General features: G+C 44.1%; 1 long non-coding RNA gene across 1 annotated transcript; it reads left to right on the forward strand.

The window, feature by feature from the left end:
• The first annotated feature begins 5,357 nt into the window (after positions 1-5,357).
• Positions 5,358-33,244, forward strand: LOC139042389 (uncharacterized). The gene is made up of 3 exons (XR_011499086.1): positions 5,358-5,736; positions 13,223-13,388; positions 31,511-33,244. It is a non-coding gene; the product is annotated as an uncharacterized lncRNA (long non-coding RNA).
• The last annotated feature ends 38,845 nt before the right edge of the window (positions 33,245-72,089 follow it).

Raw genomic sequence — 72,089 nt, forward strand, 5'->3', positions numbered from 1 at the left:
CAAACATGCATGTCTTTATATTCTGCATTGACTCTTAAAGTTTGATAAGACACAGTCCCTGCCCTAGAGGAGGTCACTGTCTAGTAGGAAAGACTGACTTATAAACAAGTGGGCACAGTGTGGTGTGACAATAGTTATAAGGTTACTGTTTATTGAGTACCTTTGCGCCAAGCAACGCACATACATTAGTTCACGTATTTTTAAAAGCAACCCAGCAAGAAAGGATTTTTATTTTTTTTTAAAGATGAAGAAACTGAGACTAAGACAAATTTAAGAACTTTCTAGATACATGGTTAAGAAAGGACAGAACTGAGGGGCCAGACTGGTGGTCAAATGGTTAAAGTTCTGTGCACTCCACTTCACTTTGGTGGCCTGGGTTTGTAGGTACAGATCCCAGCATGGACCTACTCCACTCATCAGCCGTGCTGTGGAGGCATCCCATATACAAAGTAGAGGAAGACTGGCACACATGTTAGCTCAGGACTAATCTTCCTCACCAAAAAAAGGAAAAAAAAAAACTCACCCCAGAATGACAGAACTGAGATTTGAATCCAGAACAGTCTCACTCCATTAAGCCATGTTGCCTCAGAGCCTCAGGTCAGTGTGCAATGAATGAGGCAAATTGGTGGAACACAGGGATGAGTGGAGAATGCTTTGGAAAAGAGTGAGCAAAGTTTGGGGGGGCCCTGGAAAGATGAATAAGCACCCACAAATGAGGCAAGGAAAGTGTCTGTTACCTTGCCGGGAAACCCTGCAACATTGTAACTAATATTTTCTCGTCATTGTTACTTACAAAGAAACCTTAGTTTGAGATAAAGAATTATACTGTATATAATTAAAGATACTGTGACCCTAAAAGTCCTTTGGCTTGATCAAGTTTTGGAGTCGTCTGTTTTATTCCAAATTTGCACATTTGGAGATTCCAGGCATCAGCCCCGGCCCTACCTAAATCGCTGGCTGAATTTGCGAACCACTTAGTGTCCGTGAGCAGAGAAAGCACATAACCTGGGAAACTGAACTCCAGCGGCAGGAAATCAGCGGGTCAAGTGGAAGGAGGGACTGGCACAAAGGATGCCGTGAGCGGCGGCTGCAGGTCTTCAGATGAAATGCACATGCTGGTTGTGTTTTGGATGTTCAGAGAGTTGGGGAAGGGGCACTTTGAGTCTTGTAAGATTGTCACGTCTTTGTGAGACCAGTCGCCATCTTGGTGGAAAACTCACTATTTGGAGGAGAGAAGGAGAAGAACAGACTACAACCTCGTTTACTCAAATTTCACTCTTCTAAATTTCCTGGAAATGTGTAAAATTAGATTTATTCTTTAAACTCTCCGTGCCTCATTCTGATCTCAGTCCGTCACGTAAATTCAGCCACGTGGGACAAGGCTTCGTAAAGTAGATTGGTCAAAAGCAAAGCAAGTCTCACCCTGTGGCCCTAACAGTCAAGATTAGTGTCCTCAATTCAGCTGCTCAGACATGAAATTTCAAGCAGTGACTTCACCATAAAGAGAAACTAGAACTTCTCAAAAGGGAATTTTCATCAACCAAGACAAAACGATCCATTGGCCTCTGTCGTCAGTGCCCATCTCTGGCGGACATCCGATTTCGGTGCTTGTCAAACTCTCCCCTTTCGTTGGGTGATCCCATCCCCCACCCCATTCTGGAAGTCTCTGTGGGGCTGATCCCCTAGGGTCCTGGCTCCCGAGGTGACCGTCCCAACCAAAGACATATTCCACAAAGCTGGATTCTGGGATAAGCAGTACACTACCAGTCCAAGCCAATGGCCTCAAATCTAGGACTTTGGAGAACTTTTTGAAAAGAGAAGCTTACTCTACAGGGAATGTCGTGAAATCCAAAAGGTGGTAACAGGCAGAGCAACAGATTAAAATCAGGAATCATTCACTTTGTGGTGACCCATTCACGGTCCGCTAGAGCTCAGATGTCCAGTAGAGGAGCCACGAGCCACACATGGCGATGGAGCAGGTGATACCCGGCTGGTCCGAGGGAAATGGGTGCATGCTTTAAGTGTAAGGCAGACCCTAGATTTAGAACACTTAGTACAACCAGGAAAATGTAAGCTCTCATTAATAATTTTTATATTGGTTACATGTCAAAGTACAAATATTTTGGAAATACTAGGGTAAACAAAAAGCATTATTAAAATTAATTCCACCTGCTTCATTTTTACTTTTTACATTATGGCTGCTAGACAATTTTAAATTACATATATGGTTCACATTCTGTTTCTACTGGACAAGGCTACACTAGGGCTGTCATGCTTGCAAGATTCCACTTTTTGTTGAACCGAAACCTCTGTCCCTGAGCCTCCCACCCTGGCTTTCTTTATCTTGAACTAATGTGGTTGACCTCTGGGAATAAAAGTGAATCAAATCCGTTTTCACAGTACAGCCCCTCAGCTATTTGAAGCAGCTCCCAGATTCTTCCCATAACTTCTCTTTTCTTCAACCACTTTTCACATAATCTAGTTTCTTCATTTTTCATTGGGCACCTTCCAGTTTCCCAAGGATCCCCTTAAAACATGGTGCTCGGCATTCTTCCTGGCACACCAGCTGCAGTCTGAGCACTGAGGTTACCTCACCTCCTCGTACCAGACTCCATGTTTCTATTAATTTGACCCCATTGCTATTAACACCTTTGGAAACTGAGGCTTCCGCCTGCACTGGTTCTACCAGTGGTTCTCAAAGGTTAATCCCCAAACCACTTGAGAACTAGTTTGACATATGAATTCTCTGGCTCTACCCAAGATCTCCTGAATCATGAACTCTGGGGGTGGGACCCAGCGACCTGCTTTGACAAGCCTCCCAGTGGATTCTCCAGCACAAACAAATGCGAGCCTTATACCTAAAGCCTTCTAAAATCTTCTGCCTTTCAGCCAGGTTTTCCCCATTTTGGTGGTTGGGTTTTTTGAACCACAACGCCGGAGTCTGCATTTGTTAGTGCATCATAATTTTGGCCCATGGTTCTAGCTTGTCTAAACCTTCTGGAATAGATTCCGCTGTTTCTTGCTGCATTATGTCAACTGCACATTCAATAATGCTGCCTTTGTCTTTATCCAGAGCTCTGATATGAAGGCTGAACAGCACAGACCTCAAATGGGTTCCCACTTCCCTCCATGCCCTTGGGGCATGCTGTTCCCTCTGCCTCGGAGGAAATGTTTCCAAAGCCCGTTGCCCTCGTCCTCCAACTGGCTGGTCCTGGCTAGTTCCAGGGGCCTGCATGTCCACTTAGACATCACCTCTACCTAGGAAACTGGGCTCGGGGCTCGTCCTTGGAGCCCAGTGTGCTGACAACTATCCGTGTTTGATTAATGACTCTCTCCTCCTCTGGAACACTGGTTCTTGATCATGGTGGATTTTACCCCCAGGGGACATTTGGCAATGTCTAGACACGTTTTTACTTCCTACAACTGGGGACTGCTACTGGCATTCAGTGGGTGGAGGCCGGGGATGCTGCTAAATATCCTTCAAATGCACAGGGCAGGCTCCCCCAACAAAGAGAGATCTCCCTCCAATGTCAACAGTGTTGAAGTCGACAAACCTGCTCCAGATTGTAAGTTCCATGTCCCTTTCCGACACTAATTTTATTTCCAGCCACAACAGAATGCAGGGCCCAAAGGAGGTGCCAAGTAAATATTTGTTGAATGAATAAGTGACATCTTATTCATGAGAAACATGAGAAAAACCAATCAAGACAACCTATTGGTTTATAGCTTGCTGTTTTAGGAAATAATTTGCCTGGGGACTAATATGGTTGAGGACGTATAGAAACTGTTTTTAATGAATAAACTGGCTTCATAATGAGCATACCCATTGTTAATTATGGGTATAAACATTTTTGGGTCTCAAAGTTGGCTGAGCCACTCTCCTTTTGTTCTCTTATTTGCCCTACTAATTTGTTGAGCAATATGATATCTGTTAGCTGTGAGAACTTACTCTACTTAATTTCTCCAGGCCTCAGTTTCCTCAAAATGGGTACAAAGATGCTGGCATTTCCTGGAGCTCTGTGTTGGAGATTATGAGGATGAAGGCAGATGACATTTGTAAGGCACTAAGCACATTGTTGGCTGGAGCAATCATCCTGTCGTGATAGTTACTATCTCCTCATTTAATCCTCACAAAGATCGTGTGGGGCCAGTAGCAAGTATTTTATTTTTTTTAAGATTGGCACCTGAGCTAACAACATTGCCAATTTTTTTTTCTTTCTGCTTTTTCTCCCCAAATCCCCCCAGTATATAGGTATATATTTTATTTAGTTGTGAGTCCTTCCAGTTGTGGCATGTGAGATGCCGCCTCAACATGACCTGATGAGCAGTGCCATGTCCGTGCCCAGGATCCGAACCGCCGAAACCCTGGGCTGCCAAAGCGGAGCGTGCAAACTTAACCACTAGGCCACCGGGCTGGCCCCAGCAAGTATTGTTTTTAACGTAATGGACGATGACTCTGAAGCTCCATCAGGCCAACTGGTTGAATTTTTATCCAGTTTTTTTAATCAATGAAGATATCTTGCTGGTGTCTATGAGTGATCTTGACTGAGCTGAAGAAAGAACTTTCTCTCATCGACAAAGCTTTTTTGGAAGCTTCTAAAGTATTAAAAAGAATATTTTTCAAACCATCCAGCATGAGGATCCACACTTTGACATTCCAGGTTAGCCATTACTTCGGAGATTTCCAGCGGAGTGGGCTCCCGGAGGGAGATGTGACTTGTGTTTCGAGGGATGCTGTTTGGACTCTTGAAGGCAGCCAGCAAACATGGACAGGGGAATCCCGCACTCGGGTTGAGGCCTGAAGGCTCATACGTGGAACCTTCCTTGTGTTGCATTTCCATCCAAGCTCACCCTGCAGAGCCCACAGGGACCGGGAGCCAGGCAGCTGCTCCCTGGCAGAGCGTCTCCTGGAGCGAGGCGAGGCTGGGAGCCAGTGAGTCATTCTGTCTTGGCAGGGAGTCTCCAGCGCTCTTTGGGGAAAACAAACAGACTTTGTTGAAAGGAAACCCTCCTGTGGATGGATGGCCCCTAGTCAGCTCTTCGGAGGCCTGTAACCTGCTCCTGCCCCTTCTTCCCCCTCTTGACCTGGAAAAACCACCATGACCTGGGGGTGGAGGTGGGTGTTTGGAGCTCAGGCCTTGGTTAGAACAAAGATCCCGACCCCGGCTGCAGAGAAATTTCCTGGGGCCCCATCAGGGGCTCCGACTCTGACTTCAGTTTTAGCTGTCTCACCGTTCCTTGGGTAATCAAGAGTCAGACTGGACACCCAAGTCCTGTTATCGCTCTTCAATTAGTGGGGTGGCAGTCAAACTTTTCCCCAATATTGAAAGTATTCTTACCTCGGAAGCTCCCTTTTGTGATGTTTATTCACCCTTGTCGGAGGGATTTCTCTGCCAAACACACAGCTCTATAACGCAATCTTATGCGGTATATTTTCTTTTCTTGGCCGCTGTCCTGAGAATTTCTTACAGACAGATACCCACTCTTAGGAGAGAAGAATATTCAAAAAGGTCTCTTCCAGGATAAGTGATGGGAACGGATTTTCCTGGGCCTGAATCTGAGCAGGACAATGGAGACAGGGATGGACTTCTGTGTTACTCCAGAGACGGCAGGAAGAGGAAGATGGAGAAGTGAGTATGGGACAAGAGCTGGTCAGCCACACGCCCCTGGGATGAACCCCTTCCAGTGACCATTAACCTTTTGGTAAAGCCACTACACTCAAACTGTTTCAGCCAAGTGAGTTTATTTTGGAAATTCCTTTTAAACATGGGCTTCTAATTCAGCTTGATGATGAGAGGGTGGAATTGGAAGCCACACGCAGGTGCTTGTGAGCTCAGAAGCCGGGAGAAATATAAGGAAATCACTGTTGGGGGAATTCACAGCAACTGTGGGGACAACTCTGAATTCCTTTTTGTTTTTAGAGAAAGAGGTTTTTTTGTTTTGTTTTGTTTCATTTTTTGCAGGGGAAGGTTTGCCCTATGCTGACGTCTGTGCCAAACTTCCTCCTTTTTTCTCCCCCACCCCAAATCCCAGTACGCAGTTGTATATTCCACTTGTGAGTCCTTCTAGTTCTTCTACGTGAGGCAGGGCCACAGCATGGCAATTGACAGATGACTGGTGTGGTTCTGCACCTGGGAACTGAACCCTGGCTGCCGAAGCAGAGTGTGCCGAACTTAACCACTAGGCCATCAGGACTGGCTTGTCTGGATTCTTGGAAATCTGTGGAATTAGGATTAGGACTAATTTTAACTAACTCTCCCAGGAGTGGAGGCCGTGGAAAACATCTGAGTTACTTTATTAACATCCCTCAGCTCGCCTGCCCTGATATTGCCATTTCTCCCCTTCTGAACAGAGGAGGGACGTTAGCTACCTCTGTTGAGGCTCAGCCTGGTTGAGGGCATGCATTGGTCCCTGAGGAGGAGGCCACAGACCCATTGTGAGGCGTGACCTTGTTTATTAGCTCCTTGGAGCCGGGCAAGTGAACCGGGTGGTAGGCGCATGGTAAGTCTTCTACTCATTAACCCAGATGGAGGTCATAGCTCCATCTTGGCTGCTGTCAGGAATCAGCAACTTGTCAAAACTTCAGGCGAAAGCACGAGGTTCCAGCTCATTGGAAACTGACTCGGAGATGAGTGCAGGCAGAAGAGGGAGCCTTGCTTGACTGGCCCCAGATAGGCCAAGCAGATGTTGCGCGGGACTCCTCTCTGTGGAGCTCAAGTGCTCGCCGGCCTCATCACCCAAACAGGGCCCCAGGGAGAGCAGTTGATGTGGGCCCCACAGTGCTGGGAGCCGCGGATCGGTTGGCTCTGCCCCCCCACCCCGGGTGGTCTGGCCCCCTGCCAGCGCCATTTGGAACGGAGGGCTAGGCAGTGAGTTGCACATGCACATGGGGAACTCTTGCAAAAGACCCGGCAATGCTTTTGGATGACAGCCCGTTGTCGCAGGCTGCAGAGACGTCAGTGGGGTTGGGTTGGTAGAGAGGTGCAAGCTGGGAATGCTAAAGTGCTCACTTTCTGCCCCGCCCTTACTCCTGGGGAGAGAGGCAGGTGTAAACTGGGTGATCCCAGACAGGTCTGCGAGCTGCTCTGCCTGCTGTGGCTGGGAGAGTAATCATAGTCTCCCTCAGGCCAAACGATTGCCTGCCTTCCAACCCAGACACATTCCAGAAAGAGACGAGGGGTCTGTGTGTGCGTGGTCGAAGGGTGTGTGTGTTTAAACAGGGTGAATATATGTTCACTATGTGTGTGTTTACTTTGAGTGCAGACATGCTTAATAAGTGTGTGGAAGCTGCGCTTGGTGAGTGTTCAGGTACATACGGACAGTGAGAGTGCGCTGTCTTCACGTGGCTGTGTGTCTAGTGCTTGGGTGTATGTTGTGGACCAAGTGTGCCTGTGTGTGCATGGACGATGTGTACGTGTGTGTATGCATGCTTGCGTGTCTGTCCTCTGGGACATGTGCACGTTTGGCCACACGGTTAGTGATGCCTCTGTTTGGGTTTGTGTCCTCTGTGTGCGTGCGTGGACTAGGAGCGTGCAGGGACACAGGGTGACCAGTAGGTATATTATACGTGCATCCAGTGGGTGTGCATGTCCCATGTGTATGCATTTTTTGCAAAACCACTGTATGTGTGTCTAACGTGTGTGTCAATTTGTATGAATGAGTGAGAGAGAAAGCATAGAATGGGAAACATAGACGTGTCCGTGTTAACCAACTCTGGTGTAGCCAGACTATCAAGGGCCATCTCAAGCCACCAGAACTCCTCAGTGCAGCACGTGGGGCCTATCCCCTCACAAACCCTCGCCCCACTCCTCCAGTCCAGCCCCGTCACCTGCCTGCCTGTGCCTTCCATTGCTCTCCTTGCTCTAATCCTCTAAAACTGCCTACAGCTCCCTGGGTAGCCCGGGCTGCTCCGTGCCTCTGGACCTTTGCTCCTGCTGTTCCCTCTCCTGGAATGCTTCTCCCTTCCCCATCTTTCTGCCACCTACTCACGGTTTCTGATTCAGCTCAAGGGGTAACACATCTATGAAGCCTCCTTGATAGGACTGTTGGAACTGACCATTTCCAACTGTCTCCCAACTCTGAATGTGGACACATTGCCCCCAAACCCCTCAAATGGTGGAGGCATTTGTGTGCCCATGTGTCTGCTTGCCTGTCCACGATGGTGACTGCCAGGGTGGGGCAGACCACACTGGCCTCTGCTCTATGAGCATTGTTACATCCCAGGCCATCTAAACACACTCTCAACCCCACAGCGGCCCCACGAGACAGGGCACTTCATCCTCACTGTAGAGATGGGGTCACTGAGGCTCCCTGAGACAGTCTCAGAACTCTTCAGTAGCTAGGTAATGAATGAACCCTCTATCCGACTCCAGGGCCCAGGCATTATATTGTTGCACCCTTCCTAGGACAGGGCTTATTCTTCTGATTGATTTATTCCGGAAGTATTTATTGAGTGCTTCCAATACACTGGAGGCTGCTCTAAACTCTCAGAATACAGCCCCAAATTGCCCTCCCAAAGCTTGAATCCTAGTGCTGGTCCACCCCAGGAGACTGGGATGGATGGTGTGTGTGCCGGCATGAGTGCATTCTATCTATGAGCAGGAAAGTGCCACGATGCACGATTCTCTCAGAAGGATGTGACCTGAAATATGAGTTGTGCAACCACCAAGTAGAGAGGATGAGATACAGATCATCAGAAGAGGAACTGAGACAGGCAGATAAGGGCCCCTGAAGATGTCCACGTCCTACTGCCCAGAACCTGTAAATATGCTAGGTTGCATGACAGAGAGGAATTAAGTTTGCAGATGGAATTAAGATTGCTAATCAGCTGATTTTAAGATAGGGAGATTATTCTGGATTATAAGGGTGAGTCCAATGCAATCACCTGTGCAAGGGAAGGCAAAAGAGTCAGGATAATATGATGTGGGAAGGACGAGACTCACCACTGCTGGCTTTGGAGATAAGGAAGGGACCAGGAGCCAAAGCATGTAAGCAGCTTCTAGAAGCTGGAAAAGGCAAGATAGTGGATTCTGCCCTAGAACCTCCAGAAGGAACAGGCCTTGCCAACCCCTTGATTTTAGCCCAGTGGGACTCGTGTTGGTATCCTGACCTCCAGAACTGTAAGAAAATGAATGTTTGTTGTTTTGAGCCACTCGGTTAGAGGTAAATTGTTACGGCAGCCACAAGAAATGGATACAGGAGCCTAGGTCTCAGGTTCTTGTATTAAAATAGGATCTGGATCATGGGCCGGCCCCATGGTGTAGTGGTTAAGCTTGGCATGCTCATCTTTGGTAGGCCGGGTTCATGGGTTCGGATCCTGGGCTTGAACCTATACCACTCGTCAGCCATGCTGTGATGGTGACCACATCCAAAGTAGAGGAAGATTGGCACAGATGTTAGCTCAGGGAGAATCTTCCTAAGCAAGAAAGAAAAGGATCTGGATGGGAGCTTGATGGGCTAAAGGCATAATCAAGGGTGAAAGATGTTGAATGAGAAGCACCAATGATCAACAAATGATCAAGTTCCAACTGTATAGTCATGCGTCGATTAATGATAAGGACATGTATGGAGAAATGCATCGTCAGGCAATTTCATCATTGTGCAAACGTCATAGAGTGTACTTACACAAACCTAGATGGTATAGCTTAGTAGACACTTAGGCTATATGGTACTAATCTTGCAGGACCACCATCGTATATGTGGTCTGTTGTTGACCAAAACATCATTACACAGTACATGATTGTATACCCTCAAGAGGCTGATGGTCACAGTGCATACACACTGAGCATCTGGTTGCCCTTGACTTTTACTCACTGAAGGGTGCGTCTCACTAAGCCAAGGAAAGAGCATGGGCTATTATTGCTGCTGCTAATTTCAGAATAAAAGTGAGACCCACCAGGGACTAATGCAACAGTTCCCCGTGACAATGCGAACTTGTCCCCAAACAAAAGCTCCCAGAAGCTCTGCAGGCAAGGCTGTGATGACTGGGAGCCTCAGGCCCTGTCCCAAAAGGTCATTCTGAACTCCAGACAACCCACTCCACTTGGACGGCGTTCCCATTGTCCAAAAGCCCAGGGCGGCAATGGCCACTCAGCGTCCGCTGCATCAAAAGCGATAAAAGGAATAATTACATGTTTCCCACTTAGACTCATTGTTGGGGGCTGAGGGGAAGACCCACAAATAGGGCTGCTGCTAAGGAAGCTTAGGAGGGAAACTGGACTGAGGCTGAGCAGCGACTAGGGGTGGGTTCCATTACTGCAATTAGCGCACTGTATGAACAGCACTTAAGGGATCTATCTGGAGTTTGTGGTAATCCATGTGAAATAGACAACTATTTTACGCAGGCAGGAATGGGGGGAACTATTTCCGAGTGAATTTAATAGTCTAGTCTGCAAACAATCCCCTTCCTCCTTGTTCCCACTCTCCCCTTCTGTCCTCTTCTTGGCTCCCAGCCGCGTCCCCTCCTCACAGCTGCGTTCACTTGAATGGTAAATCAAGTACCCTGAAAACCTGGGCGGGGGGAGTCTTTTCAGCGTTCCCCGGGTTCCATTTATCCCATGGTGGGGGTTTGCTGGATTTCTTCTCTCTCCCTCACAGACAATCAGAATATTACTCGTCTGCTCCTCTGCTACTTTTTGTGTTGCAAACACAAGGGGTGTGGGAGCCCTGTCTGCTGGAGAGGGAAGGTGTTTCTGCAAGGAGTTAGGAGGCCCAGGATATTCCACTCAACTTCCTGACTTTTCTCTCCCTTCCTAGGGTCTCCCAGGTTGCCTATTGAGCAGCTCCCGACTATTTCTCTCTCTCTCCTTCTTTTTCTTGCTCTCTCTCGCTCTCTCATCTGGCTGAGGCTACCATTTTGTCATCCCATTGGACTCTGGGTAAAGCAATTCTGCTCAGGGCTGGGGAAATTCCAATTATTAGGCTTTAGAAACTGAAATATTTTGTACCTTTGCTTGCTTGCTTTTGATTTCTGTTTTGGCTCTTTGGAAGGAAACGGCCAAAAATTGTCATGAAGACATGTTAGCCAGGTTAAAAAAAATGTAACCTTGACAGTATGAATATAGCAGGGGCATAATTTCCCTGCTCTGCCCCCCTATCTTTCTCTGTAATTTGGGGTTATACACATTTTCTTTATAACGATTTTGAAACGTTGAAAATGAGTGGTTGAATTTGATCGATTGTTAGCGACTCAAAGAATTTTTCTGTAGCACCAAATGCTACATAGGAGGTGGCAATGATGGCACTTATGACAATCAAATATGTCCCCAAACATTGCTACATGTCTCCTGGGGGGCACAATGGCCCTGGTTGAGAACCACTCTCTTCAATGAATGAATTTTTACAGCAATTCTACAAGTTCGAGGTTTCGCCTCAGAGATGTGAAGAGCCTTGCCTGAGACCACCCATGCCTTAAGAGTCTGAGTTCAAACCCCAATCTCAGGCCCCCTGCATTGTTTCAGAAAATGCCATGCAGCCTGAAGTGGGGGCGGCCCATCCTGCCTTCTGTCTCACAGACACAGCACAGCAGAGCCTCCTCTCTCTAGATCTGGCTGCAACAAGAACAACACCATCTCTGTTATGAAGAAACCCACAGCTTGAAAAAAGAGCAGGGACACGTCTGATTCATCGGCATGACTCATACCTGGGACGGCTTTGCCTGCACTTGGCTTCCCGTGGCCTGTCTCGGCTTGCAAAGGGCCAAGGCAGCTTGAAAAGGGAAAACTCCCCTTTGAATGCTGGGGACCGATACACCCATTGGGTGCAGGGAAAGCTCAGTGCAGCCATCAAGATAACTTTATCAGGGACGCGGAATCAAACTGCAGAGAAGCCAGTGTGCGGCGCTTGGAATGTCCTTGGAAGTTTCCAAACCCATCCTGGCCAGCTTAGTGCGCCCCTCCATGAAGAGCTTACAAATTTGGGAGCAGCGGCCCTTACTGTGTGCAGAGGAAGGCATTCAATAATTGCTTAGCAAGACCGGGGCTCGGGGGGAAAATGGGTCTTTAGGTGCAGATATGGGTGGTAATTATCCTGGCAATTGCACCAAGCTGCGGAGTTCATCTCTTTACATATAAACCCATGTTGTCACCATGATTACGTCAGGCCTCTGGGAAGCCATGTGGGGGGGCCCTCTATTATCTGTTGATAGATTACTTTGTAATCGCTCTCACGTCTGCTTTCTTGAGGACAAGAGGGTGTAATCTTGCTTCATGGGTCTCACATTTCTCGGTACCCAGTTAATCCCCCATCCGGCTCGCTGAGTGACTGGGTTGACAGAGGAGCCGGTGAATTTCCACCAACCCCATTAGGGGTCTTTGTGCACCTCGGGCAGACAAGTTGCCCAAATTCCACCCATTAAAAAAAGAATGGGCTAATTAAGCCTGCCAGCCTAATTTTGCGCTTTCTAATTTTGCCCTTTAAATGCATCATAATTATCAGATGCAAAATACATTTTCAAATGCAGAGCCACTGACGGGTGTATTTTTAAATGTGCAGGGCTAAGATGGGAGTTAGCAAGGAAGCAGGCCATATTTTTAACTTGCCTGGGGAAGGAAAAGGCCACTGCCTCACTAATTCCTGCCACTGGATGTGGAATGAAAACAGCATTTATTCGATGTGTAACCAAAATGGATATTATCGTGTTGCTCTCCCAGGCAACGCTGCTGGGGGCCATGTCCTTTGGGGTGCGCTTAGACGAGTGGGGGGTATGGTCACAGCCCTGGGACTCTTGGCTTCACATTAAGACCTGGGGTACCTGCCTCCTCAGAGGCTGCAAGAAGTCAAAGTTGGTATAGATATGAACTTGGTGACTGCATGATGCAAGCCCTTCCTATTATTATCATTTTTAAGATTTTCAAATTTTCCTTTGTTATTGACAAAAGCATGTAGCCAAAGCCTTTGGTTACTGGACATTTTGGACAGAACTGTTTTTCCTTCTCCCTAATCTGTCCTAAGAGGTGTGTATAGTTCGATTCAAAGTGAGCATCGAAGACAAAAATGTGTCATAAATAATTACATATCATATTACATTGAAAGGAAATCGGTATTTTGTTCAGCGTATGTCATCTGGATGAACTGATACTGTAGATCAATGTAACATAATGCACTTCAGTGGGTCTAGCATAAAAAATAACCATAACACACGTTAGCTTGGGACTCGGGACCATGGAGTTGTTCCCTCTGCCAGTATAAGCTCTCCCATTTCCTGAAGCCCTTCCTTTTACAGATGGGGAAACTGAGGCCCAGAGAGGAGAATGGCGTGCTCAAGTTCACATGGCATGTGAGGGAGAAGCAGCATGGGGACAATGTGCTCCTGAATCCTCTCCCCCCCTCTTCAGGACGGAGAATGTAGCAGCCCCTCCAGGCGACCCCATTGCTCCCTGAGTCCTCAGGTATGTTTTCAGGGGTGTGGGCGTCATTGCAGGGGCATGGACTGTAAGAAGAGCAACTTCCCCACTGGGCTCTGACAACAGGGTTCTGGAAGCTACTGGGTCCCATCTGGAAGTCCCTTCTAGTTAGGCATGATAACATTGATTGCATAAATGTCCACAGCAGCATTATTCATACTTGCCAAAAGGTGGAAACAACCCTGTGTCCATCAACTGATGAATGGATAAAGACATTTGTGTTATATCCACACAATGGAATATTATTCAGCCGTCAAAAGGAACGAGGGACTGACACATGCTACAACATGGATGAACTTTGAACGCGTTGTGCTAAGGGAAGGAAGCCAGACACAAAAGGTCACATTTTATGTGATTCCATTTATATAAAATCTCCAGAATAGGCAAGTTCGTGAGAGAGAAAGGAGATCAGTGGCTCCAGGGGCTGGGAGTAGAGAAATGGGGAGTGGCTGCCTATCAGCACAGTTTCTTTTTAAGGATGATGGAAATTTTCTGAAATTAGTTGATTAGGTGATAGTTGCACAACTTTGTGAATATATCAAAACCCACGCAATTGTACATTTTAAAAGAGTGAATTTTATGACATATGCATCTCTCTAAAAAATACCAGGTTACATTATAAAATTGAAACAAAAGATGGATGATCTCATTACCTCTCTATTTTCCCTCAGGAACGGAAACCAAATATTAGTGTCAATATTGATTTAGTGGTTTCTGAGCACTGTCTCTGGTCCCTCAGTGTGGAATGAGGGTCCACCTGGAGTGAGAGCACCGAAGAGCGCAGACGATCATCCGGGCCTGAGAAATACAAGGGTCCTGAGGTCATCGAGGTCAATGTAAGAAAATCAACAGGAGCAGAAATGGATAGTCCCTGAAGCCAGACAACCCGGATTCAAATCCTGACTGTGCCACTCAGAGCTGTGCGACCCTAAGATTACTTAAAGCTCCTGTTTGAATTACCTCCTCTGTGAGCTGAAGGGACTAATAGTACCCAGCTTGAGGCATTCTTATGGGGCTTAAATGATGAATTATTTGTAAAAGGCTAGAATGGGGTCCTGCGCTAGGGGAGTGCTCTGGATATTGTTTATTGAACAAAATAATTTTGGAGTTGTGTTAATTTCCTCTTGCTACGGTAACTACTTACCACAAATTTAGCAGCTTAAAACAAGACAGAGTTCTTGTCTTGCGGACCTGGAGGTCAGAAGTTCAAAATGAGCCTATGGGGCTAAAATCACGGTGTTGGCAGGGCTGTCTTAGTTCTGGGGGCTCCTTCCCTTTCCCAGCTTCTAGAGGCCGCCTGCATTCCTTGGCTTGTTGACCCGGGTCACACTGACCCCTGTCTCCTGTGTCACATCTCCTCTGACTCTGACCCTCCCGCCTCCCTCTTATTAGGACCCTTGTGAGGACATTGGACCCATCCAGATAATCTGGGATCATTTCCCCATAAAGATCCTTAACTTCATTACACCTGCAAAGTCCCTTTTGCTGTGTGAGATAACATACTCACAGGTTCTAGGTTTTAGATGTGGACATCTTTGAGGGGGTGGGCTCTATTCTGTCTCCACGGGAATATATTAATTTGTGGTGCAGGCGGTTAGAGCTATAAGCAATTAGGCAGGATTAGGAAACAACTTGAGACATTCTGAGATTCTATTTAATTCAAATATGCCAATGGGTCAGATAGTCCCAGGGAAGTTGGGCCGGCACCTTAGGACTTAAACCCCAGTTGTTCTAGTTCCTCCCACATCAAGGGGGAAGGGAGGCATGTTCCACATGCAGGCATCCTCCAACCCCAAGGGTCTTGGCGCTCTCTGTTCCCTGTGCCTGAACACAGTTCCCTGCAGACTTCCTTCATCTGTTGGCTCATATGTCCCCTTCTCCGCGAGAGTTCCTCTGATCATCCTATTTAAAATTGCAACCCACCCTCTGCCCCAGCTGTTCCACCCTCATCCGCTGCTGGGATGTGCTCCATGTTACTGTCTAATGCCCTGTAGTGTGTGTGTGTCCATCAGGATGGTTGTCTCTTCCCTCCCATTAGAACAGAAACTCGAGCGGGGGCAGGCGTGTTGTCGGCCTTGTTCACAAGCACCTAAAACAGTGCCTGGTGTGGAGCTGGCCCGTACTGTGTGCCTGTTGTCTGGCTGACACAATGAATGTACCTCAATGGGGCATTTCCGCGTTGTGTTGTACTGTAGATGGAGGGTCCTCTGTCTCCCCCTCTAGACTATAAACTCCTGGAGGGCAAGCTCACGCCTGAGTACTCCCTCCAGAGTCCTTGGCACAGGGTTCTCACCCAGCGAACACTGATGTTTGGTGAATGACCCGAACGGGCAGCAAGTGGGGTCTGAAAACAGACCGTGGAATGCTCAGCCACAGTGGGGGTCAGCCCCCTGTCTAGACTAGACGTCTGGGCAGGTTGCATCACAGATGGGGGGTCAAGGTCTTGCTGCCCTGTGATACAAAAGCAGGCAGACCCTCCTACTCACAGGATTTAAGACCTTTAACATTTAACTGTTCCTGTAATTATGTTGGCACAAGTGGCTTTGCATGAAGGAGTTTGTTTTCAGATGATTCCTTAGCTGAGGTGACACTGTGTAGAGTGCCCATGTGCCCGGACCAACAACTTGCAGGCCAGGGGACCCGGGAACATGTTGTCTTCCCAGGCACGGCGTTGTGAAAGGCAGGGGTGAGGCGGTGTGTCAACCCCATTGCCTAACACTGGGCTGGCTGGCTGCAGCCATGGGGCCGCCGTGGCCTCGGGAGGCATCTGCTTTTGTGAAACCTGGAAGAAGCTTACAGCACCCATCAGCATGTCCTCAAGTAAACTTTACAAGCGTGTCCCCGGGAAAAATTAAACACATCACTCCATGACCCACCCCTCCTCTGTCATCACAGTGGATGAAGACACCAAGGCCCAGAAGGGCAACTGATTTATCCCAGATGCCAGAAGACCTGGTGGTAGGAAGGCAACCGGTACTCAACTATCTTGGCTTTCAAACAAATCCTCTTTCATTATTCCCAGGGAAAAGGCAGGAAATATTCTCACTCACCCATTCATTGATGCAGTCATTTACTTAATCATTAATCATCCAATCAATTACTTTCCCCTTCCTCCTCTCCAGCCCTGTCTTGTACCATGTTGCCCCTAGCTCTCTCTGCCCCTGCCACACTAGCCGTCTTTCAAATCCTAGCAGACATCATGGTTTCTCCTACCACAGGGCCTTTGCACATGCTCTTCCCTTTTCCTGGAACACTCTCCTCTCCCCTCCCTGCCCAGTTGCTTCCTACTCACTCTTGTGCTTTCCTCGGAGGAGGCTTCCCTAACCTGCTTCAGTCCTATCCTGATATTTGATCCTTCAGTGAGTCAAGTATCTCCCTTCCAGAAAACTTGCCACAATTTCCAATTTTCCTTTTCTTTTGCTTGCTTATATTTTAAAGGATGATCTGATTACTGTCTGCCTCGCCCATTAGACTGTGAGTTCAACGATGGCAGGGACTGAGGTCCTCAACAAATTTTCATTTTTTTTTCCTCCCCAAAGCCCCAGTACATGGTTGTATATCCTAGTTGTAGGTCATTCTAGTTCTTCTACGTGGGACGCCGCCACAGCATGGCTCGATGAGCGGTGTGTAGGTCCACACCCAGGATCTGAATCCGTGAACCCCAGGCTGCTGAATCAGAGCTCATGAACCCAACCACTCAGCCACAGGCCTGGCCCCAGTAAATTTTATTGAATGAGGGAGTTGATGATGATGGAACAAATGAGTTTAGAAATTGACAACAAGCAAATTGCTAGGGATGGAAAGGATTAAAATGAGAAAGAGATGAACTCTGAAATGAACTAGTAGGAGAGGAAGAGATAAGATGGACGTAAATAGTTACAATTCAACTTAGGACTTGACATTTACTGCAGGAGAAGTTGAGATCCACACGGCGAGCTTGGGGGCCAGGCGCTCACTTCCCTGCTGGAGTATGAGGGATTGGTTCAGGAAGCTTCTCAGAGGAAGGCAGGTTTTCACCTAGATTTGTCCCGGAGAAGCTCAAAATCTAGCAGACAGGATGAAGCAAACACCAGAAGCTAGAGAAGTACTGTGAGCTCTTGAAATCCAGGGCCTAAAGGGCTGGTGCAGACTGAGCCCACATGGGTGTGGCCTCAAACAACCTTTGGGGCCCAGGCCTATGGGAATTCCTAGGGAGCTACCAAACCTGTGTAGGATGGGACTCCAGGCAGCCAAACTAGCAGGTGGGGCAGTTCCCACCCCCTCACCCCATACATGTGGAGGGGCCCAGGTTTTCCCACATGCCAAGGTCCAGCAGCGATCTGGGGGTGGAGCGATTCCCTTCAGGGGATATCCCATCTCATGACCTTTTGCATGGCAAAGAACTTGGCACAGCCCTGGCCTCTACAGGGAGATCTGGCATCCAGAAAACACTGGGTTGACAAATTACTAAACTTGCTTTAACGCAGGGAAAGACACTAGTAGGACACTCTCTTACCTTCCAAATTATTAAGGTATCCAGTTTACAGAAAGACTGGAGACTCGCAGCATCCTGAAAGTGCCCGGCATCTCCAATTTATCTAGCCGGTGCAAGAATTTCCCGTCTCATCTACTTTGTTCAACGTGGTCACTCAATTTATGCTTGGAGAACCCTAATGACAGGGACTTCTCATCCACTACATGGAGCAAGGCTCCAGATTTGACATATTGATTCCTTCAGCTGTTTCCTTCTGGTTCTCTTCCTACTGTAGAATGTCCTACTGCGCCTCCTCCAATTTGTCAATTCCTCTCGTACTAGATCTGACTTTCAGTCTGGGCTGACCGTTGGAGAGTAAGACAAGCTCATCACCTCTGTTGCTTTGAAACTTCTACTTCTGTTAGTTCATGCTAAGACTGCATCACCTCCTACATCAGCCAGATGCTACCCTGGCTTTCTATCGACCATTCTTCTTGACCAGGACACCACCATGTTTGTTTTTGTTGTTTGTTTTCAAGTGTGCACCTGCTAGTCTTTCTTTCCACAGTCCTCTTCGGGTCTTCTATTTTTTCTTACAAAGCAGAGTGTTTTGTATCTCTTCTGATATCTCTTTTAATGAGATCTGCCATTACTCCAGCCTGTTACGGACTCCTTGGACCCAGATTTGGTTCACTTGCTGCCTTTCTCCCTCTCTAGGAGCAAGGAGGAGGATGAAGCATGGTGAGATGCTAATGGAGACTCGGCACCGAATTCACTTGAGTTCTGGGTAGACGGCCATATAAATGGACCATCACTCAACTCATATTTATCCAATGTTCCAATAATTCATTGAGAGTTATAATAATGTAAGAACTGTAATTACTGTTAATTGCATACTCGCTTTATGCTATAGCAGCATATTCTTTCTGTTCTACATAGTATTATCATCTCAGATAATGATTCTAATGACAGCCTTCCAAGGTTCCCCCAGTGATCCTTGCCTCCCAGTATTCACACCTTTGTGTAATTCTCTCCCCTTGTGTGTGGGCTGGGCCTGCTGACTGGCTTTTAATGAACACAATGCAGCCGAAGTGATTGAATGTCACTTATGAGGTTACAAAAGACTATGACTTCCACCTGGCGTGCTCTCTTGCTTGCTTGCTCTAAAGAAGCCAGCTGCCATGTTGTGAGCTGCCCTATGGAAGGCCCACATGGCTTCTGGCCAATGACCCACAGGGAAATGAGTCTTGCCAGCAGGCATGTAAGTGAGCTTGGAAGTGGCTCCTACTCTAGCTGAGCATTGGGATGACCGCAGCCCCAGCCGACATCTTGATTGTAGACTTGTGAGTGACCCTGAACTAGAGGAACCAGCAAAGCCATGCAGATTCCTGAGAATCTGTGAGGTCATAAGTGTTGTTGTTCAAAGCCAGAATGTTTGGGGGTAATTTTTTATGTAGCAACAGATAAGAAATATAATAGCCAACATCGATTGGAAGCCAGCAGGCATTGTCCTAGGTACTTTTTGTATAAGGACTTATTTGATACATTAAGATTGGTACATTTTATAAATGAGGAAGCTGACGTGCAGTAAGATTGTGGCTTGACCAACTTCCCGATGTTGGTTAGTGGAAGAGCCAGGGTTCAGCTGGCAGTCTGGCTTCTAAGTCAGGGTCGAAATGGCCCGTGAATGAGCTACATGGGCAATGGGTTCAGCCCCTTTTGGGGAATAGTGGAACCTGAGGTGGATTAATGTAGGAACCAGATGAGTATTTGGCTGAAGCCCCTGTATGGAGAACTGTGTCTTTGGGGCTGCCCACAGCTTCTCTCGAGAAACTCTGCCTGGTCTGCTGATGTACCCATGTAAGGACTAACCAAGGACGACCGGGTTTTCTGTGCATTTCCCCTGGATGCCCACATCAGGCCTTTGACGTAGTTCTGAAGGGAGGGGGACGGGTGTTTCAGACTTCTGTCTCCTCTCCCCAAAGCCATCTAGAGGGTGAGTTTGAAATCTGCCCTTACGGAGGGGTCTATAGGAAGAGTACTTTTCTCAGACGAGACCTACAAGAGCCCCTGGAAGCAAGCCAAAGAGGAAGAGACCCAAAGGGGTTCTTTTCTGCCTAAATCTATGCAAATTGGTGGTTTGCCCTCTAAACATGAGTGTTTGTCTCAGTTTCCTTTTTCAGCTGATTGAGTGATCAGAATAAAGCAGAGAAGTTCTGACTCCACCTGCACTCCACTCCTCTGAACCCATTTACTCTTCCAAAACCTTGGTATCTTGACCCCACCACCTCTTTCCAATGGAGGAGCTCAAGGACCCCAGTCTATTTGGCTCTGTGCAGTCTTGAGAATGTCCTCTCATCCTGTTCCCAGACTCCTACTGGTCTTTGCACCAAAGCTGACTTCCAGTCACCAACTGAGACATTCTTGGAGGTGAAAAGCAGAGGCCACCTTCCTTAGGCCTCTGGGAAATGAAGAACAGAGCTAATGATATTGATATTCTTCTGCAGACAGTTGGGATGCCAATATCTACAAGGCTTGGGGGAACACCAGTCCAACTTTGTCATGTTACAGACAAGCAATCAATACAAGAGAAAGGAAAGGATTTTCATGAGATGACCTAGTTGGTCACCCAAAAGGTATGTCTTGAGGGCTGCACACTCATAAGGATTGGGAGAGCTGGGTACGAAGCTGAGAAGGTCCCCTTCACCAAACGAGGGTCTGGACTGCTGCTGCGATGGATTCTCGTGTTCTTAGGCACTTTATATGTTATCTCCATCTTCATAAAAAGGTCTAAGGTCACAGTGGTTTCTTTCTTTTTTGTTTTAAGAAGTCATTGACCTAGTTAAAAAATTTGATGAAATCTGAAACTCTTTCCTTTACAAAAATACATATGCACCAAAAATTATATTCAATTTTTAGGGTTCCTTAAGGATTCATGGACTCTAAGCTAAAAGCTCCTGCTGTGAGTTAAGGATTATTCTTTTCTCCATATAGAAAATGAGCAAATTGAGGGTCGGAGAAGTTGTGTGCTGTGCCCATGCATAGCAAGGCAACTCATGCCCTTAAATACAGATTGACTGGGCTTCAAACCCAACTTCGTGCCTTTCTCTAGAATACAGTGAGATGAAATGCCACTGATTCCAGATAGTAAAAATTCACTCATTCTTTATGCAATCAATATGTTTTTATAAGCATGTACTAAGTGCTTGGCATTGAAATATGATATAGCCCCTTGGAGCTTACAAAAAGTTTTGCATCACTGCTAGCTAGCTTTCACTTGTCCAAGTGGGAACTTTCAACCAGGAACTCATGGCCTCCCTCCATGATTTGTTCTTCCAATAAGAGTCGACTGACAGAGGTCCTCAGTGAAGGAGAGGGGATGTGCGCCCTACTGAGGGCTTTACTGGCTGAATAAAGGAGCAGCTGAGGAATCAGATCAGCCCGTAGCCAATCGTATTCCATCTGCATTGAGATGCAATGTATTCGGATCCCACAGGGAGCATTCCCATCCTGACATTTTTATGATTAAGAATTTAGGCTTCATCTCAGAGTCATGTCATGGTTTAATAGGCCACCTTTTCCTATCTTCTTTAGAGGAGATGGGGCTGGAGACCACATGTTACCTGGTGGGCCCTCTCCGCCATGCCCATGAGCATCCAAGTGATGTCTGGTTAAATTGAAGGGTCGAGAACCAGCAGAGGGAGTGGAGGTCACCAGGAGGAGCCTGAGTCTGGAAAGTGAGAGAGACTGTTGAGAAGACAGCAAGTAGCCAAGCTTGGTTTGCATAGCTGATGCGAGGGGACGGATGGATTCTTCTCCTCACTCATTTTCTGCCTGACTCAGTGACCTCTCCCCAATGTCTGGAGCAGCTTAGGTTTCTCCTGAATCTGGTCCCAGGATACTTTTCCTGATTTCTGGCTACTAGGGTCTTGTCTACCTGTCCATAGAGCTGCTGAATCTTTTTTAGAGACTCTCCAATAGCCTAAAGATGAGCTAAAAACCAGAGCTCCTCTGTCTGGAGATAATACAATTCTAGTTCCTTCTAGCTAGCCTAACTCTGCCCTGGTCTCCATGGAGACAAAGCTCAGGAAATCATCCCTCTTGGTGGAGTACCCTTGGAAGGGGCTGTGGAGGGGCATGGAGCAGGGCAGGGGTGGGGAGAGGGGCACACTAGACTGACAGAGGTCCAGTGGCCAGTTAACTGATAATCTTAAATCCAGGAGAGGGCAGGGTTGAAGTGATTCTCAGCGTTCCCTTTGGAAGTGGTCACTCAATGAGGCTCCCAACTCTCCTGTATATTCAGGGCCTTGAGTTCTAGTTCTGCCTCAGCCACCAAGTCTATGTGATCTCGAGCACGCCACTTCTCTTGGGGACTCAGTTTCGCCTTCTCCACAGTGTGTGGAAGTACGTGACTTCTCCAGTCCTCTTTCTGCCCCCAACTCTAGGTTTTTCTTTGTTTGAGACTTGAGAAACAAAGCATCCAACATGATTTTCTTAAATCGAGGCGTAATTTACACACAGTGAAATGCTCTTCAGTGTACTGTTGACTCAGTTTTGACAAACTTATCTACTTGTGTAACCTCACTGCCCCCAACCAGGGCATAGAATGTTTCCATCACCACAAAATGTTCCCTTGTGCCATTTTTCAGTCAATTCTCCACCCCAGAAGCAACCACTGATCTGATTTCTATCACTGTAGGTTAGCTTTGCACATTCTAAAATTTCATGTAAACAGAATTGTACAGTATGCACTTTTGTACATATTTGACTTCTTTCACTCAGCACATTATTTTCGAGATTCATCCATATTGTTGCGTGTATGTAATTTCTCTCTCTCTCTCTCTTTTATTTTCCTGAGTAATATTGCAATGTATGAATATATCGCATTTTGTTTTTCCATTTTCCTGTAGTTGGACATTTGGTCTTTTTCCAGTGTTTGTTTCTTATAAGTAAAGCTGCTATGAACATTCTTATACAAGACTTTTTCGTAGATTCATGTTTTCATTTCTCTTGGACAAATATCTAGGAGTAGAATTGCTGGGTCATTAGGTAGATGTGTGTTTAACTTTGTAAGAAACTTTGTTAAATGGTTTTCCAAAGTGGTTTTTACCATTTGACACTCCTACCAACAATGCATGAGAGTTCCAGGTGCTCCCCATCCTCTCCGTCATTTGATACTGTCATTCTTTCTCTCCTTAGCCATTCTAATGAGTGTATCATGGTTCTTAATGATTTTTATATACATTTTCATTTCTCGTGCTTCCCTTTACTACTCAACCAAAAGCAGATTATTATTAACACAATTTTAAAGCATCAAAGATACTTGAAATGCTTGTAAAATATGTACATTCTTTTGCAAGATGGCTAATATGCTAGATCATGCCTCATTTAATGACTATTCATTCCAGATCATTTCATTCCATTTCTTTTTATAAATATGTATCAATTGCCAGATATGGGTAAGGCTCTGGTGCTAGATTCCTATCAAGAGGGTAAAGAAAAGTAAGACTAGGTTTGTGCCCTCAAGGGCCTTACAGTAGAGGCAGAATCTAACACCAAAAATCTTACCTTGTTGCTACAATGTCACCTGGGGGGTGTGCCCCCATAGAAGAGACAAGTGTCTTGACAGTGCTAGATAGGGAAAAATAATTCCCACCATATCAATCAAAGAAGGAGATAGATGTGTTTTTGAAAATCTGTATGTAAAGCAGTACTAGAGAAACAGAAAAGGAGTGGGCAGGGAGGTTAAAACCTGATTGTGCCTCTTTAATTTCCTAACTTGGCATGTGGTGGGCATCCTTAACAGATGTGCACACTTGGAGTCATTACTGGAGATCAGGGAAGCCAGCCCAGAGAGTTTAAGGATTGTACCAACAAGCTGACATCTGGAGATGTGCTGGAGCTGCGTAAGATGGGCACTGGCATCAAGGAGTTGAGTGTGGACCATTAAGAAAGAGGAGGTGGTGGCCAGGCTTTCTCTACAAGGTCTTGACCTGAAAAGCTTATGTCTGAGGGAGGGAGGCCTGAGCTTTCTTTGAGGAATACCTCACCAATATCCAAACTCAAACTCCATCTCCTCTGTGAGGTCAGTATTTTCCTAGGCCCTGGAAGAGAGGTTGTTCTTGAAAGACGGTGAAGAGCCCACCCTGGCTGGGGAAGTGCTCTGTCCTGGCTGGAATCATCCCAGTAGAAAAATCCCATAGAGTGGGCCTGTCAGGAAGGAAGTCATATCTCCCCTTGGTTTCATGCTGACTGAAAAAGGTGGGGCAGAGCCATCCTGCCGTTCCTTCACTACAATATCCAACACTGATAGTGTACCTTCTGTGTATAGTATACTGTGCAAAGTACCAAGGATAAAGAGAGGAAAGTCATGACCCCTGACTTTAAAGTTAGTTATGGAAATGCAAAATGGTTGGAAATGTACAATGGTGATTGTCATACAGCGCAGTCCATTAGGTTTTGCTCCCCACAGCTCATGTTAAAGGTTTATTTTCTGCTGATGGACATCACACGGTGCCTCTTCCGTTGCAAAGTTTGGACTTGCCTCCGAGGAGGAGGAGGAAAGCAAAGAATGAGAGGCCACATTGAGGCTAACAAAATTATTTGAGCAGCTACTAGGTTAGGAGATGGGAAGGACGTTCTGATCAGAAGTCCAGGCCATCTGATTTGGTGATGATCCCCAAGCCAGTTCTCATTCCTGAGCACAAGTGGAAAGGGCCCCATGGACTGAAAAGTTGAGGGTCCTCAGAGCCTGCAAAGAGCAGGGACTTGAGCCATAAAAGCTCCAAAGTCCCAAGAAAATCCTGTGCTAGAGAAGGCTTCTCTCCAGGCAAATTAGGAGTCAATCCTAGCAGCCAGTGTGTGCCGGTAGAGAAGGGTAAGAAAGCCCAAAGCGAAACTTCTCCGTGTTGTCATGAATGACAAGGCAGAATTTCAACACATCCAGGTTAAAAGTAACTGATTAAAAAGGAGGTGTTTGGTGCAACCTCCCATACTAAGAAGATATGAGTCAACTACCCACAGATTGTGGCACCTGGAAGCTGGAAAAAGCCAGGTGGCTCTGTATGAGAGGTTCTGTGGCTGTACAACCCTGATTCCTCTGCGGATGAAGGTTTTGGTTTGGTTATAGAGCTGGACCATGAACTAGACATTGAGTAATCAGACCACCCCTTGTGGACCAACTACAAGGGTTGAGAGAAAAACCTTTACCTCAGTCCATGAAGTTCTGGACTTGTATGGGGATCATGAGGACACAGGATTCTGGGAGTGCTCAGGAAGTCAAGGTGCTTGCAGAGAAGAACAACTTCATTTTCAATGACCCTACTTCTCCGCCTTCGAGAACTCTACTTCTCCATGGGATGGTCTTAGGACTACCCTATGTCCCAACAGTCGTGTAGCCAGCGTCACCAAGATCCGTCCTCTCTTCCTCCCTCCACATCTAGTTCTGCTGATTGATCTCATAAATGCCTTATGAATTTACCCAGTCTCAGTTATAATGGCCACAGCTCCAGCCCTCATCCTCTCTTTCCTGGACTATTCCAGTACTTCACTAATAGACTCCCTATCTCCAATCTTTCACTTCCAGACGAACTTATGCTTTGGAGTCAGAGACTGTTTTAGAATTTGAATCATACTCTGTAACAACATTACTTAAGAGGATACAGGCTAACTTCCATAGACAAGGTATAAGCTCCTCCCCTGATCTAACCTGGCCCACCTCTCCAGTCTCCTTACCCACCACTGCCTATCGCCCAGTCTTCACCCCGCCAGCTGTTGGCCAATCCGCCCACAAACTTCATTTACTCTTTCTTGCCTCTGTGATTTTATTCATCTAATTCCTCCCCTTGGAATGCATTTCATTCAAATCAGGAAAGAGCCCCCTCCTTTGGGCTCCCAGGGCATCCTTGACCCACACTTTTTGTTTCACTTCCCACACAGTGGCACAATGATTTGTTGATGTATTGGACCCCCCTTTCTGACATCTTGAGGGAGTACCACTGGGTTGAATTGCCTTTGTGTCCTCAGGGTCAATATGCAGTAAATAATCTTGAATGAGCAAATAGCCAGGCGTAGAACTAGCTTACACAGTTTATCCTTAACCTAAGCCAATGCAGTAGTTAACAGACTTTATAGACATGAGTTCAAATTTCTCCCCCGTTATTTTCCGGCTATGTGCCTGGGAAAAAGTTACTTAATTCTTCTCAGCCTCAGTATTCTCATGTGTAAAATGGTGAAAACAAATGGATTATTATGAGAATTACAAAAGAGACTGTATGCGAAGCTCTCCCACAGTGCTCCCCACGTGCTCACTAAATAGTCCAACTGTGGTCCTGACTATTATCATTGTCGTTACCAGATTCCCTCTTCAGATTGAATGAGTGAGAGTTTTCACTCCTGTTTTTGGCTTTGATTTTCTTGATGACACATCTTTATCTTGAGGCCATGGGGTCATGGAAGACAGACTGACCCATGCACAATATTTTCTTCCTCATCATCAAACAATAGAAGTGTGAGCCCCTCTGAGGTCCCACCTGTGTCTGTCACCATTAACGAACGTGGGTGACTGCAGGGCTGGTTTTGAGGGTGTGCCTAGAAACCAGAGGAAGAAAATAAGAGCCAAGGGCTCACTCACTCTAATAATTCTACAATATGTATTATGCCCTACTTTTTTCTTCGTAATCTGTTAGAGCTAAGCTATAGTCTGGCTTTTGTCTCTGGCCTAAAGCAGCTACCAAAAAGGGGCTATGACCTCATTATCTTGTCTCACAGCCTCAATAAGGAACCTCGTGCCTCAATTTAGTGAACTCCAAGAAGTGATTATGTGTAAGAATCTAGGAAAGGTCTCATTCTATCCCCACTTATTACCGCATCCCAAAGAAACACATCGCTATCTATCAACCTCCAAGGCGTCAACTTGTGTGGGGGTCCTTGGAAATGCAGACTTTACCATTGGCAGTTTCTGTCAAGGCTGGTTACACTTCACCTGTCAGAAGGGGTTGAAAGATTTACCCCATTTAAATCCCTTTCATGGCCTTCTGGTCGACTGTCGTTATCTGACCTACCACAGACCAAAACAATCATTCTGTTTGTCAAATTCCCAGTTGGGCGTTGTGTAAGATCCCCACATTACTCAGGAGAGATCTTCAGGAACGATTATGGTAAATCCCCTGTTATTGTCAGTTGTCTCTTGTTTTTCCTTATAACCTTTCTCAACCTTCTGTCCTATCTAGCTTTCCTTTCAAGTTTCCATGGTGTCTTCTTTGAAATAAGGTGAGCTGTTTTAGATTTATAAAATGATACATGGGCTTGGCACTCATTTTTTTTTCCCAAAGAGAGAACAATTCTGGGATTCAACTCATTGCCAGGTACTGTACAGGATACTTACTATATTGTAGGCATCTCATTTTGTCGTCAGGGTAACCTGAAAAATGTTCCATCTCTGAAGAAACTGAGGTTTGGAGAAGTTATTCAACTTGTCTAAGGTCACACAAATAGTAAACAGTGGAGATGGAATTAAAAACCTTTTAGAGCTTAATCCAAATTCCACACATTGCATGACCATGTTTTTTTTTTTTTAATACCTCTGGGATTTTCTTTCCTAGCCGCAACTCCGAGTGAGTTTTTCCATGGCGGAGAATATAGTCAGGGAAAAGTCTTAGTGCTAATCCACCAGGAAGAAGAAAAGGCCTCCTGTCTCTCCACAGGTTGAGAAGATGTATTGTTGGACCAGAAATGAAATAATATCTACTTCTCATCAAAGAGGAGGGTGTATGACAGAGATGGAGGAAAAGCAGCCAGCAGAGATTTCCTCTTGAGTTGTAAAAGCTAATGTTCTTTATCTGAAAAATATAAAATCAATTCAATTATAGCATTGAAGGTAAAATTTCTTTCCATGTGTACCCAGAGACTATTGATTGCACATCTGAGAGTGAAGAGTTCTGTTAAAACAGTCATGCCTTGGCATTATGGGGGACCCTGGGCTTCCCAAATACCCCTGTTCACCACAGAGATGATCCCTAAGTCTTCTGTTAGAAACATGCAGTCTCCCTCGAGTCTTAAAGTTTGCTGCTGGAGCCAAATCTGGGTCCCTCCTACCCAGAGCAGACTGTTCTCCGTTGGGACTGGTGTAGATGCTTCTCTGCCAACAAGAATCGCTGAGAGATTTGTTAATTCCAGAATCTAGAATAGCTACATATTAATTACATTTAATTACGCAAGACTAGATCATCAAATATCTTCTAGTTACTTTGTGCTTCGTTTGAGGTACCGATGTATAATTTGAAGTATAAACAATGCAAATTTCTCTTTCGGAAATCTTAACTAGTCCACTGTTCTACCTAATGGGGGCTATTCCCGTGCTGTTTGTGAAATTAAGTTTTCCTATCTCCACTGGAGTTGTAAGGAACCAGAGAATCCTTCTTGCCCCAGCAGACAGCATTTGGCCCTAAGCAATCTGTGAATAATTAAGCAATGAGTACAGCTGCAAGTTCTAAAATGTTCAACATTTAATACGTGTTAAGCAACATTTCTTCTTCCCATTGGAGAAGGGGGGACCAGACAAAGTAATTGTCTAGATTTAGTCCCTCTCTCCTCACACTCATTTTGGAGATTGCTCTGTTCGCAGACTAGCGTTTAAGAACAGCCTCTCTCCCCCAAGCTAGGCTCAGTGAAACTTTCCATTGCAAAACCTATAGGGAAGACGGATAAGCTGAACAAGTAGTGTGGTTTGCTGGAAGACTCAGGGTTCCGCCCCTCACCTGCCCAGTATTTGCTGGAGGACCTAGGGTGGACCCCAGCATATCTCATGTTGTTCCCCTATAAAATAAGAGGGTTGACCTATATGATTTCTAAGACCCCTTTAGAGCTAAGGTTCCAGAAATTAATGGCAAAGTACAGAAGAACCTGAAATTGTTCTCCAATATAGTGGGAATGGAGCAAACGAGAACCAGGGCAAGAGTTTAAAGAGGCAGTGAAGAGCCAACATCTTCCATCAGAGACCTGGGTTCAAGGGCTGCCACTTACACATTGTGTAATCTCACATAAGTTACTCTCCCTCTCTAAAATTCCTGGTCTTTCTCTCTAAAAAATATTTAATAAGACGACATGTCGTGTAGGATACAGGTGGGAATTAACCGTGATAAATATAAAGCACTTGGGGCAGCTCTGAGGCAGAATGAGCTCTCCATTGCTGACTCTAAATGAAAATTTAAAAAACAGTAACTGGCACGTACCTGTCTGAGGCATCTGCCTCCGGAGGCTATCGCGCATACCTGTCTCAGGTGTTTGCCTCCAGAGGTATCTTCTTTGGTCTGACTATCCTGGTGTCCTCTTCTTGACCCGCTCTTTAATTCCTACTGCTAAACCTTTCAGATCTCTGTCTTTTGTCTGAAAAGCAGTTCCACTGTATTTGCTAATTGTTTGCAGTAGGGCGATATATCTAAGTTATCTCTGGTCCACAGAACTCAGAGCATGTCTTTCACTGGGAATTAATCGGGGCATGTGTTTATTACATGCGTGTGCTAGTCTCGAGCTGGTCTCCGCATAGCTCATACCACACTCAGTCTGTTCTACACACAGTAGCTGGACGATCATATCCATCCCAAGTGCAAAACTCTTTAATAGCTTCTCACTGCTTTTATCTGTGGGTGAAGCAAAAATTCTTAACAGAGCCCTGCTTATTTCAGACCTTGCCAATTTCACCGGACTCACTTTCTCTACTTTCTCCAAGGATAAGCTTTCTCTTAGTACCTTAAAAACAACACGTTCCTTTGTATATCAGGACCATGGACACAATGCTTCTGCCGCCTAAAATATTAGCCCCCTCCAAGTATATTCTTGTACCCCATTCGAAGCCCAGCTCCAAAGCTTCTTCCTTCAGGGAGCACTCTTTGATATTCGCTCTCATGCCATCCATCCAAGACAAGATCTGAACTTCTTGGTAAATGCATTCATAGGAAGCCTACGTTGTACAACTCTTCCTTTTTTAAAAGCAATTATTACAATTGAAATTTGGCAATTATTGGTGTAACCTATAATTTGATGTCTATCTTCTCCTCCTCATGTAAATTCCAAGTCGAGGCTGGGACTGTCCTTTCCACTACTATATTCTGCACATAGTGAGTGTTCAATAATATTTAGTGAGTGAATGACTGGCTATTTGAATGAAGACATACACATGCAAAATGTAGAAGGTTTATCCTGTATTGCAAGATGTGGAATTGGATGCTGATAAATTATTTAAAAAGTTAGACATTTGACAGGAACAAAATGATCCTGAGATCCTGAAAGGCTCCAGGATGTACAGTTGTTGAAATGTCACCTTTGAGATGTGCGTATTGATTTACAGTTTGCATTCTTGAGTACATAGGATTCTATACTAGCAGGGGAAAAAAATCCAATCTCTGCATTTCAGTGAAGGAGAAGGCTAAGTCAGCTTTCGTATCATCTGTCGGAAGGTTGTGGAGGGGGGTGGTGTTTGTACGCGCGCGTGTGAGCAGATGCACATACTCATTTAAGAGTTTTACATTGACTGGCATTCTTGGTGGTAAGAAGAAAAAAGCTTTACGGCATTTTTTTCATCAGAGATTAGTTGTGTGTGTTTCAATACTTCGATTGAATGAAATCACACAGTAGTACTCCTCTATCTGGCTTCTTCTGCTCAGCATAACGTTTTTGAGGTTCGTCTGTGTATTAGTAGTTTGTCACTTTTTAGTGCTGTGTAGTATTCCATTGTATGGACACATCACAAATTGTTTATCCACTTCATTCTGATGGACATCTGGGCTCTCTTTATGGTTACTTATATTATTAATGAAGTTTCTATAAATATTCTTGTACCAGCCTTGTTGTGCATCTATGCTTTCCTTTCTTTTGGGTAAACATCTATGAGTGATATTGCTGGGGCATGGGGTTGGAATACATTTACATTTATGATATCGTGGGACTGATTTTCAGAGTGATTCTACCATTTTGCACTCCCACTATGTTGCGTCAACACCTGGTGTTGTCAATCTCTTTTATTTTAGCCTTCCTAGTGAGTGTATCATATTATCTCATTGTTTTAATTTGTATTTTCCTGATGACTAATGTTGAACATTTTTCCACATGCTTATTGACCATTTGATATTTTTCTTTGTTACGTTCTCGTTTGAGTGTTCTGTCCATTTTATTTTAAATGGTGTCATTTATCCTTTAAATATTGAGTTTTTGGGGTTGTTTATATATTTAGAATATGAGTCCTAGGTCAGATATATGTATTGCAACTATTTTCTCCAAGTCTTTGACTTGCCTCTTCACTTTGTGAAGGTGTCTTTTGAAGAGTAGACGTGCTTAGTTTTGATAAAGTCAATTTTTATCAATTTTTTTCCTTCATGGTTGGTGTTTTTTATGTTCTAAGAAACCTTTGCTCACTTAAGTGTTGTGAAGGTATTCTCCTAGTTTCCTTATAGAAGTTTTATAGTTTTACTTTTTATGTTTATTTTTTATGCTCTATGAACCATCTCAAATTGATTTTTGTATATAGTGTAAGATATGAGTCAAAGTTCATTTTTTGTTCCATATAGATATATTCCTTTCCCCGTTGAATTGTTTTGATCCCTTTGTTGAAAATTAATTAACCATTCCTAATTAGTTTACATTTAACTATGTTCTTTAGTTTATTCGCACCTGTGGCATCTGCATGGCAGGAATGTTATATAATGACTCACGACCGTGCATCTCTTCCCAACTCTGTTCAGCGACGTCTGGTTGGTAGCTGGAAATCAGCCCTGACAAGAATATTTACACCATGGAAATGGGCAACACTACAAATCAAGGCTTAATTTGTTGTCATTTTGATTCTTTTGACTTAATAATGCGTTGGAAACAGTGTTAATAATGCAGATTAATTTTGAAATTGTGCAGTAGCTGCAACTAGGATATTGTGAATAGCACAAAAATTTCAGGAAATATTCTTCCAGTATTTGAAAGCTACTATCCGAGTCGGCAAAGTAGTCACACATATCATTAATGAACAAGTAAAGTTCTAGCGTACCTCATTTCATTTTCATCTTACTCCTTAATGTAAACAAAAATAACAAGAAACATTCACGTGTGAACGACCTGTACCTGTCTATTGCAACCATGGGGGAGCTTCAGATATCAGTGTTTGACAAAAAAATCAACAAAAGCATTTTGTGAGAATCAATGGGCTACATGGAATTTATAAAAAAAGAGTATTGAGTATTTCGTTATTATTTATAAATGTGCTTTGTATTCTTTTTATCAGCAACATTTGTAATAAATGCATACATGTGTAGATAGGCACACGTTACCCCCCTCCCCGACCCTGGGAGCGGGTTGTTAAACATTTAGCACCAGCGCCTCACTGCCTAACGCAGGGTGTTGGGAGGATTCCCTAAGACTGCCAGGAGAGTCCTCACACCCTGCAGGCAGCTACGTGAAAGCGACGATTACCACTCAACAGCGTTCCAGGTCTCGGCCAATTTGCAGAAAATTAAGGAAAAAGTTTGCGGGGGAGGGGCTGTGATGGCTTTGAAGGAGGGAGTGAATGGCCACATGTCCCATGAGGATGGCCCAGGCTGAGGAAAAACATACAGGTGGGAAGGCACTCTTGGAAATGGTCCTCCCTCCAGGTTGGACAGAGTGATGGTGGGACAAGTTTCGCGGTGGGGAAAAAAAGGCAAGGAAAGTTGGACTGGAGTCATTTGGCGAACATCCTTGAGTTCCAAACTGTGGAGTGGTACTCGTATCGGCAGGCAGTAGGGAGCCATTGAAGACCTCTGAGCAAGGGGCTCACAGGCCAGAGCTGTGTTTTCTGACAGTTAATCTGGAAGCGTGGGTAGGACCCATTAGAGAAGCAAGACTGGAGGCCAGAGGAGTCAGAAGGTTGAATACAGATGACAACGGGTGACGTGGGTCCAAACTAAGCCAGTGGCCATCAGAACAGAAAAGAACAAGGAATGGGAGAAATATATCCAGGGTAGAAGGAACAGCACTTGGGAAAATAATTATGCTTAAAAAAATGTATTTAACAATTTTCTTTTAATTTATAAGTTTTATTTTTTGTGGAGGTTTGAGGCTGTGGGGAGGTGTCAATGAATTGGAAAAATGTAAAATAAGGAGATTGAGGGAAAGCCCTCTGAAATTTTTAGACTAAATCCCCATTTTTCTTCATTTGCAGGATTTGAGGTATTTGCGGGTATTTTTACTCCAGCAAGTACCTATATATTTTAATTAATGTACATTTTAACACATTTTTACTATTTCCTTTCTAGGGGCTTGCTACTTAATAAAAGGAATAAAATAAAGGCTTGCTGTTTTCTTTTTTTACCAGAAATATTTAAAGAATGTTCTCTGCTTGCCTTTGAGTACATTCTGGTGAGGTGACTTTAGGCTATAAAGCCTTGAGTGTTTAGGTCACGTCCTGTCACAGAACTTTCTGACTTTGTCTCATTTCCTTGGAACACAGGAGAAACATTGTAGAGACCAGTTAATTCTCAGGAGCCATCTGAAACCAGCCAAGTATCATGCTTAAGAAAGAAACACATGCTTTTAAAAACGATTTCTTTGTGGAAAGTTAGAATATTCTAGAAGTTTTAGAAGTCTGTTTCGGGTAAAAAACCAAAAGACCCTAAAGAGAATATTCTCATCGACTGCAGACTCAGACAACCGTCAAACTGACACTGCAGGTAAATTTGCAAATCAGATTGCGTGATTTCAAGCCATCTCTTTCCTTTGGTAATTACACAAGATGTGACTTGATGTCAAATAATTCAAACAACACACAGGTGACACTAATGCAGGGGGTCAGAGGGCTCTTCGTAGTCTCAGAACAGCTGGGTCTTCATTCTGCAACTTTCTTGTTCTGTGGCCTTGGGCCCACGACTTCTTCAAGACTTCAATCCTGTAATGTGAGAATAATGACAAAAATTAACTCATGGTGTTGTGATAATTAAGTAAGAGGATATATATAAAGCATTTAAGAACAGTACCTGGCTATATGCGAGTTAGTATATTTAGCAATCATGATCATTATCATCATCATTATTTTATGACAATAGCACCTTAATTAATTATAAAATGCTGAATAGCACCAGTCACATAACAAATGCTCAATAAACTAGTTATTGTCTTTAACTATATAAGGTGAAAATCCTCCTGCCTCAAGTTCCAGAGACAATCCTAATAAACATCCTTATGAATATGTATATATGTATATATGGATACATATATATTTCTTTTCAAATAAAAATAGGATCATACAGCACATATTGTTCTGTGACTTGCTGTTTCACTTGAACTTTAAAAACTGTTTACCTACACAAATATGCCCAACTGATTTTTGACAACGGGGCAAAAGAAATTCAATGGAGGGAGGAGAGACTTTTCACCAAATTGTGCTGGAGTAATTGGACATCCTTAGGCAAAAAAAAAAAAAAATAAATCTTGACCTAAATTTCATACTTTATACAAACTTAACTTAAAATGGATCATGGTTATAAATGGATAACATAATGCTATCAAACTTCTAGGAAAAATAACACAAGAAAATTTTTAGAATCTAGGTCTAGTCAAGGAGATCTTAGACTTGACACCCAAAGTATGGTCCACAAAGGGAAAAGGGAGAAATTGGAGCCCTTTTGCTCTGTGAAAGATCTCATTAAGAGGGTAAAAAGACACGGCACAGATTGAGAGAAAAGATTTTTGCTACATATCTGACTATGTATTATCTATACATTAGTATCTATAATATATAGTATCTATAATATATTAGTATCTATAATATATAGAGAATTAGTATCTATAATATATAGATATTAGTATATTATCTATACATTAGTATCTATAATATATAGTATCTATAATATATTAGTATCTATAATATATAGAGAATTAGTATCTATAATATATAGATATTAGTATCTATAATATAGATTGGTATCTATAATATATAGAGAACTCTCTCAACTCAACAGTAAAAATAATAAGCAACCCAATTAGAAAATAGACAAAAGACATGAATATACATACTGTTTACGAGATACAGATGGCAAATAAACACATGAAAAGATGTCCAACATCATGAGCCATTAGGTAAGTGCAATTTAAAACCACAATGAGAGTTTACCGCACACCTATCTGAATGGCTAAAATAAAAAATAGTGACACCACCAAATTCTAGCGAGGATGCAGAGAAATGGATCACCGATGCATTGCTGGTGGGAATGTAAAATGGCACAGCCACTCTGGAGAAGAGTTTGGCAACTTCTCATACAACTAAATATGTAATTATGTGACCTAGCCATTATACTCTTGAACATTTATCCCAGAAAAATGAAAATGTATGTTCATACAAAATCCTGTACATGAGTATTCAGAGTAGCTTTATTTGTAGTCATCCCAACCATCCCAAAAGCAACCCAGATGTCCTTCAGCAGGTGAATGGTTAAATAAACTGAGGAACATCCGTACCATGGAATACTCCTCCCTGATAAAAAGGAATGAGCTGTTAATTCATGCAACAACTTGGATGAATCCAGATAATTATGCCGAGTGAAAAAAGTCGACCCCAAAAGTCACATACTGTATGATTCCATTTATATAACCTTCACGAAGTGAGAAAATTATAGCAATGGAGGATTGATTAGATGTTCCAGTGGATAAGGACAAGGTGGAGAGGGAAGATTATAACAGGACAGCATAAGAGATCCTTGGGCTTGTGTGCTTATTTCATTAAAGAAAAATTTAATTAAAGTAGTATTATAAGCTGTTAGCGAAACAAAACAAAAACAGTTTAACCGACGGTTTGACTCATTTCAATTGTTTGCGCTATTATTTTTTTCTTTTAGGTCCTCACTAACCAATCATTGACTGGCCACATTCTACCTCCCTTAGAATAAATGATTCCAACAGTTGGGTCTGGGCAACGCAGCCTAAACACGGGAGATGGAAATTCTATGGGAGGAAACTGGGTTAAGGATCTGGAACCAGAGCTGTGCTCCTTACAAGTTCATTTATGAGGGACCTCTTTGCACGTCCATTGGGAAGGGTAATTAAGCATAAAGATTAAGTCAGGTTATACCTTCCACGGGGAGGCCCTTCTGGGTTCTGGATGGCCTTCACCAGGAGAGTTAAGACTTGAGCAACTCCTATGTAGTTGGGAAGTTCAAACTCCTTATCTCTTACCGAGGAGACAGCAATGACCGTCATGGAAGAGGGAGACCTCAATTTAAGCAAACAGCTGTTTTTCCTTGACAACAGAAGGCTGCACAGGTCTCGGGTTGGCCCTTAGCGAACTGATCCATGGAACAATGGTTTAAACAGACTCTCTCATTGAGTACAGTGAAGAAAACAGCCTCACTTGCTAGCCCTGCACAGGTAAGGCACGGACTCAAAGAATCTGGTTTCTCTGGGGGCCAGGCAAAACGAAGGGACTGGTTTCCAGTCCTCTCCCCAGGCTGCCTGTCGGGGACCTTCGCTCTTCTTTGAGCAAGGCTGTTTGGAGCCCTAGGCTGGGACGGTTTGTGGTTTGTCCAGCGGGAGTCCCTGTGTCCTGTTCTTGCCCAATGGCCTAATACTTTCCTGGCGGACCCTCAGGTCAATTTCCCCCTCGGCAAGGTGAGGTGGCTTAGCATTAGAATTCTTCAGATTTGCTCCTGGCCTTTGCAGTGGGGAGGACAGACTGCAGCGCCCGAGGGCTGTGCAAACCCCGTGCTGTTGACAGTCAGCCGTGATTTTCCATCAGCTGCGTCTCGTTATCCTGTTAGGGCTCCTTGGTGCTTATCGATGAGAAACAATGTGTAATCACTTGCAACTGATTGCAAGGCGCTCTGCACCGCCTGTGCCAGCCTTGGCCCATGACCACATGGCCCTTGCTACCAAATGGGCCCTGTGGCCCACACTGCCTTCATAGTGGGGACTCCAGGAACTCAGAGCACAATGGCCATCCTTTCTTCTCGGGCTGGAGTGGGAGAGAGGGTGCCGGGTTAAAGAGGGGCATCGGCTGAACACAAACCCCACAGAACTCAAGTCAGGTACAGGACAGCTATTTCATAGAACTCTTTCCAGAGACAGAAAAATGGCCAAGCCTCTTCTCTTCATGGAGAACTAGATGGGTTATAGGATTCTGGAACCAATAATTTGGTGTGAGTATGGACCACAGTTTTTCCAACAGACACTGTAGAGCATGCTTGCTGTAGAATTCAGACACTGAAGGCAGTGAGATCCAATTCAAGTCTTGATTCTGATAGTGGTGACCTGTGTGACATTGGGCAAGTCACTTCATCTCTCTGAGTCTTGGTTTTCTCATCTGTAAAATGGGAATAATAGCTGTACCAAACATTTAGAGGTGTTTTAAAGATTAAATGAGATGATAAATGCAAAATCTTTAGGATTCACTGAATGCCAATTGTTGGTATTAATATAGCTTGAAATTGAGGAAGACACTCGTTTCTGAGCATTGGATGTTGGCACCCATACTGTGTCCTTGTTTTTCCTAAAGGAAAAAATATCTGTGACAGAAAAATCCCAAGTTCTAAATGTGTCTTCTGCTGAAGACTACACTAGCCCTACCAGGGTGCAACAGGGGCAGAAAATGTGGTCAAATATATGTGGAAAAAGAATGTATAGATCTCAAAGCACCTTGGCCCCCAAATTAATGACATTCGTCATAGCTGCACATTAGAATCACTGGAAGCACTTTTAAAAATATCTACAACCAGCCAGCCCTACCTTAGATGAATTAAATTGGAATCTCTTAGGGTGAGGCTTCAGCATCTTTATTTTAAATGCCCTGCTTCCCTCTCCACCCACATCCCTTTCCTGCCAGATGATGCTGTGTATGGCCAGGGTCAGAGCTACAGTATCCAAGCTCTGAGTGATGCCGCAATTATAAAAATGCGTCCAGCTTTGTTTAAAAGTTGCACTTCCTACACTTCTTTGACAGAGCGGTGATCTCCTCCTCTTCCTCTTCCTCCTCCTCCTTCTTCCCTGTCTCATTCTCCTCCTCCTCCTCCTCCTCCTCTTCTTCTTTCTACTTTGAAGTGCTTGTTGAGAAACCGTGCTGGAAGCCTTCTCCAGCTCTTCCGCAGTAGGAGGGGGAGCCTGGGTTGAACGCTTCCTGATTTTATCCTTCTCTGGTGCTAAAGAGCTCCCAGGAGTCAGGACAATAAGGGAACAGTCTGTAATTATCCTGATTATTCTCAGCAAGAATGCCCAGAAAAGGCAGAGTCACAGACATGCCCAGACCTTTCTGCAGGCATCCAGAAAGCTCGTAGGCACCCCAACTGGGCAAGAGCTGGAACCTGAAGAGCTGGGAGGGAGGGAGCCATAGATACGCCTTGGGGGTCTGCATACCAAGGCAACGGGTTCCTTGGTGTTAGGAAGCGACCAAGCGTCTTGGTCCAGAGAGTAAGTGGCAAGGCTGTTTTCTCCTTCACTAGAAAGTCTTTTCAACAGTCCTAGAAAAGGAAGGAGGGTGTTCGCTTTCTTGAAAAATTTTTTTTTAATTTAAGTGATTGTCTATGTTCAGCTCCCCAAATGTCACCATACAACTTGTTGATGAGCAAAGCTGAGTTTATCGCTCACCCCAGTAAGGAGGACCACCACCTGGACAGAGCTTTAGCAGCATCTCAGAGATGGGAGGCAAGACCAGAATTTATTGAGAATTGGAAGTTTGGTTTAAGGCAGTTCCTTTAATGTGGGGACTTGATTAGAACTGGGTAAGGGTCACGTACAGCAGTCCAGGATTGGAGGGGCAGTAAGGATTCAATGACTCCTGGGGTACTACTCGTCTGTGGATGCTTTCCGTGGCAGCGTTGGTGGGTCTTTGGGTGGGTCCATTGTCCTGCAATGGACCATCTGCTTGGACAAGAGTCCTCCAAATAGTGACAGCGTTAATGAAGGCAATGGAACAGCTGTGTCGTGATAATGTAGCACAGACAGAAAGTTGTGTGTGGTGGGGTAGTTTCAGTTCAGTGTCCAAGCTATGTTAGGGGAAATGACTTCCTTGTCAGTTTTTATTTATTTTAATTCTAATGAGGGAGAATTTTCTTTCAGACTCTCATCTCCTGAAATTGTCTGGTTCCTCTGAAAAACCTTTGACTTTGCCTTTTGGATACTGCAGGACTCGCGACTGACCGTGTCTCCCTTCTTGTTTTCGTCTCAAAGATGTTCAGAGTCAACCACCTCTAGCAAACATAAGTCACACCACTTTCCGGAGCACCCCGGCCATCTTGTTTGTGCTGATTGGGATGTTTTTGTTTTGTGTTTATTGGTAGTGGCGGTGGGTGAAATGGAGAGTGAAATTCTGTGATGGCTCTTCACAGGCACCACTTACTGGGAGGAAGGAAAGTGATGCCTGCGAGAGCAGGCCATATTTGTGACCCTGGCTTCCCCCAGCCATGGTACTTGGTACAAACGGCTTGAAACTTAATGGGAGAAAATTCCGGAGGATATCAGGCAGTTGAGAATAAAAATTCTTCTTTCCCATTTAGTGGTTCCCTCCTTGGGAAGTTATTTCTCTCCCAGACTTTTATTTCTCTACCATTTCTCTTGGCGTATTTGTGAACAATTGGGTTTTATCCCTTTAATTACAATTGTAATAGACCTTTGTCATATGCTTCAAAATATACATACTTGTCATATTATGAAATATTTCAAGTATATAGACAAACACAGAGAATCATATAACTTAGCCAATGAAATCATAACTCAACTTTGTTAAATATTAACATTTTTTTGGACCATGTTCACTTATATATTTTTCCTCTGAGTAACGCATCATTACAAAGACAGCTGAAAATCCACTGTTTCTCCCCCATTCCATTCTTCTCCCTCTCTTCCCAGAAGTAACTAATTATCCTGAATTTGGTGATTATCATTTGGCCTCATGGTTTTATAGTTTTACTAAATATATAAATGCCCATAAATGACATAATAGTATTATATTTATATTTTAAATTTTATGTAGCCCTTAATTTTCTGCAGCTTTCTTTTTTCATTTAATCTTATGTTTGGGAGATTAGTTCATTCCGATGCATGTATTTCTGGTTGATCTGTTTTATCTGCTGGGGAGCATGTCACTGTATCAATACACCACAAATTGTTGATCCATCCTCCTGTTGATGGGCATCTGGGTAGCTTCCCACGTTCGGCTCTTATCAACACTCTCGTTTATAGCAGTAAGCCTCTAGTGCCTGCCCCTCATGCACGTGCATTCGAAGGCTTCTCCAGGCGTATTCCTACAAGTGAAATTTCTGCATCGTGCTCATCCTTGATTTCACGAGATTGACAAAACTACTCTTCAGAGTGATTGTGAAAATTTACACTCCCATCAGGAGAAGGTGAGAATTTTCTTTGCCCTGCGTTCTTGCCAGCACTTGGTATTGTTAAACTTTTCAATTCTAGACTCTCCTGTGGGTGTGAAATAGTACGTTGGTGTTGATTTTGTTGGAATTTCCTTTATTACTAGTGAGATTGAATATCTTTTGACTGACTTATTGGTCTTTTGGGTTTTCTCTTCTATGGCTTGCCCGTTTGTATATTTCGCTTGTTTTATTATGGCTTCTTTGCCTTTTTCTTATTTATTGTACGATACTCTGGATACCAACCCTTTGATAGTTATTATTGTGTTGCTACTATCTCCACTGTGGTCTTTTAGTTGTGTTTACCCTGTCTTTTGTTGTAATTTTTCAATAATCTCAAATTTTAATAAAGCCAAACTTATCAGTAATTTCCTTGAAGTATTATGTTTTCTTGTGTCGTGGTTAAGAAATCTTTTCCTATCACAAAGCATAAAGATACTCGCTTATATATTCTGCTAAATTTTAAAAATTTTGCAAGGCTGACCCTGTTGCCAAGTGGTTAAAGTTCTATGTGTTCTCCTTCAGCGACCCAGGTTCAGAGGTTCGGATCCCAGGTGCCAATCTACTCCACTCACCAGCCACACTGTGGAGGCATTCCATGTGCGAAGTGGAGGAAGATTGACATGGAAGTTAGCTCAGGGCTAATCTTCCTCAAGCGAGAAAAGAGGAGGATTGGCAATGGATGTTAACTCAGGGTGACTCTTCCTCACACACACACACAAAAATTTCTTTTCTTTTCACATTTAGGTCTTCCCCCATCCGGAATTATTTTTCGCGTGTATGGACTAGGGAAGAGATCTAACTGATTTGTCTTCTTTTGGGAAACTAGTTGTACCAGGACTATTGATTGTGTAGTCCATCCGCCCCCCTCCCCCATACTGATTTCTCTGCCTGTTATATTCTATCTCATGTTTCCATAAATGCTTGGCTGGTTTGGAGCTTTCTATTCAATTCCATTGGGCTATTTTTCTCTCTCTATAACAATGCCACGATTGCTATAGATTTATAGTAAACCCCAATGGCTGGTAAGCCCCTTTCTTATTCTAATTGTTGTTCTAATTGTTCAAAATGATCTTGACTGTTCTTCCTCCTTTCACTTCCCATATGAAATTTTGGTATCATCTTCTCAAATTCCATGTTGTGGTTTTGATTGGAATTACTTTGAATTTGAATATAGATTAATTGGGAAGAATTGCCAGTTTGTAATCTTCTCACCATGACCATGATCAATATCTTCATATACTGAGATTTTCTTTTATGGCTTAAGATAGCATTTTCTGTTTCTTTCACTGAGTTCTGTATACTTTTGTTGGATTTCCCCCCAAGTATTTATTATATAGTTGTCATTGTGAATCACACTAATTTACTGATACATTTTGTAATTATGTGCAGTAAGAACACAACTGATTTGTGTGCATTGGGCTTGAATCTAGCAACTTTGGGGAACTCTCCTATTAGTTTCAATAGTTTGTATCTGAAATGCTTTTAAACATGAGTCAGATAGGGCTACGTCAAAATGTCAAATTCGTTGCTTCTAGGTGGAGTGATTATGGGTTATTTCTTTTTTGGTTCTTTGTACTTTTCAATACTTTAAATTTTTGTACAATAGGCATCATCTCCTTAATAATTGAACTGAAAATTAAAAAACAATAGTACTGATAATAGGCATCATTCGATTAATACCTATACTTGTCAAGCGTGTGCTAAGGGCTTTGTATACATAACTTAATTTTAATTCTGACAGCAAATTGCATAGAAGGTATTGCTTGTCACATTTTTAAACAGGGAAACTGAGGCACAGAGCAAATTGCCTAAGTCGCCTACCCGCTAAATAGTTGAGCTGGGTTTCATTGGTGCTATGCTATTTTCTAGGGAAACTCAGGACACTTTTATGTAGTAAATTGTTTTTTAGTGATCCAATCTAGAGAGGGTTAAATTAGTGAGTTTGCCATCCACAGGGCTGTTTGCCCTTATCTCTGGGCAGAGCCTCAGGGACTCCAGAGAAATGAGCTTTAGAAAGACATCCTCCTGGGGCTGCAGGTCCCTGGGTCTGCAGTAGAGGAGCAGAACCAGGCATGGCAGCCAGCGACCTGGACGCCGGATCTTGAAAATGAAGACAAAGTTTAAAAGATGAATGATGCCCCGCAAGATCAGGTTACGCAAAGATCCTCACCCAGCAACAGCTCCTTATTCAGGGACACACGAATGAGGCCCGGCAATTACAACATTACAAAAAGGAAGCCTGTCCCTGGAGGGTGAAGATTTGGCCTTCGTCTTCAGTCTCCCTAAAGTTTAATGATCACAAATATGACTTGAACGGTTTTAAGTAATCTAAACCCACAGAAGTGTTACAACAGAGACGAGGGCAGGAGCCATGGGATGATTTAAAGTAACTTATTGCCTCTGTAAATCTTTCTCTAGTGCATTAATGATCGTTGGAATGTTAAAATACAACTTTTAGTAATTGCATCCAAGTCACAAGCCAGGCTCTCTAACTAGACAATACCCGTAGAGGCTACTTCTGGAAGAATCTTTAACAACCGCTATCGCCCTGCACAAGATCTCTCCATTGTATCACATGTGCTTTATCTCTGTTTTCTTTGTCCTCTTCTCCCTTCTTTCCTCCCTTCTCCTTCTCCCGAGGCACTTTTGGCTTCATGGGTCCCTTCCTCTATAAAAAAACAATTTTAAAAATTATATTTTATGACTGTATTGGTGTAAAAATGTATGTAGTCGAGGCAGGATTCAACATTACATAGTCATTATTAATTTTCACTTTTTACTCTGATTTTAAAGGAAATGAAAATTAAAACATTTCTGTGGGTCCCTAAAAGTATCGTGGGTCTTAGACATTGGGTGTCCTGTGCCTGATGGAGAAGTCAGCCTTGTTCCTTGCCTTCCTTCCTCCTTCCTTCCTTCCTTCCTTCCTTCTTTCCTTCCTTCGTTTCTTGCTTCTTTTCTTCTTTCTTTCCTTCCTTCTTTCCTTCTTTCTCTATCTCTTGCTTTCTATTTTTTCTCCTTTCCTGCCTAGACTTGGCATACAAATGAAGAAAAACAAGTTTTCAGTTTCTCCTATATCTTACTTGCAATCATTTCTGCTCGAAGAAGAAACAAATAAGACATTTCCTTCATTTTCCTTTAAAAAAATTGAAATCTAGCTGTGAATCTAAGTTTTTCCTGGAATCCTACAGGCTTTTTTTTCATTCTATCATAAGTCATTTAGATTATCTATGTTTTTCTTTTTTTCGGCTCCACCCATACACTAGAAAAACCTATGAGGAGCCCAGAAAGATCCTTTAGCAACTATTCCTAACACTGGCTCAACTTCTAGGTGCATTTGGCTTTCCTTTAGAGTTTAGATTTTCAGGACTTCTGCTGATACAGTGGATGACATAGGAATACAAGAAATGAGAAATGCATGCCCGATCTTGTCAGAACATTGAAGTCACTGGGAGATAGCTGCCGCTAAAGGGAGTCCGTGCAGGCACTGTGGGTTCCCTCTTCTTGGAGTAGCACTAGGGTTCACAGCTGTTTTCCATTGCCCTTGGAGCAGCGTACATACATTCAGAGATGGCCCTTAGGATTCAAGGGGCCTTCTTCTTCTTTGCTTTTCTAAAAGATCACTTTCCCAATAGAGCACAGGAATCAAAAGGAGGAATCCACGGTTGCAAACTCAGCCCGTGTAACAGGGGGAGGCCTTGGGCCTTTGGAATTGCTGGACTGTGAACCTCTTGGGGCTGGCAGGGGGGCCGAGGAGGGTCAAGCATGGCTATTCTTGGCCGTGGGCTGGTTATTTATAACCTCAGAATGGCTCCAGTTTGGGTGAATGGGCGATTTAATACTGGATCTACACTAGGACTTCTCCCATGACACCTCCTTCCAGCCTCATGATGAAGGGACAGTGGGCTCCCCGTGGTGGAGTTGCTTCTGGAGCTGGTTTATGGTACACCTGACACTGGACACCAGGGCCTGTAGAACGGGAGCTGGAAATAAACAGAGGACAGAGATGTCAGAGCTTCTGTTATTTCTATAACCCTGGGTCTTCCTACACTTCACATCACGTAGGGAGTGCTAGGTAAGGAGAATCCAAATAGTCATTTGTTTCAGGACTATGGGACATGGCTGCTCAGTGAATAATGTAGAGAAAGTCTGCACCGTGTTCCTTGATCCAGTCTTCCTTCTTTGATCTTTGTAATCGTGGAGACTCTTTACTGAGCAGTTACAAAGAGTTGGCCAGTGTGCCCAGTCAGGGCTGGGCAGACACCGTGCTGGAGAGACAGGGCAACAACATTTAGGAGGAGGTATCATGATCTTCTGTTCACTGTGGAGAAACTGAGTCTCAGAGAAGAGGAATTCAAGAGAGAGAGACAGACAGAGACAGAGCTGAGGGTACGTGTGTAATCACTTTCTATTTTTATAGGTGGGAATCTTCTAGAATACTGCTAAAAAGTATATGTGTCTCCTTTACTCAGTGCGAAGTCCCCTGGAGTTGGAGTTGGAGAATCAAGTTTGGAAATGTGAGTCTATTCATCTCGGCCTGTTGGAGGTGAGGCAAAAAGTAAAAGACGCAGGACTCACCTCTTCTTCCCAGGACCGTGCACGGCTGTCTTGTTTCGTCCTCTTAGCCACTCTGGAATGTTGGTACCAATATTGTCTATTTAACAAAAGAAGATTTTTGACTTAAAGAGATCGAGTAACTTCTCCCAGTTCACAAAGGTGATGGGAAATGGGCCAGTATTTGAAAAAAGCCAGCTTTGTCCTTTTCCAAAGCTTGTGCACTCTCGCATCCGCCACCATGTCTGGCACAAGTTACCTTCTGAGCCTCCCCTTCTTCATCTGTGAAGAAGGAATGATGGTCTCTTCTTACGCTCTTGTTGTGATGTTGTATGTGTTAGCTACAGTATGACACACAATGATGCCCAATGCAGCACTTGACACATGGCTGGAAAGTGATCCATGCTAATTGCTTTGAAATCAGTCTCATTTCCAAGGTGCTTTAAAATCTTTGGTCTCCAACATGGCTTCTTGGATGAAATGCAGACTTCAATAAAACCTGAGTACATTTGATGGCATATTTTAAAAAGAGAGATGGCAATAATGGAGAGCATTTTGACCAATTCTGGCCAAATTTTGTGCTATGTGTCTCCAATTAAAGTCTAACTTTGTTGGTCGGAAGGAAATGCCACTTTCTACAGAACATGGATTTGATTTCCTTAAATGAATATGTAAATGATGTCAGCATTAGGAAAACAGCAAAGAGCTATTCCTTGCCTCCGTTAACTGAGCAACTTTGATCTGAGCTGACATAGACACTGCTCATGTCTCTGTTCCCAATGTCTGGGCAGCCCCTAGCTCCTGTCCTGCCCAGGGACAACTTGGGAGATTTTAGGGAAAAACAAACAAACAAAAAATGACTGCCGAGTCCTATGCCAAGAACTTTGGTGTTGTATTGGTTTAAAATGGCTCTTGAGAACAACTATTTTTTGAGTTCTCCAGGTGATGTATGGCCAGGGTTGAGAACCACTGTTTCACCAAACTGAACCTTATCAGCTTTGCAAAATCGCCATTCCTTTTCAGGGCCTTTGCACATGCTGTTCCCTCTTCCTAGAACTCTGTTCCCCCTAGGCTTCACCTAGCTAGGTTGTACTCATCCATCAGGTCTCCGTGAAACATCTCTTTCAATGAGAAACGTTCTCCTCCTATGAGCAGACCCTAGGATCTTCCCCATGATTCCTGCCTCTGTGTTCACACCCTATATAATCCCCTTTTCCTGAGTGTAGACAAAACCTCTGACTTTTCTCTGGCCAATAGAATATATAGCAAAAATGAAGGGATTTTGAAGACATAATAAGGTCCCAAATCAGCTTTTTTAAATTAATCAAAAGAAATTTTCTTGCCCTCTGGGGCCTGACTTAATCAGGTGAAAGCCCTTGAAAGAGGTACTAGGCCTTCCTAAAAGAGACTTCTCTTGCAGCCTTAATGAAATAAGTGGCCACAGCCATGTTGGACAAATCCTCAGAGCAAGGAACTGTAGGCTGACTCTAGAGCCCAAGGATGACCTCCAGCCAATAGCAGCAAAAGTCCACAGGGAAATTAATTCTGGCAATAAGTTGAATGAGCTTGGAAGTGAATTTGTCCCCGTTTGAGCCTGCAGATGAGAACACGGCCCAGCCGACACCTTGATTACAGTCTTGTGAGACCTAAGCAGAGGACCCAGTTAAGCTGTACCCGGGCTCCTGACCTACGAACACAGTGAAATAATAAATGCATGTTGTTTTAAGACATTAAGTTTGTGGGAATCTGTGATGCTGTGATAGAAAACTAAAACACCCCGTTTGTTCTTGCCTCACAAATGCTTTCCTGGACTCCTGGTATTCTTAGCTGCACTTAGCACATTTCTGAATGTGGGGTCAAAGCCCGTCTTCCCCAGTAGCTTGCAAGCTTGGTGAGGACAGAGGTCTTGCCCATTTACTCACTTCTCTGACGCCAGAACCTCACTGAATACCTGATACATATATAGAAGGTTCTCAATAAATGCTATTGAATGAATGAAGGCATAAACCTAGGGAATCGTGCCGAGTTCCCACTCCAGTCTTTCCACTGAGACCCATCCACGTGCTTCTCCTGGTCTTTCTTCCCACATTTCCCCTTACCCTAGAGCTGGGTTTGCCAAACTATGGCCCACAGGCCAAATCCAGCCAGACATCTAACACAAACTTTGTGTGGCCCATGAGTTTATGGTTATTTTTACATTTTAAAATGGTTGGAAATTTAAAAAAAAAATAATATTTCATGGCGCTTGAAGAGTCTATGAAATTCAAGGTTCAGAGTCTATACGTATTGTTGGAGCAGAGCCATGCCCATGTGTTTACATCATGTTTATGCCAGCTTTCTTGCTATGATGGCAGAGCTGAGCAGCTGTGACAGTGACAGAATGGACCACAGAGACTAAAATATTTACTATCTGGCCCTTGAGTGTAAAAGTTTGTCAATCTCTGATCCAGAGGGGAGATGGTAGAGTCAGAAGCAGAAGGAGTTTTCTTTGCTCCTTGTCTAGACGGTCGAGCCTGGGAGCTTCTGGGCATAAAGCGGTCTGGCGTCTCAGGCTTACTTGGCAGGGGGGCACCTGGAGAAGGCAGCGGAGGCGCAGACATCAGAGTGGAGAGGCAGCCGTTTTTTGGGTGAAGTACCACCTTCCAGCGGCAGCCTGATAGCGATATCAACAAATGGTCATGAAGGGTCCCAACAGAGATGTTCTAAGATCCCATCAGACGTTCCCTGAAGCCTCTCAGAAATTATTGGGGCTGATTCTAGAAAGATCTGAGGGCCTGTATGATATGCCCATGGAGATGAGTCAGCAAAAGTTTGTATCACTATTAACGTGTGACTCCATTTGAACCCACTGCTTGTTGACGATTGGGGAAAATCCCCTTCGAGCCGAACTGCTAAGACATCCTGCCAGCCGGGCGCAGACTCGGCAGCTCAGAAACATGGCCCACGTCCATGTGCCCGAGATGAATCTGAAAGAGGAGGCAATTTTCAGAAATGTGAAGTCCAAGAAAATGTGCTTTGTCCAAAAATAGCTACCTAAGTAAATCAAAAATAATGTCTGTTCCTGTGCATTTTCTCCGTATTTGAAGTTGTTTACATGCTTTCCCTGAACGTTGAAGTAATACGCAGTCATTGTGGAAAACACAGAACGTTATAGAAAAATCTAAATGATTGTAACCTCACCACTCAGAAGCAACTATTTTTAAACTTTTGGGGTATTTCCTTCCTGTCTTTTTTATTTCTCTATTTTCTTCCTTTCCTCCTATCATTCTCTCTTCTCTCCCTCCTTTCTTTTCACCTCCTTCTACTATAGTTTTGCATAGACAAGATCGTAGTCTCCGTCTAATTTTGACTTTTCTATTCTTGGCTGTTACAGCATATGCAATTTCTAGAATTATTGAAAATTTACTATGGATCAATACTTCTCAGTGGGGGTAGGGGACAATGGGCAACATCTAGCGACACTTTTGTTGTCTTAATTAGGGATTGCTCTTGAACGTCCTGCAAAGATCCGTGCAGTTCCCCACAACAAAGAAGGGTCCACTTCCCAGTGTCAATGAAGTGTTGATGTTGAGAAACCCTGCTGTGGATATAATTTCTGATGGTTCTCTATTGTTCTATAGTTAGAAAGCCTTTTATTTGTTTAAACACCCATGTTCTATTGTTGGATTTTTATTTTTATTTATTTTTACCTAAAGCAAATAACATTGAAACATGCTCATGTGTTTTGAATGAACATCAAACATTAATATTCCTGTCCTTTCCTATAAACGCTGAGCTGAATTAAAACAGTGACTAGGGTAGATGCCAAAGGAGGATGGCTCGTCAGTAGCGTGAGCTCCTCAGCAGCTTGGCCTGCCACGGTTCTCTGTGCTCTCAGGCCGAGCACACAGCCTAGAACACAATAGTTCTCAACAAAAACGACCACCTTGCAACGATTAATAGTGTTAATAAATCCTTGGTGGTCTCAAAGGATGTCCAGGTTTTTCTACACAACATTCAGCCCCAAGTTTTCCTTTTATTTCTTTTCCTGAACGTTGTTGGCTTTGGAGGCTGGTAGTTAGACCACAGATGTTAAGTCACTCCATTGCTTTTGAAACCACATCATGAGGTTCCAGTGACGTTGGTGTTAGAGTCTAATTGTTACATCAGAGCAGCAACCATAGAGCAGAAAGACCACGTGCAGAGAGAGCCTGAGTGGCTCATTTTGCAGACGAGAATGTTGAGGCCCAGAAGGGAAATGGCTCCACCAATTTTTACATCCCCCGACCTATTACCTACACAGCCAATAAAAGAGGGCCATTGCCTCTGTGGCCACTGCGCCATCCCTTTGATATGCTGGGAAGAAACCCTGCAGAGGCCTCCTGGGCCTTGCTCTGTAACAGCTGGCAGAGCTATGGCCCCCAGTGAGTCAGGATGTGCACACCGGACTTCCATAAAGCAGTCCGCAGGCCCTGCCGGGCAGAGGCCACAATGCAGGACTGTTTTCCTTGCCCCTGGATGCTGCAGCCTGTGGCATCGGCCCTATCTTCCTGGAGCGGAAGGTTGACCAAAGTTCTCCAATGTATGGTCTTGGTCCACCTGCCTCAAAACCCCTGAGACTCTTACCAACTTTTAGATTCCTGGGTCCCACACCAAATGGGTGGACTACTTTCTATCAGTTCCCTGGCAGACTCTCAGGCATGCTGAAATTGCAGCAGCATTGGGCTAGACCAGAGGTCAATGAACTTTTTCTCTAAAGGTCCAGATAGGGAATATTTTAGTCTTTGCGGGTCATATAGTCTCTATTGCAGGGACTCCCCTGGCCGTTGCAACATGCGAGCAGCTGTGGACAATACATAATGGGCATGACTGGATTTGGCCCCCGAGCCAGAGTTTGCTGACCTCTGGGCTAGATCGTTCAGTCCATCCAAAGAACTTGAAGGCTGAATTCTTGAGTAAATTGGTCTCTTTTATCCTCATTTGACAAAAGGGGACTCTCTGTGAAACACATGCTGGGAGGTCTGGATCTGATTGCAGACTCTACTCTCATCTTACTGTGTGGCCTTGGCACATCCCTTCTTTCACCAGGACACAGTTTCCCCATCTTGTACCAGTTGACCTCTCAGCCCTCAGCCAGCCTCAACTGGCATGCCTCTTGACTTTCGCCTCCCTCTGATGGCATCTGAGGGCCCCGGCTGGGCTCTCCTGCTGCCTGTCCCAGCCTTGGTGTAGGGAAGGAAGGCTAGAGGGGGCCTTTGCCAGGCCCAGGCCTCGCTTCCCAGCAGCTTCCCTGAGCAGCTCCCGGCTTCTCGGCACAGGCGAGAGCTCCAAGGGCCAAGAGTGAGTCACAGGGCTAGGGCGACGAGGTGCTCTGCCCACTCCCTCTCTCCAGGCACTGGCTTCTAAGGTACTGGGCTGGAGGCCCTGGCAGTGTGGGATAGAGGGGCAGCTCTCCTCCGGGCCCCACCCTGGTGCCACCTTGATGGCTCTCGATAGGCAGGATCGGCTGGGCTTTACCTGCAGTCCTGGGGCCTCTTTTCTATCCTCACCTACCTGTCCTTGTTTGCAACGCCCAGCAGCCCTGGGCAAATGGCCATGTGGACCACAGCGGTCTCAGTGCTCTTTCTCACACCCTTCCCTCTACCCGGAGTACCTTGTGCTTACCTTGTCCTTTTGGCAAATCCCTGCTTATTCCTCATATGCCATCACCTCTGAGAAGCCTTCCCTGGAAGGCTTAATCAATGCGTGTCCAACAAATTTTATAAAGGCAGATTCCATTTTGTGCTTCAGAGAAAATGAAATAGGGCTTTTTTTTCTACCAGGAAGCAAACTTATGGAGATTGTTGACCACAAGAAGTTGAATGAGCAAAACTATGAATTTATTGCAGGGAAATTGAGACACTTGGATGCTAAGAGGAGCCTGATGGATTGTGGTAACTTTCGCCCACTTCTGCTTTCACTCCATTTCTCTTTGTCGATTGCATGTCCCCTGTCTCCCTGGGGTGGGCATTGTCCAAATTTTGATCTTGAGTTCTTCTTTTGTTTTATTTCTCTGTCTTCAAAATTGCGGTCCTCAAATTCAAGAATGCCTCAGAATCTCTTAGGCAGCTTGGTAAACATTCAGATTTAAGGGTCCACCCTGAGAAAGTGGGGATTGGTAGTCTTGGTGGGGTTCATGGAATGCTTTCTAACAAGCTCCCTAGAGGATCTGCATGCAGGTGGTCTGTGGGCCACGCTAGAGCAATGATGCTCCATGCCCTCCACCCTGGTTAATTGACCTCTTTCAAGATCTCCATAAAAATCTCTCCCAGCTACTTATTTAACAAGTATTTTCTGAGCACTGACTCTATGCCAGATATTGCTCTAGGCACTGAAAATGGAATGGAGAACACAGGAAGGTTCTTTCCCTCAAGAAGGACACATTCTACTTTTTGCCCCAGACACTCTTCCATGACATCCTTTGAAGATCTCTCCAGTTAGGCCATTTTGGAAATTCAAACTCAATATGTCTAAAGTGCCATTTCTCACTCTTTTCCCTCCTGTCAGCTGCCCTACCTCCTGACTTTCTTGTTTCCATCATGGCACAAGCCGTCTCAGTCCAGTCACCCAATGTCTGAGTTGCCTGCACATTATCTACCCCATCCATGCAGGCATCATGCCTTGTGGATTCTTCATCCACAACATTTGTCTCTTTCCATGTCTCTCATCATCACAAATAAGATGCTTAGAGGTTCATGCTAGAAATCTGCAGAAGACTCTTAATTTGCCGCTCTGTCTGCAATCTCTCCTTATTTTAATTCATTTAAATTGAACTTCTAGTGCAGTGTTTCTCAAACTATAACAGACCTCAGAATTACCTGGAAATCCTGTGAAAATGAGATTCTAGGTCAGTAGTTGTAGAGGATGGCCTGAGATTCTGCAATCTGACATTCTCCCAGGTGATGCTGAGACTCTGGGCCATAGATGTTACTTTGAGAAGCAGAGTCGCAGAGCACTCTGCTTTCTCTTTGGAACTGTCCTTCTCTCTTCTTCATTGACTGTCACCCACTAGCTTAAACCCCTACATTTAGACTGGCATTCAGGCTCTAAACCTTTCAGTGGCCTTCTTATTCAAATTTTATCTCCCACTGCATAAATTGGCTTCTTTACACCACAGGTCTCCTTCCTGCCCTGTTCCCCATATTTGTTTTTGCATCTTTCACTTCAAGGATGCCATCATCTTTCTCTATTCCTGTGATCCTTATCCTTCAAGTTAAGCTAAAGTTCTGTCTCCTCCACTTTTCTGGTCCACAAGCCCCTAGCCAGTCTTTGAACTCCCAAGATACCCACTTTTGACACATTTCTATGATATATCTCACTAGCTGCCGATTAAATGGTGTGCCTTATCTGCCCAACTAACTAGATTTTGAGTACCTTGTGGCCGGGACTGCATATCATCTACACCACAGTGCTTAGTATGTAGTTAAAATTAAACAAATACTACAACTAATAGCTGTTTTCCTCTTTTATTGGTGGAGATTAGGGCTTTTTGTTGAGACCACTAAGCTTTTGGGGTAATAATCGGGGCTGACTTACATCCTTCCCACAAGCGTGTTAGGTCCTCTTCCTGAAACATCTTCATGTCCATTCATCCTTTGCCTGGTTAACAATGATTTACTGTATGGGTCTCAGTTTAAATGCCCTTCTCTGATCTCTGATTAGTTGTTTATTTCAGATTAGTTTCTTTTCATCTGATGCCATTTGCATAGCTATATATTCCTCTTTTGTAGTACAAATCACATCTGAAATTAGTTTAATTTTGCTATTGTTCCCAACTGTTCGTTCCTCTCCTGGTAAGAGGATCATGTATCCTTGCCTGGTATCACCTGACCTGCCATTCTTTCCTATGGGAGGAGTGCATTTCCTCACTCCATTTATGTCGGGCCTGGCCATGTGACTTGCTTTGGCCAAAGGATGTGAGAGGAAGTGATGTAGGTCATATACCAGCAAAGCTTTAACAAGCACTATTGGGTGATTTGACTACTGTACTCCTTTCTTCTATAACAAATAAGCATGTCCTGGGTAGGGACTGCTTCTTCAAAGTGGATCTAAAATGGAAGAAGAAACACAGATAAAAGCTATGGAGCAGAACCTACCCAACCCATAGATGGCATGCAACATGAGCGATAAATAAACCTTTGTTATTTGAAGCCATTGAGACGTGGGGGTTGTTTGTTCCTACAGCATAACCTAGCAAAAGCTGACTGATACAAGGTCTGTTTACCCTGCCAGACTACTACCTGTATAAGGTCACCAACGAAGTTGACCTCGTCTACCAGTGACTCTCCATGACCTACCAGTGTGCCTGTGCCTATAGGCCCTCAGTAGATACTTGTCTGATTGAAACACTCCTCTGATACTTGTCTGTAATGTCATCTATACATTAAATCAAACCTTTAAGGAGCCTCTACAATATGCTAAACACTGTGCTAGATACTGTCTTGTAAAAGGTGACACAGAGGTGAATCAGATGTTGAATCTGCCCTGTTAAAAAGATTCACTCCATAAATAAGTAGAATGTATCAATCTTTTTTAAATAAAGAGAAGCCAGTCATATCCGATATCTATGATTTTGTGATACAGCCCATTGGTATTTTTGCAGATTATATTAATGGTCCCAATTTCTACGTTTGTCTGTATCATGTGCTTTGTCATATGTCTTTTCGGTTCCTCCCACTAAAGGGGTGGAGTACATTGCTCAGACCGGGTTGGGGGGTGCTATTGTTGGTGCAGCCTGTCTGGTTCTGAGGACTTGAACCCAGACTCTGGTGGGTTGAATCCAAAGGTCCAGTGACTTTGTTTGTGTTCTCTAACATGGCAGGCAGCCAAAACCATTGTTCTTTGACTGTTTGTGTCTTTGGGTCTGCAATGGCAAGGGAAAACAGGGAAAAAATGAGAATAATACTTATGCTTAAGTTGTGCTGACGTCTCCAGCCAGAATGATCTTTCAGAAAGCAAATATGACAATATTATGCCCTTACTTAAATCCCTTCAGTGGTTTCTTTTGAGTCTGTCAAGTTAAAGTACAAATCCTTCACATGACCCAGAGTGACCCCAGTCTCCCTCTTGTTCTCTTTGCTTTAGTGTCACCATACTCTCCTTGAATCTCTGAATATAGCCTGCCCTCTCCAGTCTCTGAGTCTTTGCGCATGCTGTTCCCTTGGCATAAAAAGTTGTTTCTAGTTCCCTTTACCAATGTAACCTCCCGTTATCTTCCAGGCCTATACCAGGGTCTTTTCCTCAGAGAAGCCTTTCCCACCCCCTCTAAACGAGTTCAAGTCCTTCCACTACGTTTCCATGATGCTCATTCTCAGAGCTGATGGCAGACAGTAAACCTGTACACACCGCTGAATCCGTCCCAGTTAAAATGTTGAAATGCTTTGGTAATTGTTGATGACTAGCTACTGCTCTGCGGCCCCAATGCCAAGCTCTGGCCAACCTCCTGGTGACACTGCCCCTGCTTACTCCCACTTCTACATGACTGAGCAACTAAAGGTTTGTGCCTGGCACCACAGAGCACTTCCAGGACCCTGATTTGGGTTTACAGCCAGCTCTGATTGGAATCAGCCCATTCTGATCCATCCATCTAGCCTGTGCTCATATTGCCCCTGAGGAATATTTGTCTAATAATCATATTATTTAACAGGGATTATTTATCATCTTTGTTACATTTGAATCTCCAGAAAGCAGGGACAAGTTTTAGGAGTGTAGAGGGGCACTAAAAGATCCACAATACATATATGTTAACTGCTTATGCCATTTAATCCTCACAACCACTCCATGAGGTAAGAGTTGTTTATTATCCCAAGTTCACAACCAAGGCTCCAAAGGATAAAATAAACCCATGCTGAAAAGAAGGGAGAAGGAGAAAGCCAGTATGCTCTAAGACTTGGAGCTGTGTTATACAAATTCTGTAGCCTCAGGACAATAGGAGCTACCAGGGGTCGTGATGGCTCCTCTTTGGAGATGCTTTCATGAGATGGTTTGAGGAGAGGGTCATTGTGGGCAAGTCCAGTCAGATGTGTCCCATAGAAGAAGCAGAAATTTCTAATGCCGATGTGGATGGAGCTGCCCAGCTGTGTCAGGGAGTGGAGATACTATGGAATCTGCCATATTATGCTGAGATATAGTTGAGGCTCCTGATCAAGTCTGTACCCATTTTGGTCTCCATTTGTGTGGTAGGCAGCCTCTAAGGTGGCCCCCAAGAACCCCTGCCTCTTGATGTTCGTGCCCCTGTCTCATCCACTCCACATGAGTGTGTGTTGGACCTACTGGCTTGCTTCTAACAAATACATTACGGCAACAGTGATTGGATACCACTTCCAAAGTTAGGTTACAAAGATAACGTGGCTTCTGTCTTGCTCTCTTGCTTTCTGACTCACTCTGAGGGAAGCCAGCTGCCACTTTATGTACTGCCCTATGGAGAGGTCCTCATGTCAAGAAACAGAATCCCCCCCAGCCAACAGCCAGCAAAGAACTGAGGCTCTCAGTACAACAGTCTGCAAAAGACTGAATGCTGCCAATAGCCATGTGATTGAACTGGAAAATCTCTCTTTGGTTGAGCTTTCAGATGAGACTGCGGCCCTGGCCAACACCTCGATTGCAATGTTACAACAGACCTTAAGGCAGAGATACCCAGCTCAGCCACACTTGGGTTCCTAACCCACAGAAATTACAAGACGATGGATGTTTATTGTTTTAAACCACTAGGTTATGGGGACAATTTGTTACACAGCAGTAGAGGACTAATATAGCTTGTTAAGCTAGTATTCCAACCTATTTTTTTTTAACTGTAGGATAAAATTAACTTCTTCACATAAACACTCAGATTTCAGTTCTACAGACTAGGTTTGGCTTATATTTAGCTATTTATGAATCTACACAAAAATATTCAAATTCCCTTAACATTGAGTGGAGACCTACTATGTGCTGGACTGTGAACTGTGGATTCCTGGAAAGGAAGACCTTGTCGCATTCATCTGTGCATCCTGGGATCTAGGACAAGGCTTGTCCCACAATAGCTATTCAATAACTATGTGTTGAATTAAATTATCTCACTGCTAGTTAGCTATTATGACCCACATTTTACTGAGAGAGGTGCCGAAAGTTTAAATGATTCAGAGAGGATTGTGCAAGGAGTTAGGTCTTCCGTGCAAATTCTAAGGCTGGTATCTGTGTACCCCAGGACTTCCGTAGTAGGTAAAATAGCCTGCTACACTCTAAAATGGGAATATTTCCCTTTCCCCTAAAAAACTAGCTCAAAATAAGCAGGTGGCTTTAAAAAATGTTTTTATTAAAGAATTTCATCCCAAAAGGCTTTGTCCTCCTTCTTTTCCCCCTTAAGTACAGAGAAATGGCCTTTACCATGTTTTAAACGGATTCCTAGGATATAGTTCTTCAACGATAACATGTTAGAAGTAAGTAACAATTAGGTTATTTTCGTCTCACTAATAATGTTCATGGAGCAATTGGTGTTTCTCCCCGAGTTAATAAGAAACATTTGCAGCGAAAACATGAGAGTCTGCAGATAAAGCAATTGGCAAGAAACGGTATGTTTAAACACCAGAAAACAGCCCATATCCAAACAGGTGTGCGATAAAACAGTATAAATAGACTGCTCTGTATGCAGTTTAGCCCAAGCAAAATTGTATAAGAAACTTCCCTCCTATTCTGAAAAAAAAGTATATATATTTATATATATATATCTCTATAACCAAACCAAACCTCTTGTATGCTCCTCAGACTACACAGCTGGAAAAACAGTTCTTATGCAGAGAGCTGAAAGTAAAAGTTGTTTTACATTTGTTTTTTAATGGCCAGATAAACAAAACCTCGCTAGAGGAATGATTGGGCTTTTGCAAACGTGGCCTTGAGCTAAAATCTTGTGAAAGACTCACCTCTTTGCAACCTTTAAGAAATATGTCTGCCTCTTTGAATTAGCGATGGTCACTTCAGGTTGTGTTAGGATATTTTTAAAAATGTTTTCGTTGGTGCAGCTCTTTCACCATGTGGGCGCTTGACTTAAGGCGTTAAGAATATAGATGCCGAAGAGAACTGTTTGGTTTCCATTAAGACCTGCTAAGTGCACAGGAAACACGGTTTAGAGCCGAAAGAGGTTATAAAAACTGTCCTTGGTTTCATGCCATTTCTTTCTGGCCAGGAACAAAGGTGGGGCAAGAAGTTGGGCCTTGCCAGAAAGTCTGGAAGCACGTGGGTTAAATATTTCCCACCAGGCTGTTTTTGGTGTTTGGGATCATTTGTCCTTTGCCAACCTGTGTCTGGGGGTTGGAGAGGCTAAAACAGCTCTGACCGAGTCCGAAGGCCCTGCAGATCTCTGAGACTTGATGTGCCTCGGCGGTGAGGAGGTATCACGGTGTAGTGAAAGAGTGGTCCTTTGCCTTCGACAGTACAAATCCCACTCAGCTTCCGGATCTCGTGGAGCCTTCCCCTTCTGAGTCTCAGTTTTCCACCTCTAAAATGGCCTTGTATGCATGGCAGTTGTGAAGACTACATTACATGCAGGGTCTGTCACAGATGGACCGTTCAATGTATGGTGGTTTTTATTTTAACTATTGTTACTTCTCTCCTTAAGAAGGTTTCCCTTGGAATACATTCCTTCTCTCAAAGCACATCCCTAGACCCCTCTCCCTTCTCCTTGGAATAGCTATCCACATGCACAGCACGCAGAGTGGAATTATGCCAAGTGGAATAGGAACGAAAACAGTTGCATAGAGGTCATCCCATGTGGTAGTTAAGAGTGTGAATTCTGAACTCAGGCCTCTTTCTAATTCTGGCTTGTTTTCTTTCTAGCCAGGTGACCTCTTTGAGCCTCAATTCCCTCATCTTTAAAATGGGAATAATAGCAGTATCTTCTTCATTGAGTTGCTCTCTTTAAAGTACAGGATGCAGGTGCTGAGGGGTACCCAAGTGCTTTTTTTGTGCATCTATGTAACCACGGGGACTTCAAATGGTATCTTCCAGAGCTTCTTCAACTAGATTCTGCTCCATTTCTCATTTCTAGTTCTATTAACTGTTCCAGGTAATTCCAGCCTATAAATAACCACTTCAGAGCCAGAAATCACTGGTTAATATTCTAACAAATACCTATGAACAAACATTTTGACTTATGTTGAACTCAGTGCTTCAGAACTATAGTCACCCAATTCTGCCTGTGTTTAGAATGAGATGTAAAACCAACATTCCTCTCTGGAACAGAATTTTCTGTTCTGACAGAACAGACAATGGATGAACAGACCATCAGGATACAAGTTCTGATTTCTGTTATTAACGAGGCGCAGAGAAAGAGAATCAGTGTGATGGCTTACGGTGCCTGAAGTACATTTGGTACCATTTTATGCAATGCTGTCTCTCATTCTTACTGTTTTTTTTTTTTTTTTCTTTTTCCCCCCGTGGCAAGTATTATAAATAGGCCTCCTTCTTATCTGATTCTCCCTTAAATGTTTTTCATTTGAAAACCACAGTTAATTTTAGATAATTGTTGGAGATAATCTCAAATTTGTGTGTAATCTAGGCCCTAGTTCTAAGAAAAACATGACATTTCTGGAAGGCCTGGTTTTGGTCCTTCTTCCTCTGCCGGTACCACGGTCAACATCTCCAACTGACTTCTCGAGCTTTAGCAGAGACGGGTATATCACAGGCCTGCAGGCTCCTTTTTCCAGAAGCAGAGAAACTGCCTTCTCCAGGGGGCTCCTCTCTAACCCAAGAGCTTCCTAGGTGTGACTTCAAAGCTGGAGGGAGGCTTAGGGGAGTGGGGAGTGAACTCGCTAACACTGCCCCTGGGATCAACTGTGCAATGGCAGAGCGCCCTCCACCCTCTGACTCTCCCCAGACCAGGCCTAAGATCTTCTGATCCCCACGCAGATAACTGCTGCTGTAAATGTTGTGCAAAGGCTGCTGGACAACTCTTCTAAATAACAGGCTGTTTTTCAGAGCCTGGGCCACATTTGTCCTGGCCCAAGTTAAGAGGTAAAGAACATTCCAATTGTGAGCTTGGATGGAAAAAATATATTTGAAGTTTTTTCTGCTAACAAGGTATGCAGAGGGCTCAAATTCCAGTAAACGAAGGTTAAAGACAGGCTGGTTTGCAGAATATGGTCCTCCCCCCCGCCCCTCTTTAATTTTTCCATAAAGTGCCATAAAAAGCCGCTACACTAACAAACATTTTGGGAAGGGAACAGGCTGCAGGCCAAGAAGCCACAAGCTCAAATGGGGGAAATCTGAGCCCTGAGGCATGGTTTCCTGAGCAGAGTTATTATTCAAGAAAGGATCAGGCATTAACAGCACTTCTCAAACCAAATCTGCGGCCACCCTGGGCTCCCCGGGGTGGGCAGGTCAAGAGAGAGCCGCACTCCTCCGCTGGAGCAGCCTTCTTCATCTTGACTCAAAAAGCGCCATGAGGGTCCTTCTCCATGGCTCAGGTTCTGCACCTGAGAAACTTACACTTCTTGCTGAGTTTAAAGAATGAAAAGCAAATCCGATGCAATCGTAATCAAAGCTCCAGCTGCATTTATTTATTTTTAAAAAATTTATTGTTGTGAATCACAGAAATATTATGCTAAAATGGATACAGAAGAGTCAAGTTCCCCAGAATGCTAAGTCAACCATGAAAAAGGCGAATATGGGGGAGGCTCACGCTACAAAATATTGAAATCTTACAAAACCATAATAATAAAATCAGTATGGCACTGGCTCATGAACAGAGACCAAGGAACAGAACAGGCCTATTTATAAACGAGGGCTTGAAATATGATTAACACAGCTTATAAATCATTAGGAATCGTTAGATTATTTAGTAGTTGATATTAAGAAACTCACCATATGGAGAACAATAAAATCTATATCCCCGTATTATACAAAAGTGGATTCCAGATGAATAAGAGATTAAATGAGAGGCAGAATGGTAAGGTAAACATAAGAAAACTTTGAAGAATATTTTTATGACTTAAGGTGGAGAAAACTTTCTAAACAACACCTAGGCTGAAGAATGAGCAAGTGGAATGATGCCAAGTGTTGTTCTGAGATGTGGGAACACGTGATTCCTCACACACAGCTCTTGGCGGTATAGATTTGTGAAGCCATCCTAAAGAATAATCTCATAGAATCGAGTACCCATGTACCTTAGAATCAATAGTTCCACTTCTGGAATATCCCAAAGAATCCTCCTTTGGGTCCATAAGAGACAAAATAAGAGGATGTTATGGGGCTGATATCTATGGTTGCTGGGCCAGGGAGGCAACCAGGGGGCCCATAGTTGAAGAAATGGGGAAGTGAAATGTTGTGGGGCCCATTATGGAATACTATGTATGAGCAGTTAGAAGTTATTAACTGGAATTACCAATAAGCAGTATGTGAAGTTCTTAAAAACGCAGGGGGGCGGGGGTGGTGAAAAAGAAGGAAAGCAACCAGTCAGGGGTATTGGGAGGATCAATTGGCAATAGAACACTCAACATGGCGGCTGCGCAAAGAACGTATTTGATCTATCAACAGGTGTGGGGGAAGTCAGCAGGTCAGTCCATCCTGACAAAAGACTCAGGATTATAAGGTAGGGGTGGCATCTGAAACTATTCCAAATCAAATCCGTGGACTGTCTGCTAGCCGGTTTTCTTTCCTGTGTCCTTTCTCTCTCACTTGGTAGCTGAATCAAGGCTTCTACAAGGAGAAAAACTTTGAATATGGAGCGCTGCATTACTGGCAGTCTGTCCACCTGTCCTGATGTTAGTGGGAAGGTTGCAATGTTGCCCCAGCTAGGTGCTGAGTTTGCCAAAGTTAATTCTTAGCTATTTACATCACTGCCTCTCTTGACCTTCCATGTACAGCCTGTGTTTCACCATCATGGATGGAAGTTCTGCTGAGAGTTCTTTCACTGTGGTATGCTTCACGGAGCATACTAAGTTTCACATAGGATATGGAGGAACCAATTTTGATGGGATGGAATGAGATTTTTCTCCCTCTTCCTCTTATCATGCAAATACTCTTAGATATATTCATTCTATTGATGTGCACTACCAAAATGGCGGTGACTGACAGCCATAGAAGGCAAGAAGGGAAGTGGACAAGCCTGTCGAACACTCTTGTGCCCAGAAGTCTAAGAGAAGAGATTCCATTCTGCAAGCCTGAGGCCAGGGAGTTCTCCCTCAGAGCAGGAGACAGCAGGTTATTTACACTGTATTTGTGACCAGGGGTCACGGAGAGGGGCAAAGAGCTGAATTCCAAGAATGGAACAGAATCTAACTCTCTCTGAAGGAAATTCAGGGTTTGGAAAACTCCCAAAGAGCAATAATTCAACTGAACTAACCTGATGAACTGTTTTTAAATGAGTTTGGAGAAACATAGTCAAACATTGAACTGCTTCCTAGAACTGAAGCAACCGGGCAAAGGTAAGCTTTTATTAGATCTTAGCAGCACACCCGGAGAACTGGTCAGAGGGTCGGGCTCAGCTCTATCTGGAAGAGGGAGAGGAAGACTTGGTTTCATCCTCCCATTAGGAGGTTCTTTAGAGCAAGGCATGTTTTCCATTTCCCAATAATTATTTATTCGAAGCTAAAAATATTGGGCAAATGAAGTTAACTCAGTGTATTGAATGCCTGCTCTTTCCTGTTGATCTGCTGGTCCTTCTCCCTATCTTCTCTCATGTAATCCTCTCATGATCCTTCAAGGAAGAGATTATCACTCTCCACTCTTCAGAAGAGGAAAGGGAGTCTCTGGGAGCTTAGAGAAGTTCTCAAAGTCACGTGGGCTTTTAAAAAGAAGATGTAGGTTCAAGACCACACAGCTGATTCCAAATTGGAACTTTCTTCAACCCAGACCTGTGTTTCTAAGTGACGTCAGGCAGCCTAGAGGATCCCACGTCGGGGATGGATGGATAAATTGTCCCCTCCCCATCCATTTTCAAGCAGGGATGCTAGAGGAGAAGCTTGTACTACAATGGAACTGAGGCAGAAGTAATGATAATAATAATGCAGTGAGCTTTTGTAGATTTCTTACTATGTACCAAGCACTGTGATAAACGGTCTGCATAAGCCACAATCCTATGAGCTGGTTGTATTACTATCTCTCTTTTTCTATTTGGGGAAACTGAGTTTCAAAGTTTAATTGATTGTCCAAACACAAACATCTGGTACTTCATGGAGTAGATTGGAAATTTGTCTGACTCTCAAACCAGTGTTTTTGAAACACTACTCAAAATTGCTGTCCTGGCATCTGGCAGTGTGCAGCAGTGATAGCAATGGCAGCTGTGGTGGTGGTGTTATGGTGGCAGTAGCAGTGGTGATGGTGGTGGTAGAATTGTTCTTGATGATGGCAATGATGAAGGTGGTGATGATGAAGGTGGTGAAAATGTTGGTAGTGGTAGGGGTGTGATGACGTTAATGGTGGTGGTAGTGTGGGTGAGGGTGGGATAGTGGTGATAATGGTGGTTGTGATGGGTGTAGTGGTAGTGGTTGTGTTGCTAGTGGTGACTATAACAGTAGTGACAGTTATGGTTGTGATAATGGTGGTGGTGTTGATGGTGGGAGTAATGATGGTGATGATAGTACTGATGATGGAGGTGGTGGTGATTCTGCTGGTGGTGATGGTCATAGTGATAGTAGTGGTGATGGAGGTGATGCTGGGAGTGATGATGATGGTGGTAATGAAGGTGGTAGCAGGAATGGTGATGATAATGATGATGATGATGGTGATGATAGTACTGATGACAGCGGCAGTGGTGATCCTGTTGGTGATGATGGTGGTGGTGATGGAGGTGGTAATGGTGGAGGTAGCGATGCTGGGAGTGGTGCTGGAGGTGATGGTGGGAGTGATGATGGTGATGATAGTACTGATGATGGAGATGTTGGTGATCTTGTTGGTGGTCCTGAGGGTGACAGCAGCAGTAGTTGTGGTGGTGTGGTCATAGTATTAGTGATGGTGGTGGCTGTGTCAGTGGTGATGACCATGAGGGTACCGGTGGTTGTTGTCAGTACACCTTCCTCTGTAGATATTTCTGAGACCTCTTTTGGAGAGTTTCTGAGAGTCTTCCATTTTCTCTGTGCCTGGAAGTGTTGATTAGCTTTTTTTCCATGGGTTGGCCTTTAATTCCACTGCCTCTATTCCCTTCCATGCTGTTGACAAGAGCTGTGGTTGTCCAGGACCCACTGGGGAGAGACGGACCCCGTGACTATTTCCCCGAAGGCGGCCTTTGGCCACTCTGCGCTGGAACACATGACCCCCTCCCTCACCCCTGGCACATTAACCAGGTGACTGCCTGCCAGGGCCTGGCCCAGTCCAAAGGGATTTGGGATTCAGTGTCCCAAACAAGGCACTGATTAGCTGGTAATCAGGCAGCGATTAGCAGGTCGGGTCACCTGCAGTTCAGTGCCCATTGTTCCCTGCAGAGTCCTGGGATGTTTGCCACACGGCCAGAGAGCCTGAATGTCTGAGGATTCTGATGCCTGCAGCTCTGCTGTGTGGAGCTATGATTAGGAAAAAATCCTCTGCTCCCCTAAGCCCATCCCCAGCGAGGGGGCGGTGCCGTGACCCTTCTGTCTATTCACACACAAAGCCTTTGGGGGAAGAATGGCCTGCCTGAGAGCACAGCTGTGGCAGGGAGGTGAGTCCCCAAGGATACATGGAAGAACTAGAAGCAAATTAGCACATTCCTCTTCATGGAGGATGTCGAGAATGTGAGCAATGGAATTGGACGGACACGGGTCCAGATTGGGATTCTGCTGTGGTTCTGATAGGTGACCTTGGATAAGATATTTAGCCTCTGAGCCTTGGTTAGCTTGGTTTTTAAAAGGATTAATAATGATACTTGTCTCTTAGGATTGTTTGAGGCTTAAATTTAAAACAATGAACGTCAAGCAGTGAATATGGTCTCAGTAATAGCAAAAGTGTGCTGTAAGTGCTCTCCTCATTGCCATCAGTTGTAGTAGAAATATCATCATCATTTGAAATACTTTATTTTAGAAATGCTCCAGTAACATCACTTCTAAGGTAAGAGTTGTCCCCCCTTTGGAGGCCATCATAAGGACAAGGTGAGATCATTCTTATAAAGCATTCAACACGGGCCTAGCACATAATTAGCACTCAAATGCTAACAATCAGGATGATAATTGTCATTATTATTTGCTCAAAGATGGATGCAAAAAGTTTTTTGCAGGGTATTTCACTACACTGCAGTATATACTCAGGAAAATTTAGACAGAACATGAGTTTGAACTAAAAGGGCGTCAAGGAAATGCTCGTGGTGCATTCATACCATTGAGCCCTGTACAGCTTTATAACCCATGTGCCCTCGAATCACCTGGAGATCTTGTTAAAATGCAGATTCTGATTTGCTAAGTTGGGGGTGAGGCCCAAGATTCTGTATTTCTAATTAATTCACAGGTGATTTCAAGGCTATGGTTCATGGACCCCCCCCCTTTGAGTAAACAAGATATACACTTTTGTAATAAAAAAAAGTATGGGTATATATATATTTCTATACAAGAATAGAAAAAATTCCTAGACTAAATGTAAGAATAGTCATCTCTAAATGAGGGACTGTGGGGTTTTTTTCCCCTTCACTAAAACATTCTATTCTCAAGAATTTAATAATGAACATGTAAAGAAAACATTAAAGAATGCGATAAATTTAATTGATACAGAAAGATCTTCCCCTCTCTTAAATCTTGTCACAGGGCCAGGTTTTCCAGCACACACCTTGCCAGGTCTGCATGCCTGATGCCCCAATTTTCTCCTATAGCCACACTAGGCCTTTTCAGCCGCTTAACCGCAAGGAAATCACATTAATGCGTGCTCATGCTGTAGGCTTCAGCTCTCTAAGGAGCAGGTGGGCCCCAGTTCAGATAGAGCAGCTGGCCAGAGTTCAGGGCCTGGAGGCATGCAAACCAGCCAGGTGCAAGAAGGACAGCTATTAACTTGGAGGAGCCCAGAGAGTTCTAAAGTCTGATTCTGGCTGCATGTGAAGGGGGTTTTCCAGCTAACATGCTGGGGTGTTCTCTGGAGCAGAAAAGAGCTCAAGAGAGCCCCCCCCCCCCCCCCCCCCCGCAAAAGGGACTGCTCTGCTGGCCCTTCCTCTAAAGGGTAGGATTATGGGAGGACCTCCAGGATCTAAAGGTGGGTGGAAGGGCATAGGACTTTTTCTTCCTTTTGAGTCCTCCCAAGACAGAACTGGGTATTTGAGCCCCATATTTCATCCTCATCAGACTGTTACTGTCACTGAGTGGTTGAGAGAAGTCTGAATGAGCATAGAGAGGCAGATTCGTAGAGAACCTGGGTTGAATTCTGACCTTGCCACGTAACAGCTTGACTGCCTTAGACCGAAGTGGTGGCTTTGTTTCCTCCAGGGAAAGTGGGAATGGCAATGCAATGGTGTCTTCAGGATTAGGAATCATGGAGCTAAAGATTCTAGTCTCTGGTCAGGCACAAGGCAGGCTCGCAAATGCCAATACTAATAATTATCATGATTTTTATTCAGTGTTCATTGCCATCTTTGCTTTAGCATACACCTTGTATCTGCCTAGAAGAATCCCCCCCTCCACCACGAAGTCCCTTGGACTGGCCGCCATCACCCCATCCCTCCATGTATCAGTCAGAGGTTGGAGAGAAACAGATGGCGTACTTAAACTGCACAGCAGGAGGAGAGTTTAATAAAGGGATTTTCCCAGAGGTGAGGGCAGGGTTTAGCAAGTCAACAAGAGACAACATGAGGCCCCAGGGCTAACGAGACTGGTAAGAGTGGGGATTGAAAAGATGTATTACCCCTCAGCTTGAAGGGCCAAAGGGAAGAAGCCGTCCAAGAACCCAGAGAGGATAGCTGTATGGAGATAGTTGCCTGAAAGGGGCTCTGGCCTTCATTAGGGGGAACGGACAACTCAGCAAGAAGGGAGCAGCCAGCGAATAAAGCCAGACCCCTCTCTTCTTACCCTCCTAAGTCCTGCTCGTGCCTTTGCCAAGAGCTTGGCTTGGCTTCTCCTCTGACTGATTTCAACTTGATACTTTCTGATCTTGTTGGGTGCACAGTTACACACTCAAGAAATGAAAGCTGCATTTCCAAAGGGGACACTCTTGGCTATGTCAATGCAAGATATACAACCCAGACACTAAATGTATTAAAAGTGATATCTGTGAAAAGTTTTTTAAAACTGCTCTGAAAAGGACCATTACAGAACTCTACATCTTGGACATCCAGCCCAACCTGTGAGCTAACGAGAAAACTCCTTTGGAGACTCCCAGAAGCAGATAACTTCTAGAATAGAAACCTTCTTCCCAAGATTCTGTGGAACAAGATGGCGCCCATTTAGCAGACCCCAAAGGGAAGCCAGATGGCAAGAGAAACTGTTGCTGTCGTCTATAAAGGTTGTCCGCCGGGGAGTCCAGAGCAAGGTAGAGAAAGAGGACAGAGAATCTAGGGGGACAGATGGAACATTGCAGCAACCCTGCCAATTCAAAGCTGACCCTTACTTCACGAAACCTTCCAGATACCTGACCCTGACAGATCCTTCCTTCTGTGGAGCTCACACACACCTTTCCTTTAGCATTTGACACTCATAACCTCACATTAATTCTTTATATGCATGAATCATTTCCTGAGTAGATGGTCAAATCCTTGAGGGCAGGAAGGTGCTATGATGTAATGGACAACATCCTGTGTTTTCAAACGCTTATGAAGATTTAGAAAGATAATATATGCAGCATCTTTAGCAGGTCACTGGGCACATGCAGAAAGTGATGAATAAATAGATGAATGATTATTCGTTATTTTTCTATCCTTCATTTCTTCCACAGTGTTGAAGATACACTCCATCACACACACCCCCAAAAAGAAACTCTGCATTTCCTTTGTGCCTTCTGTGGGCCATCGACCATGTGGAATGTCATGTACTTTATCAAACTGTTTTCCCAACTCAGTATGCACAGAATCTACTTAATGTATAGAAAAAAACCCCTGACACATTCTTTTAAGTATGATATGATTAGATATTTAGAAAATAAAATTCTACTTAACCTTCTAATGCTTATTTTTCCTGTGAAATGATAAAACAAAGCAAATTAATAATTTAAATGCAAATAAAGCTACAACATATTTAAAATTCAGGCTAACAATTTTAATTAAATGTGACAGATGATGTGGTTCTGATGAAACTGGTTCAAAACTTGCTCTGTACGTGTTACCAAATGCTACATTACAGATACCTGTTCAGTTTACCAAGCCTACAAAAGGTGACAACTCAAGTACCCCACAATTGTTCCCCATTCATACTGGAAACTGTGTAGTTACTTGGCGTTAATTTGACAGTCATACGTGATTTTGAATTTATTTACCCTTTATTCTTTTCTCATTTGTAGAGTCAATCAAATTTGTACTATAAAGTGCCAACTTGTTTGCAATCATTGACATTAAAATGCAGTGACAGTTATTAACTATAAAGGACCATCGAGATAATCCAGAATATGCTTTCTCAATTTTACTTTATATTTGAAATGAAAACACAATATTGGAAAATTCCAGTAGAGAGGTGGTCTCCCTGTCCCACCACCAGAAGATGGCATGCGGCCTAGGCACCTTTAATCTCAACAGCTTGGATAAGCTAGGTGCTGTTATTTCTGTTTTCTACACGAGGGCATTGGGGCTCGGGGGGTTGAGTCACTTACCGAGGTTCACCCACCTCGTAAGTCGCGTAATGAGACTCAGACCCAAGGCTGTCTGTCTCAAATCCAGTCCTTAGATTAGATTGGACTAATCTTTGAGCATCACGGGGTGGTTAATGCTATATGATAGGTATGTGTGATGAAGGATTGGGTGGGTGTGGGTGTTGAGGAAGAGATAGAAAGTGAAAACGGCACAAAATATGCCAGAGATGGCGATGTAAGCGCAGCCCACTGTGGTCTTGGGTGCTGCAGTGGTTAGATCAAAAACAGAGTAGAGTTTAGAGCCTTGGGGAAGCCAGGTAGACATACAGAGACGGCCATCCTCCGAGGTGCTCTCCAGGCACATCGCCAGGCGGGGCCACTATTGACATCTCCACATCTGGCTTAGCAGTAATCAATCCATAAAAAATCGAAATGCATGAAAGGAAAGTTTTGGGTTGCTCCTAATCTTATGACCCATGTCCCTAGTTCCAGCCATTTGCTGTTTCCTGCTTTGAGTCTGAAGCGGGATATTCTTTCCCAGAACCCTTCGTGTCAATCCTTTTGGGTTTTCAAGGAGTTATGGGGACGGTGACCCTCAGTTCACATCTGCATTCTACTGGGAGAGCACAGAGCTAGGGCCCTCTCTGCCTCCAGGAACGTAAAGAGGCCACGGAAGAAGCGTTGTCAACCAATGTCCTTATTGTGGAAAGCCATGGGACAGTGTGCTCATCCCTCCAATTCCAAGTGTTGAGAATTTAGGAAACTAATACATTCGGGTAACTAACAGACAGATGCGATAACTCTCACTCACTTTGATCCAATAAGCTAATAACACTTAATTTTTGTATGGCTTGCATTTGCTGACAATACAAATTAATCTGCTACTAAATTTCACTTTCCCTGTGGCAAAGTTAACTTTCTGTTATTTCGGAATGGCAAATTGAGTCATGTGAAGTTTCAGGAATCACACACACACACCAGGTAAAGACTTAACAAAAGTCTTTTCTGCCTTCCATATATTTCGAGGACAATGAAACCATTCAATCAGTGCCCAGAATGATAATTATCTTTTTGGACACATGACCTCATATTCCCTATCTATTAAGCACACAAAATCTGAAAATGAGTGGTATTAGTGATCCTACTGAAATGGATACAAGGGAACTGAAACAAAATAAAGCCCAATTTAGTTCTGTAATCCCCGAAGGAATAAGTGCTAAGAGGATGGATGACTTAGGACACTTAGAAAAGAAAAAAGGGAAACAATGAATGCACATGGCTTTTTACTCACTGGATGCCTGACCTCCATTGCTTCAGGTCACATCAATTTGAAGGGCAGATGTGGGTAGGGGTTGACTCAGACGTGGGGAACAATTGTGATGACCTATGACCAATTCCACACTAAAGTCATTGGTTCCCCGACCTCTCCTCAGTTATTTCTTTTTTTGTTTAATTTTTATTAAATTTTTATTTTTTTGAGGAAGATTAGCCCTGAGCTAACATCTGCCACCAATCCTCCTCTTTTTGCTGAGGAAGACTGGCCCTGAGCTAACATCCATGCCCATCTTCCTCCACTTTATATGTGGGACACCTGCCATAGCATGGCTTGATGAGCGGTACGTAGGTCCGCACCTGGTATCCAAACCAGCAGACCCCGGGCTGCCAAAGCGGAATATGCGAATTAACTGCTGCACCACCGGGCCAGCCCCTATTTCTGTTTTGTTGTTGTTAGGACCCTAGGTAGCCATTCACATGCTGCTATTGGAGATAACCCATAGAATGGTCTGCTACATCAGAAGCAACTGCTTCCAGGAGTCTCACCTTCATTTTTAAGGGGAATCTCATTCAGGTTTTTAGGAATCTTTCTGTAGAGACATAGGTGCCAATTGCACCAAGCTGGGGCATATTAGAAGGTGTGTGATCATGTAGTGTTGCTCTCACAGACTTTATTCACTGATACAGACCCAGGAGAGAGTGGTCCAGGAAAGAGTACAGGCACTGAACATCTCTCTAATTTAGGGTCAGCTCACTGCCTTTCTGGAACACTTTCTGCATAAAAAGGGGCCGTTTTACCTGCTCTTGATATGAATCCTAATTTCTGTGTCCTGGACCCCACCATCCGTGGTCCCAAAAGTCACTGTAGTTATTTCTCCTAAAAGACCTAGAAGTGGGTTCTTAGGCAAATGGAAACCTTGGGCAGGTCCCAGGAGTTCTAGGTTGGGAAGGCTGATCAAGTGTCTCCACTGTCCGTCCCTTTACCCCTCGAAGCACCCCCACTCCAGCTCCCTGGAGACCCACGCTGAAAAGCCTTCAGAGCAGGAAACCTGGTTGATGGCTTAATCAATCAACCAACAAGTATTTATGGAGAGCACCTAAGTTTTACTCAGCAAATGCTGACTGGAGTGGATGGTGTAGTGACAGATAATGGAGGACTCTTCAAAGTCAGACAGAGGACTTGAAACTGATACTCAACTCACCATGTAGTCATTCAACAGACAATATTGAGCGCCCACCCGTGACTGTACAGTATTCTGGGAAATGGGGATAAAGAAGAGAGATTAGATGTTTATCCCACAGAGGAGATTATAGTCTATCAAGGTCACAATTATTTTTTAAAGTAATTAAAGATAATGTGTGTTACGATCAGAAAACAGTCTGCTTAGGCAGCTTATGATGGTCAAGGAAGTGAGGAAATTTAAAGTTGCTTTAGATTTTTGAGACCTTGAAGATTATAACCAAGAGGTGTTTGCGAACCTGATTTTGCTGGTGGTAGACAAGATGGATTGAAAGATTATTGGCTTGAAAATTGCCCACCCCCTCCTCGATTCATATCTACCGAAAACTTCAGAATGTGGCCTTATTTAGAAATAGGGTCTTTGTAGATGTAATTAGTTAAGATGTGGGTATACTTGATTAGAGTGGGCTCTAAATAGTTATAAATGATCGATGTCCTTATAAGGAGGCCTTGTGAAGATGCAGAAATACAGAGAGAAGGAGGGCATGTGAAGACAGAGGCAGAGACCAGAGTTCCTAAAAGGCAAGGAGCATCGAGGATTGCCAGCTATTGCCAAAAGCCAGGAGAGAAGAATGAAAGAGATGCTTCCCTAGGGCCTTCAGAGGGGGCCTGGCCCTGCTGACACATTGATCTCAGACTTCCAGCATCCAGAACCGTGAGATAATAAATTTCTGTTGTTTGAAGTCACCCAGTTTGTGGTAATTTGTTACAGCAGTCATAGGAAACGAACACAAGAGATAAGTGACTCGAGTCAAGGCTATCACCAGGCTAAGTGATGTCTACGTCCCGACTTAGGGGGTTGAGGGCTCAGGTGAGTAAGAAAGACACGTTTTTTGTGTGGTTGCACACAAGAGGATGGTTGGAGACCCTAATAGAATAAACAGGATACATTTTTCCAAGCTTGTTTTATGATTGACAAGCAACTTAAGGGAGTACGAATGGAAAACTTTGGGGCTTCTGAAGGTACATCTCCATTTAAGGGACTGAATGAAAAAGAGGAAGCAAGTAAAAGAGAGAAGGCATTACTGAAAATATCCCATTCAACTCAATAGATATTTATTGAGCCTTACCTACTTCATGCCCCTGAGAAACTGATATTGCAAGGCAGGTGCAAAACCGAAGAATTTCAAACCAAGAGGGTCTGGGCAATGATGGAAGTAGGCTGAAGGAATGGAAACAGTGCAGAGAAAAATAAATAATTGTCCTTGTCAAAGGGTGATCAGAGTGTCTTTTTAGAGAATATGACAGGAGTTAAAAGAATTGACGAGGATGGGCCAGTAGATAAGGGCCAAGGAGAGAGGAAAGAGCCAGAATCTACTGTTGTATATGAACATTCCTTGAGGAGGAGCCTTGGCTAACTCAGTCCCTCATTCAGCACATAAAGGCACACAGAAACTGTTGAATGAGTGAATGAATGCATGAACTAATGAAATGACCCAGACGTCAGGGGAGGAGGGCACTCTGATGAGGAAGAGAGGATAACGCACAATGTCAAAAGCCAGAGAGGGACCAAGGAGGACAAGGATGGATGCAAGGCAGTGACAGGTCAACAGAAGCTTGGAGGGATCCAAGCTTTGGAAGGTCAGAAGGCAGCTCCTAGGAGTTGAGAAGAAAAGAGTGAGGAGTGAGAAATAAAGACTTCTGCTGCTGAAGGTTCAAGTCACTTGGCAGAAAAAATGCTCGAAAAGGGTCAAGAAAGAGTGTTTGAGGGGAAGATTGTGTTTGAAGGTAAGGAGAAGGAAATTTGAAGATGCTGGAGACATGCAGGGTGGGGGTGGATGGATAAATGAATCAACCAACATTTATTGAGCACCTACTGTATGGCAGGCACTGTACTAGCCATTTTCAAATACATTTTCTCTTCCTCTGAAATCGAGACTTCACTTGAAATGCTAGCTTTAGAAAGAAGGAATAGGTTTTCCTCTAATGATAGGGACCAGGGTAGACAGATGAATCTTTTAAGGAAACGGTTTGAAGGAGGTCTCCCTCATTCACCAAATACCCACTGGGTACTTCCTCTGTGCTGGACACTCTGTTAAGGGCCTCAGATACATTACCTAATGGGAACCTATGGCAACTCTAGAATATTCTATCATGAGCCTCATCTTGGAGATGAGGAAACTGAAACTCCATGAAACCTTTGCTAA

Source organism: Equus asinus, chromosome 28 (assembly GCF_041296235.1).
Source record: "Equus asinus isolate D_3611 breed Donkey chromosome 28, EquAss-T2T_v2, whole genome shotgun sequence".
In the NCBI taxonomy this organism is placed as follows: Eukaryota; Metazoa; Chordata; class Mammalia; order Perissodactyla; family Equidae; genus Equus; species Equus asinus.